General features: G+C 33.4%; 6 protein-coding genes and 1 pseudogene across 6 annotated transcripts; all 7 read right to left on the minus strand.

Moving 5' to 3' along the window:
* Positions 1-1,818: 1,818 nt before the first annotated feature.
* On the minus strand, positions 1,819-2,862 carry LOC25483911 (thaumatin-like protein 1b). The gene is made up of 2 exons (XM_013612631.3): positions 2,725-2,862; positions 1,819-2,607 (listed from the first exon to the last, which is right to left on the minus strand). Exons 1-2 carry the CDS (start codon positions 2,774-2,776, stop codon positions 1,925-1,927), a joined length of 735 nt encoding a protein of 244 aa, XP_013468085.1. The 5' UTR covers positions 2,777-2,862; the 3' UTR covers positions 1,819-1,924.
* A 4,924-nt stretch (positions 2,863-7,786) lies between these two features.
* LOC25483913 (thaumatin-like protein 1b) lies at positions 7,787-8,808 on the minus strand. Its single transcript, XM_013612633.3, has 2 exons — positions 8,687-8,808; positions 7,787-8,569 (listed from the first exon to the last, which is right to left on the minus strand). The coding sequence occupies exons 1-2, from the start codon at positions 8,736-8,738 to the stop codon at positions 7,887-7,889; spliced, it is 735 nt and encodes a 244-aa protein (XP_013468087.1). The 5' UTR covers positions 8,739-8,808; the 3' UTR covers positions 7,787-7,886.
* Positions 8,809-11,009: 2,201 nt separating this feature from the next.
* On the minus strand, positions 11,010-12,005 carry LOC25483914 (anthocyanidin 3-O-glucosyltransferase 4). The gene has a single exon (XM_013612634.2). It carries the CDS (start codon positions 12,003-12,005, stop codon positions 11,010-11,012), a length of 996 nt encoding a protein of 331 aa, XP_013468088.2.
* A 5,505-nt stretch (positions 12,006-17,510) lies between these two features.
* LOC25483915 (thaumatin-like protein 1b) lies at positions 17,511-19,164 on the minus strand. Its single transcript, XM_013612635.2, has 2 exons — positions 19,022-19,164; positions 17,511-18,310 (listed from the first exon to the last, which is right to left on the minus strand). Exons 1-2 carry the CDS (start codon positions 19,074-19,076, stop codon positions 17,631-17,633), a joined length of 735 nt encoding a protein of 244 aa, XP_013468089.1. The 5' UTR covers positions 19,077-19,164; the 3' UTR covers positions 17,511-17,630.
* A 9,184-nt stretch (positions 19,165-28,348) lies between these two features.
* Positions 28,349-41,797, minus strand: LOC25483917 (type-1 glutamine synthetase 1). Its single transcript, XM_024778122.2, has 10 exons — positions 41,640-41,797; positions 41,368-41,540; positions 41,144-41,264; positions 40,360-40,403; positions 40,147-40,276; positions 39,815-39,960; positions 39,365-39,553; positions 38,876-39,105; positions 28,960-29,096; positions 28,349-28,646 (listed from the first exon to the last, which is right to left on the minus strand). The coding sequence occupies exons 1-10, from the start codon at positions 41,754-41,756 to the stop codon at positions 28,584-28,586; spliced, it is 1,350 nt and encodes a 449-aa protein (XP_024633890.1). The 5' UTR covers positions 41,757-41,797; the 3' UTR covers positions 28,349-28,583.
* Positions 33,788-36,188, minus strand: LOC112419914 (uncharacterized). The gene is made up of 2 exons (XM_024778119.2): positions 34,239-36,188; positions 33,788-33,951 (listed from the first exon to the last, which is right to left on the minus strand). Exons 1-2 carry the CDS (start codon positions 35,404-35,406, stop codon positions 33,917-33,919), a joined length of 1,203 nt encoding a protein of 400 aa, XP_024633887.2. The 5' UTR covers positions 35,407-36,188; the 3' UTR covers positions 33,788-33,916.
* Positions 41,798-48,233: 6,436 nt separating the features above from the next.
* Positions 48,234-50,696, minus strand: LOC25483918 (uncharacterized isomerase BH0283-like; annotated as a pseudogene).
* Between the last annotated feature and the right edge of the window lie 21,393 nt (positions 50,697-72,089).

Genomic DNA, 72,089 nt, shown 5'->3' on the forward strand with positions numbered 1-72,089 from the left:
TTGCACCGCCAAATTTATCAGATGAAAAAGTCTCTAAATGCACATGACAAAAGGATATGGTGAAACAGGATCTCCTTGACGGATGCCCATAGATAGAAAGAAACAATTAGGGCTTTCTCATTCCAAAGCACTTGTATCCTTACTGTTGAAATACACATCCATCCTCACAAGTAAAAAGCGTGCATTTACACTAAAAGGTAAAATGTTCCACTCAATCCATACAATGTGCTAACATCTATGTCAAATAAAACATACATCCAAGCATATTCATAAGATAGTATCAAGTATGGATCACTAAGGAATTATAAGGGTTATAAAGAGGTTGATCTACAAAAAAATCATTGTTTTTCTAGATAGTTCAAGAAGCCTACTAAGAATAAGGGAGCATTTATTTCATAGGTGCATAAATATATAATCCTATATACAACCATTTATAAACTATATACAACATACACAACTTTTATATACAAAAATCTACAAATCCCTTAATTTCTTGTAAGAGTAATGCTATATATATCTAGAAGAAATTGATCACGAAAAACAGGTTAGCCAATCTAAATTGTCCCTGGCCGGATATCATGGGGTGCTGGTTGAATATATATTTTTTGATGAAGGAGAAGTCAACTAAATTTCAAAATCAAAGGGACGCAAATCTGTCAAATCATTCTTGAATTATCACGGTTTACTCCTTCGCTATATCCATCATTAGCCTTCTTGTAAATATAACAACCTTATTTGGAGTAAGAAATAGTCATCCATAAAATAGTTTCCATCTCCAAAGCATTTACACGACCACGATAAAATACAAGATTGGGCCCCTTCTCAAAGATTTGATGGAATGGCCCAGCCCACCCAAGAGCGCTTATGTAATATGGGAACTCATGGCTGGAAACAATCCTTATGGTTTTGATATCCGGTAGGAATAATAAGAATCAAAGTTCAAGGTTGGTTGGTGAGCCTAGTGATAGGAGACTATCTAGCTTGGTTCGGAGAGCACTTGTTGGGTTAAAGATTTTTATTGTTGCTAAATGTTATGTTACGCCTAAATGCTGAACTATTGACCCTACTTGTTCGGATGGGTGTTCACCCCAAAGTGTTCCCGGACTATGCATGCGGAGTTTCCTCACCTTTGTGCCCAAAAAAATATTGAACACTAAATTTGGTAATATAAAATAAATTTACCCTTCCGTGAGTGGTTTCACCAGACAATTGAACCAGTTCCTTCTTCACCTGATTGATAGAAATGTTAATGTTAGAGCTTAATTGTTTGAGTCTTTGTTGTTTTAGCCTACGTCTCATGAGATTACTTGTAATGCAAGTAATCTAGCCTTGAGCTTTCCATCATGATGCTTAGCAATAAATAAGCTCCCATTGTACTTTGAGATAATGAATGAAATCAATATTTTCACATTGCAAGAAAACGGGCTGCTATGACCCGCTGGGACATTCGATATTTATCGCATTGCATTTAGCAAATTACAACAATTTTATATGACTTATGATATTGATTCATTAAGGAAAAGAAACCCCATGATAATTTTGAAAATCATCGAGCAAATGGAGAGAATCGTTGTTATAAAACAGAATTCTTTTCAGATCTCAAACTTAATGCATTTATTTGTTAGACAAAACATTTAATGTAGATGGTTATATTTTAAAATGTTCGCTGAAAAGGCCATATAAATAAAATGATAAAATCATTTGCAGCTCATAACATAAAGAGAAGAACCCAAATAATAACTTCATGAATTTAATAATTTATCAAAAAATATAAAATACAAAAATAAATGAAAGCACGCTATGTTTTGATTTATACTATACCACAAGTTTGTGTGTATATGTGCACATTTATATATGTGCTCTTATTTTATATAAAGACATAAGTTCAATGATTTAAAATGGCATATTTGTTTGGTCATGGAGTTCAAGCTGATGGACAGAAGGTGATGGCATAGTCGGGTCTTGCAAAGCAAGTGAAAGTGCTGCTCTTATCGTCGTAAGCATAGCTATAAGCACCCGGGCACTGGTTCTTGAAAACCATAGAATAGTCTGTGGGTGGACATTTTTCTTCGGTATTGTAATCTCCACGACAACAATATTTATCTTCATTTAAAGCCAAACAAGCGCTCTTACAAGCAACCACACTCCCATCAGTACCTATCACTTGGAGCTCTGAAGGACACACAACATTGATGTTCCCTGGACAACTGGAGGTTTTGCAGTCACCACTCCCACCTTGTGGCGTTACAGACATTGGCACGTTGAATCCATCCACATTGCTCACATCATAGAAATCTTGTCCCCCGTTTGTTGCTACGGTTATTTCTACCAATGTTGCTGGTGGGATTGCGCCAGCACCATTGCAACCGAGTTGACCAGAGGCACAATCGGCGGTGGCACAGCTGAACTTTCCATTGTTGTTGAAGCATCCGGTTCGGCCCCAAAATCGACCAGACCATGGTGATGGAAGGTCCACTGAAATAGTAACTCCAGATCCCAACTCGAAACCCGTCGTTGATAGCTGAGGTTTTTGGTCTCCGGTTAACGTTCCTGGCCATACAGTGTATTCACACCTATTTGTGAACGTCACCTTAGCTCCTCCAACCACTGCATATACAAATACAAATGAATTTAGTAAGCGCATGAAGAGAAATTAACTTAGCTAAGTGAATTGATTAATTATATGGAAAATTAATGTAGTTATGTATTGATATATGTACGTACCGTAGAAGAGGAATGCAAAACTAAGGCACAGAGCAACACGGGTGCTTGTCATTTTGGATATGGCTTTTGATTAATCTTGTTTTGCAGGCTTGTGAATATATATTAATTAGTGAGAGTTTTTCGATTGTAGTTTGTTGTGTGAAGGTGATTTGATGAAGTTGCTCTCTGCTTCTTTACATATATATAGATTTCTATCGATGGTTTGAATCGTCATTCAACGAATGTTTTATTTGTTCTGGTCAATAAAAATAAATTATGTATAGTATTTGGTAACTTATATGGAACAATTCTTATATTTAAGCCTCCATGGATCGGAAAAGTCTCAAATAATTTTTTTAGTAGTACTTTGGTCCGGTGTACGTATTTTAGTGTTAGATATACATATTAAAATTACAAAAAAGAAAGAAAAAAAAAATCTGAAGTTGATATTGAGGTTGTTTGATGATTTTCTTATAATTTTATGTGTAGCAATCATTCAACATCATCATATTCTACCCTATAAAATTAACTTTAAAAACCTAATATTTATTTTTTCTAAGATCTTTGTAATACTAATATATTACTATATAAATTAGTTTTCTATTTATTTTACGAATACTATATAAATTAGTTGCTTTTTCTTCTCTTTGTCGACAATTTTTTTCTTGCTGAATACTAAGATATTCCTTTGTTGGCATTTGTTGGCATTATCTTTGTTGTGTCGACTTTGTCAACCAATAGAAATGGACACCAATTTTTGCTTTTATAATGGTGGCAAACGTTGCAGCAGACAATTATTGATACTGGAGAAATATTCACCAATGGATGCTCATTGGTTTTCTATTGAAGTAGGAGAATTTTAGTAGTTTCGGATCAACTTGAGAAAGACCTTTTTAAAATAAATCTAAGACAAATCACATTTTCTATTCTTCTTATTTGTTTGTAATATTAGATTAGGCATCTCTAATAGGTTTATCTTTATCTTTAGAGATTTACTTTTCCCACCTTACTGCTTTCTCGCGCGCCCTGCAAAAATTTCAAAAATATCTCTGATCCGGGCTATATAATCAGGACAATATTGTTATTGATTTCCGGAAAACGAAATTCGGACCATATTGTTATGTGCTTTTTAGTGTCTTTCTTTGATGTCAAGGGTCTCTGTTGATCGTTATATGAACGCCACACAAGCTGCAATGCAATTGCAGGGTTCATATGAACGGTCAACAATCACCAAGACACCACCGACACCCCTAAAAAACTAAAAACATTTGAAGAAAATGGAAGAAAAGAGGTGAAGTGAAGAATGAAAGTATTTTTTGAAGATGAAAGCCTATTTATAGCCTAAAACAAGTCCTAGGTCATTAGTACAATCAATGAAAACGTGTTAGTGGTTGTAACCGTCCAAACATACATTAATGACTCCACACAAAAGAATCCAATGCTGAAGCTTTCCAGATTATACATTCTGGAATTTCCTTAACCCTACAAGAAGTGCAAACTTTTCTCTTGTTCACCAGTATCGTATTAATCCGGAAAATATATTCTGGAAAACAAAGGTACATTCCAGATTATATTTTCCGGACTGCATCAGTATCATGGCCGATGGTTTGCACCACATGTTTTTGTCGGTGGTCAAGTAAAAAAACGTGTTTTACCACGTTTTTTAACTACATTTATATGACCTCCCAGCCGTTTTTGACCCACCCTCCCTATAAATAGCCTTCCAAACCCCACCATTTCTCACACCATCCTCTCCCACCCTCTCCTCCTCTTCTTCCTTCTACAACGTCCATGGTTTTCCATCGTTGGCCTTTCATAGATAAGGGTCTCGTTGAAAACTTTAAGGGTTTGTATGAACGGTCAATGAGGATGGAACCGCGCTGCAAAAAAGTGCGGTTCATCTGGGGGTCATGTGGGTCAGTGTGGTTCTTAGCTTGGCATGTCTAGGCATAAGTTTGAGCACCCCCTACCACCCTCAGGGGCATTGTTTTCTTCTTCCCGCCCTCCTCTTCCCTCCTCCCCTGGTTGCCCTCCAACAAGGAAGCTATTGGTATGTCCTATCACATACAAGTGGTTAGGCTCTTAGGAGATTAAAAATTGATTTAGGTTCTTATGTAATAAGCTTAAAAAGCTTCAACGTTATTGTAATGTATTGTTCATATATTAATAAAATGAGTTTTTTTTTTATATTTTTTTTTATCTTTTTGTCTTTTTTTTTTTGGTTTATATGTTTATTTGCATTTATTTGACGAATTTCAAAGCTTAAAATTGAAAAAGTTATGGAAAAAGACCTTTCCGAATTTTAATATCCGGATTAATCTGCAAAATTCTAACAATCATTTTCAAAAAATATAATCCGGACTAGGGAAAAGTAAATCTTTTATCTTTATAATAACATTCAAAGAGTTCCGTAAAAATGACTTAATCCAAAATAAGTGTTCCTAAGCACACCCTCATTAGAATCTTCCCATGTGACAATCACCCCACCAAGATAAAGAGATAACAATTTTGACATTTTATAACATAAAGATTTAAATCGGGAAAATAATAATAAGATAAATGACGAATGTATTACCTAATTATAACAAAAATAATTAAATCGAGAAATAAAGATAAAAAATGAAAATGTTATATAAAATTATGTTAAGCAACAAATTGTGTAATTTTGTTTAGAATTTTAATTGTCCCTAATTCCTAAAAAGCTGTTGAATATTAGAATCAATCATGCACTCTTCAATATGATACATACAATAATAGTACACTATGCCTCCAAGTACAATGGGCCTCCTTATTGGAATCAATCTTTACACTTCTTAAATTTCTCTTTTTTTTTTCAACTTTTGTTGGTCCAACGGCAGTTAATTGTCGTTCGGCTATCCATTATCAGTTAACCGTCGTTTGGTACTTTAGATCGGTTTTCTAGCTTAATGCAACCCAAATCAACCAAACTTTATGAGAATGCGAATCTTTTCCCAAGAAATTGAATGGGATTCGGTTTATATTCTAATTATTTCCCAAAATTAATCCTGCATTTTCTATTTATTTATCACAAATATGCATAGATAACAAAATTGATTGCATAACATATGTAGAAATTGCTTGGATAACTGATTTAGCTAAAATAATCCTTCCTACAAAAGAGAAGGTTTTTGACTTCCATTTACTTAGCCGCTCGTCCACCTTTTCAATAATGAACTGAAATGATCTCTTGAGCACTCTTTTGCGAAAGAGGGCCACAACCAAGTATTTTCTATGATCTTTGGTGCTATGGAAACCAGCAACTTCACAAATTTGCAGAAGGAGGTTCCACATAACATTCATGGAGAAGAAAAATCCAGTCTTGTCCTTGCTCAATTTTTGATGCCTACAAAATAAATCCAAAATAATGTTAATATAATTAATCAGCTCCAAATTTGCTTAAAAAAATAGGAGCAAATAATCCAAAAATGCTAAATGTTCTAATTTTGGAGCACCTCTATTAATTTGAATTGGTTTCCACATGTCTTTCTGCACCGCCAAATTTATCAGATGGAAAAGTCTCTAAATGCACAGGACAAAAGGATATGGTGATAGAGGATCTCCATGACGGATTCCCATAGACGGAAATAAACAATTAGGGCTTTCTCATTCCAAAGCTACTGTATCCTTGCTGTTGAAATACACATGTATACACAAGTAAAAAGTGTGCATTTACACTTAAATTGTTAAATGTTTCACTCAATCCATAAAATATACTAACATCTATGTCAACGTAAACATACATCCAAGCATATTCATAAGATAATATCAAGCATGGATCACTAAGGAATTTATCAGGATTACAATGAGGCTGATCTACAAAAAAATCATTGTTTTTCTAGATAGCGATCAAGAAGCTTAAGAATAAGGGAGCATTTATTTCCTATGTACATAAATATATAATCCTATATACAACCAATTATAAACTATATACAACATACACAACTTCTATATACAAAAATCTACAAATCCCTTAATTTCTTGCAAATAACCTTATTTGGAGTAAGAAATGGTCGTTAATAAAAAGCATCAAGTCAGTGTAGACTAAAACTTTGCCAACTCCAGCTCAACCCCTTCTTCAACTTCTGGATCTAGCCAAGCAAGTCTACCGATTTGAGCTACTGCAAATTCAAAATTCGGTCTGCACCATGCAAAAGGTGGAATACCAAATACCTCAAGACATACACTTCTTCTCCTTTGACCGTTTCTAACAGTGAGGCACTTGCTCTCCATTGTTTCTTCCAACACCTTGAGAGTCACTTTGATGTTTGCAACACATGAGAAGCTTGCTAGAAACTTAAACTCTCTAATGCTCCTAACCTTTTCTGCACAGAGTTTCCATCTCCCAAGCATTTACATGACTTCTTATGATGTTATAGAGTTTCCTCACTTTTGTACCAAAAAAATACGGAACACTAAATTTGGTAATATAAAATAAATTTCTCTTCCGCGAGTGGTTTCTCCGGACAAAAATACTTGATTGATAGAAATGTTAGGATAGTTAGAGCTTAGCTGTTTTAGTCTTTGTTGTTTTAGCCTATGTCTCTTGAGATTACTTGTAATGCAAGTCATCTAGCCTTGAGCTTTCCATCTTGATGCTTAGCTATAAATAAGCTCCCCTTTGTAGTTTGAGATAATGAATGAAATCAATATTTTCACATTACAAGAAAACAGGCTGATATGACCCGCTGTGACATTCAACTATTTATCGCGTTACAATTTATATGACTTATGATATTAAGGAAAAGAAACCCTGTGATAATTTTGATATTGATTCATTAAGGAAAAGAACTTATGATATAAAACAAAGTTCTTTGCAATACAGAAACTTAATGCATTTATTTGTTATACAACTTTTTATGCAGTTGGTTATATTTTAAAATGTTCGTTGAAAAGACCATATAAATAAAATGATAAAATCATTTGCAGTTGCAGCTCATAACATAAGGAGAAGAACCCAAATAATAACTTCATGAATTTAATAATTTATCAAAAAATGTAAAATACAATAATAAATGAAAGCACGCTATGTTTTGATTTATACTTGTGGTTTATACTATACCACAAGTTTGTGTGTATATGTGCACATTTATATATGTGCTCTTATTTTATATAAAGACATAAGTTCAATAATTTAAAATGGCATATTTGTTTGGTCATGGAGTTCAAGCTGATGGACAGAAGGTGATGGCGTAGTCGGGTCTTGCAAAGCAAGTGAAAGTGCTGCTCTTATCGTCGTAAGCATAGCTATAAGCACCGGGGCATTGGTTCTTGAAAATCATAGAGTAGTTTGTGGGTGGACATTTTTCTTCAGTATTGAAATCTCCACGACAACAATATTTATCTTCATTTAAAGCCAAACAAGCACTCTTACAGGCAATCACACTCCCATCAGTACCAATAACTTGGAGCTCTGAAGGGCACACAACATTAATGTTCCCTGGACAACTGGAGGTTTTGCAGTCACCACTCCCACCTTGTGGCGTTACAGACATTGGCACGTTGAATCCGTCCACATTGCTCACATCGTAGAAGTCTTGTCCCCCGTCTGTTGCTACCGTTATTTCTACCAATGTTGCTGGTGGGATTGCCCCAGCACCGTTGCAACCGACTTGACCAGAGGCACAATCGGCGGTGGCACAGCTGAACTTTCCATTGTTGTTGAAGCATCCGGTTCGGCCCCAAAATCTACCCGACCATGGTGATGGAAGGTCCACTGAAATAGTAACTCCAGATCCCAACTCGAAACCTGTCGTTGATAGCTGAGGTTTTTGGTCTCCGGTTAACGTTCCTGGCCATACAGTGTATTCACACCTATTTGTGAATGTCACCTTAGCTCCTCCAACCACTGCATATACAAATACAAATGAATTTATTAAGCGCATGAAGAGAAATTAACTTAGCTAAGTGAATTGATTAATTATATGGAAAATTAATGTAGTTATGTATTGATATATGTACGTACCATAGAAGAGGAATGCAAAACTAAGGCATAGAGCAACGCGGGTGCTTGTCATTTTGGATATGGCTTTTGATGAATCTTGTTTTGCAGGCTTGTGAATATTTTCTCTTTCGATTGTAGTTTGCTGTTTGTAAGTGATTGATGAAGTTGTTCTCTGCTTCGTGACATATATATAGATTTCTATCCGATGGGTTGAATCGTAATTCAACGAATGTATTAATTTGACTCGGTCAATAAAAATAAAATATGAATAGTGTATATGGTAACTATATGGATTGTGGAACAATTCTACATATTTAAGCCTCCATGGATCGGAAAAGTCTCAAATAAGTAGTACTTGGTCTGCTGTACGTATTTTAGTGTTAAAATAATAATAATCTGAAGTTGATATTGATGTTTTTAGAGGATTTTCTTATAATTTTATGTGTATAGATCATTCAACATCATCACATTGTACACTATAAAATCCTAATGTTTATACACTATATTTTTTTCTTTCAAAAATAATAATATTGTACACTGTAAAATTAACTTTAAAAACCTAATATTTTTTTATAAGATCTTTGTATTACTAATATATTACTATATAAATATTTTTTTATTTTACGAATACTATATATATTACTTGTTTTTTTCTTCTTTCTGTCGGCAATTTTTTTCTTGCTGAATACTACGATATTCCTTTGATTGCGTATTAATTATTAGATTAGGCATTTTTGGGAATTATCTTTGTTGCGTCGACTTTGTCAACCAATAGAATAATGATGGACACCATTTTTTGCTTTTATAATGGTGGAAAACGTTGCAGCAGACAATTGTTGATATGGAAAAATATTAACCCATGGATGCTCATTGGTTTTCTATTGAATTAGGAGAATTTCTATGGTTTCGGCTCAACTTGAGCTAGGTCCTATGTTTTAATAAGAAAAGTGTTATTAATACTTCTTTTTAATAAGAAAAGTGTGTTAGTCCCTGTTAATCTTCTATATGAGAAATAGTCTTCTAAAAACAAATTTTAGACAAAACTCATTTTCTTTCTATTTGTTTGTCTTTTTGAATAAATATTAGTCTAGGCATCTCAAATATATCTTTATCCTTATAATAAACATTTGAGAGTTAGGTAAAAATGATTTAATCCAAATTTTGTGTTCCTGAGGATCAAGGTCTCCCCAATAATTCGAAGGCATTGTTATATAATCTTGGCAAATTTCATTTAAAAAGAATTGAAGAAAAAAATCCAACATCATTTATTTGGACAAAAAATTAAGTTTCAATTAAATATATGAGTAATGGTTCAAACATGACATTTACTTATAAATAAATAGACATTTATTTATGGACAATGAATAATGGACAACAAAATTATTTCTACCAGACTTATACCTACGAAAAAATGACATTTAGTAACAGACTTTCCACCGAGCAATGCATAATTGGACAATCATGTGATGAGCCCCTAAATCAAGTGAAGGATAGGTGATGCTAGAGCAACATAGTGAGAAGATCATTCTTTCTTAAGATCATGTGGGTTGTTAAAGGCTCAAAACAGAGTCATAAGCATACTCAAAACTCAAAACAACAATACTATTTTTTTGTTGAAGAAACTAAATTAACCCACTTAAATTAGTATTGGGGAGAATCGAACCTGAGACCTTGAAGAAGAGCACACTCCCAGATCCTAAGTCAATACCATCAAACAAACCCAACAAAACAACAATACCTAAAGCATATTTAATTTGAAGGTAAAAATCAGAACTTTACATATGTGCAATAATTTTCTTTAATTTGTTAAAAAATTGTTTTGTTAAGTTCATAGTTGATATGTTTCATTTTGTTGGTGTTAACGCTCCGATTCTTGGCGGAAGAGAATACTAGTAATTCGAAGTTTGATTGAAAAACAAGAAGGATATGATAAAAAATTGTTCCATCCAAACATTAAACACATTTAAGTTGTTGCGTGTATAATTCATTGATCATAATATCATCTAACAATTATAGTGATAGAAAGACATGACTTCACTATCATTGGTCCATATAAACGCGATACAATACAAATATAAAATCACAAATGAATGCTTCAGAACCTTGATTTCAAAATAAACACAACACAAGGATTCAGATGAATTCATTCACCATTTATAAATAAACACAACATGAAAGGTACCACTTGTAACTTGTTATAGTTTATAAATTAAACCACAAGAAATGAACCACTAACATAATTTCATGAAAAAGTAAGAAGCACTGCTACAAAATTCCAATACCAAATACATTGTATAAAACTCAAAGTACACATATACATTTGGCACTAAAACTTAGCATTGATTTACCTATTTAACTTAACATGCATTATGTCTTCAATCAACTTCAACATGTTGATGTAAGAAGATCCACCTTTTTCAATTGCTTTCTTTGCCATGTCAGCATACTTCCTAGCCCTTTCTCTCCTCTCACTTTTCCCTTCACCATCACCCATCACCTTCTCAATAGCCTCTTTAACATTATCCCTAGTCACTTGAACACCATCACCAAACTCTTCTTCATCACCATAATTCACAGCAATTTCAGCTCCAACCCTAACTCCACTCTCAATCACTTGTACAACCAACTTCTCATTGAAAAATTGATCAGCAAACATAGGATATGTTACTAATGGCACCCCACCACAAATACCTTCCAATGTTGAATTCCAACCACAATGTGTCAAAAATGCACCTATTGCTTTATGTGACAATATCAAAACTTGTGGGACCCAACCCTTAACCAAAATTCCTCTCCCTTTCACCCTTTCTTCAAATCCATCTTCTAAAAGCCATTTTTCTACTTCACCCCACATATATGCTTTTCTCACCACCCAAATAAACGGTCTATTGGTAGCTTCTAATCCCAAACCAAATTCTATCAATTGTTTTGGTGTTACACGATTAAGACTACCAAGACAAGCATAAATTACAGAATTTTCAGGCCATGAATCAAGCCACTTCACATATTGATTTGCATCATCAATTGAATTTTTTCTACCTCTTTCAGCTTTTTCTAAATCATCTTTATTTGTTAACGAAACAGGACCAACACACCATACCTTATTTCCCGTAACCCTTTGATACTCTTCAACATAACCACTTTCCAACTCTTCAAAACTATTCACTACTATCCCATATGCTTTCTTTTCACATGCTCTTATCCTCTCACGTATAACATTCAAATTTTGGTTTGAACTAGGCTTGAATATCATAGGCAATTGAGATTTTCTCATCTCAATTCTATGCGGCAATCCGGGGACAACGAATTCATCCGAATCGGAGAGGGTTTCACAAACCATAGAAGCATGAATATTGTGATTACACAATAGGGTGAAACAATTCATCCCATCAAATATTATTCTTGGAACTTTGAACTTAATTGATGTTTCAACTAGACATGGAATATGTTTGTCACATATCATGCATGTTGGAAATGGTTCCATCTTTTCAATAATCTCTTCTATTGGTTGTTGTAATAAGTCTAAAGCTATGAGGAAATTTTCTCTAAGGTCCATTGAAGGAAGTGTTTCTATACTTTCACATCCCTGTGGTATTCCAGCCTCAACATTTGGAAATTTCACTTCTAGAAGTTGTATTTGTGACCCTAATTGGATTTCTCTATTGATGGTTGTTTTGAACGGGATTGCATTAAGGGGTGTGGTGATAATTGTAACCTTCACATTATGCCTAGCCAATAACTTTGCCATATCCACCATGGGAAGAATGTGACCTGGTGCCAAAAAAGGGATGCATACAATGTGGATGTTGCTTAGTTGTGTTGAACTCATTGCCTCTTCTTTTGTCATTTTAGGCTGCAATTTTCATTTTGTTATTGAAAGTTTAAATATAATCAAAGGGAGTGCTGAATCTAGAAAACAAATTTATACAATCTAAAATATTTGAGAAGGAAAAAGAAAAAAGAAGAAAAACTTGATATTGAAAATGAATTTTAAGGCTAGGATACTTACAATCAAATTCCTTGTCATGAACTATTCTCAAATTGGTGAGATAAGATTGTCAGCAATTCTTCATGTAAGTTTCAAGTCGGTGGAAAATACTAGTAGATTGTTGTAGTTCCTTATATTTTGTCACTAATTTATTTTTCTGATTTTTCAATTTATATTTATGGTAGAAATTTGGTACATTTAGTTTTGAGTAAATTACAATCCCCTCCCCTAAGAGATGCTTGAATTACACTCTCCTCCCCTCTTATGTTAAAATATACACTTCCCTCCCTTGAAAAGTAAAATTTATACTCCCCTCCCATTTGAGATGCTTGAATTGCAACCCCCTCCCTTAATAGTTAAATATGCCCTACACTTTAATATATTTCAACATAAATAAATATTTTTATGATATATATTAATTTTGAACTATCATTTAAGAAAAATAAATTCATTTCTTTATAATTTAAATGTCAATGATAATTAAATTTAAATATTTTGTTATTATTTATAATTTAGAGTATAAAATTCACTTTTAAATAATCATACTTTATCAACTTTCATAATTTTTCACATATTTTAATTTTATTTTGGATTGTTTCATATTTTATAATAGGGTTTAAAAATATACGTTGATGAAATTATGAATAAAAAATAGCGAAAAATATGTATTCAAAATTTGATTATATTAAAATGGATCCACAATACTATTTTTCTTCAAAGTGTATTAGATTATTAGAAATAAAAAAAAAATATTGAGGAAGTAAAGTGTAGATTTTAACATAAGAGGGGAGGTGAATGTCATTCAAGCTTCTCTCAAGGGAGGGGAGTGAAATATTTTCTAATATGTTTTGAAAAAGAGGGGAGGGAAATGTATATTTTAACATAAGAGGAGAGGGGAGTGTAATTCAAACATTTTTGAGGGGAGGGGAGAGGAGTGTAATTTACTCTTTAATTTTTTATAATAATAAATAAGAATAATTTTTTTTTTTTGTCAAGTAGTCTTATAAACTCACACAATTAAGTCAAAAAGAACAAACTAAACACACACACCTTACATTTGGAGACATTGGTAATCCTGAGTTCTGAGGCCTTGCATATTAGCGTCGCTATAACTACCAACTGAATTGTATTTAGGGAACAAATGAAAATTTCTTAAAACTAGTTTGTTAAAAAAAAAATGTATTTATCACAGCTTTATCTTTTTATATATTTAAAAATATTCCCTCTTTTTTCAAGTAATATTGTTTAAGAAAATAATACTAAAATTTAAATCGACTGACATTTTATATTTTAAGGAAAATTCTATTTATTTTTCAAATTTCACCCACTAATTATGCAATTATAAAAAGAGCAAAATTCAACAGTTAACAAGAATAATTATGGTAAAAAAAAAAACACAGTCAAAAAGAATAATTATTTCACAAAAAAGTAAATAATTTTGATGAGTTAAAAGATAGAAGAATAATTTCGTAAATTTTTTATATACTTTTTGTACTTAACTTGTTATTTTTTTTTGTAAAATATGGGGAATAAACGTTATCCGCAAATGGTCTAGAATAAGTTTTTTTTAAGGATCTCTAGAATGAGACGAATCCTTAAAAAAACAATCTAGAATGCGATAGAGTATTTTTTTTAATAAAGAATAGTTTTTTTTTTGTTAGGTCGAAAGTCATGATCGGGGTTCGAACCCCTGTAACTCCACTTTATGTGTATGAGTTTAGGATGACTTTGCCATCTCGTCTATCTACCAAAAAAAGTAAAAAAGAATAGTTTTTTTTTTAAAGAAAGCTTCTATGGTGGAAACCGACTTTTTGGAAAAGTTAATTTTGATATTAATGTTTAATTCATTTTTAAATGGTTGATTACTGATTAATGATCAATAGTAATTCATCTAGTAATGCTTGCAACATCTTGGACTTACAGATACTATTTTATCGTTGACATCTTTAACATGCAAACATAGTTGATGATATCATGTGATAGTCTTAAGTGTTGCACTTTGTGGGGTGTTACACTTAAAACAAGGTAGGATAAAATTAGATTAAGTGTAATCTTGTTAATCTGATGAATTGATGATACTATGAGGACTGAACTTTTGATGCCACTGTACAAACAGTGAGGTGAGTACATTTTTTATGCTAGTGTTAACTTCACCAAAAAAATCATTCTCATGACTTCACCATAGAATTTTCCATCAAATTGATAACTTTTTTCCTCATAATATGCAATACATTTATTCTTCTTTGTCCCATTTTGTTTGAATTTTTCAAGTCACATCATAAAAATCCTGGTTACGCTCCAAAATGATTATTAAAACACCTAAATAAGATAAATGATCCATTGTATTATCAAATAATTCGAGATTATGTAAATTCAATGTATGTAAGTCATATAAATTACGTTTTCGGTGTATATGTAAATAGAGTTTATGTATTTCTAGATAAACCCAAATTACATGCACTGCCGTACATTGAGTTTACATGCACTAAACCATAAACAACTCAATTCACATAAACCTTTAAAATCGAAGAAAAAAATGTGTATATGTAAATTGAATTTACGTAAGCCTTGTAAACCGAGTTTACATCAGTGTATTTATACTACTGTAAGCTGAGTTTACATAAGTTATGTAAACTGAGTTTATTATACCGAGTTTACACTATACCTCTAAAACCGAAGAAAAAACTTGAAATTGAAGAGAATCGAAAAACAAAAGTGATTTTTAAATTCTTATATAGCTTTTCATTTTAGAATCAAAAATGATTTTTTTAAATACTAAACAAACACTAAAAGACAAGTGACTTTTCATATATATTTTTAAAAATGAATAACAAATGCACCCTAAATTGAAGAATTTGGACGATTAGGGTCGAGATTTGAACTCTAAATACTTTATTTATTTACTTTAAAAAATGAATTTCTAATTACAAGATTACTCGAAAAAAAAATAAGAATTTAAAACTACTAATGAACCTTTATTCTAATGGCAAGCATACTCCAATCAAATGGAATGAAAAGATTACCGATATGCTTTTGCCGAATTTGGTTTCTCTCTATTAAATATTTTTTCAATTTGTCTCCATTGTCAATCTCCACATGACTAAATTACACAAACCACTTTTCTTTTATGATTTAACTTTTACATTCTGTCTCATGTTTAATAGTTGATATTTTACTTAGAGAAAAATGGAGAGAATTTTTAATGGAAAGAATCTAAACCGTTTTAATTTTTTCTTTTTTGTATTATATCTTGAAAGGTCGGTCTTGCTAATTTGTTTCAAAAAGAGAAATACTAAGAAATTCAAAAGTAGCTACTTTGCATAGAAAATTATAATATTTTAATTTTAAAATAGTTGAGTGCGCAACTATTTTAAGACATATTTTTATGAGTTCCTTAACATATATCTTTAAGAAAGTGTAACGTTACATCTCTATTAGCCATCTCACCAAACTTTTGAACTATTCTTCTCATTTCTTCATTACACTCATCAACTCTTCAATTGCTTTTATGGCATCTTTCTTAACCATCAAACTTATCTTATCATCCTCGCTCCATTGAACAATACTCTCCACACCAACACTCACTTTAAATTTCAGTATTTGTAAAGTAAGACCATCTTTTTAAACGACAAATGTTATTAAGCAATAAACATGTGTAAGAAACACTATGACTTGTGACGAAAACAAAGAACAAAGAAGTGGATACCGTATATATGTGATCGACCACAACATACACATCCAAGAGAATTCACTAACCAAAACATCCAAAAAAATATAACCCAACAACGAAACCAACTCGAGAACAACTCAAAAAGGTAGCAAGGAGAAAGGAGAGCCACAAATAAACAAAACTAAAGCAATCCCCGTAATAGTAACGCGAACAGTTCCCTCACTAAAAACCCAATTGAACAAGAAAAACATTGTTATCATTGTTCCCTGTTTCGCCAGCCCTAGAACAATATACCCCACGACACACCAAAGCAACACGACACCCCGCTAAAACTCCTCTTAGCTACCATGAAAGACAAACCTTCAGATTCCAACACCATTCATAGAATAAACAAGTTGGGATATTTATCCATCGTAAAGTCCCACCCCAAGACATCACCTTGACCTCTTCCACCATATCAAACATGACATCAATTACATTATCGAGAATCCTATTATTCCTAGCTTTCTACAAGACCCAAATAATTGTGTGCCAAATGACCCATAAAACCTTTTAGATCCTTTTATTTCTCTCCACCCCACTCCAAACTCCCTCAATGAACAAAAAGAGTTGGAGGGATTATGTAACTACATTCCATCCACATTATTAGCTTTAAACAAACACTTCTTGCCACCTCAAAATGAAGAGAAAGATGAAAAAACTCCTCTTCCTTGATCCACTTCTCCAATTCATGTAATTGATTTCCTTCCCTAATAACCCAAATAAAAGGTCTATTTGAAGCTTCAAATCCCAAACCAAGCTCTATCAATTGAACTAATGTTAGATTACATATACTTCCAAGCTCTATCAAACCACTTCATGTAAAAAAAATGTTCATCCATTGAAGCCTTGTCCTAAGAAATAAATTCCTCGGATTTAAATCTTCAAAGTATTCAGGTAGTTAAAAGATAAATGATCCTCTCAAATAAATAAATGATATAAATTAACTAAGGCAACAAGATCATAAAAAAAACAAAGATCGTACTAATAATAAAAGTAATAGAGATCTCGTTCGATTTATTTGTATTTTGTTGATATATCGTTCCATTTTTCTTTTTATTATGAATACCTCATTAATAATTGAGTCAAGGTTCACAATACACAATCACAAATTGTTAATGCAATTTTCCTTTATTTTGAGCAACAAATAAATAAACTTTTTGCATAACTATTGACTGCAATTATACTTTCATGTCTCATAACTCATGACCTAAGTCAATAGAGACAATCTATTACAAAATATAATTATAATAATCTATTTAAAAAACCTAAGTTGCAGATCCAATAGCAGGACAAAAAGTTATATCATAACTTTCAGCCCCTTTACATTGATACATAGGAGGCTTATTATCACCAGAATATATATGAGCATTAGGGCATTGTTGCTTAAACTTGAGTGTATACTCATCAAGTTGACAATTATTCCCATTACAACAATGTTCATCATCCTTAAACACATCACAAGCACTATTACACCCTACATAAAGTCCATTAGCATTATAAGCTATTAAAGATGGTGGACAAACATTTCCAAAATCCATATTACAGGTCACAACTGGACATGGACCTGATCCATCCAACAATGTTCCACCAACAGGTTTGATATTAACAAAAATATTTTGTCCATGAATCAAACTTATTTCATAGGAAACAATTGATTCGTTAACGTTGAAATTGAGAAGTGTTACGGGATAATTAGGTGTTGTGTCTGCACACTCTCGAGTCCCTAATCGGCAATCACCAGTTTCACATGAAAAATAATCATCTGTATTTGTTGTGCATTCTGTTCTTGCCCAAATTGATCCACTATAATGATCATCCATGTTGAATATTTCGTAGATTTCTGGACCTAGTTCTGGTTCTAAATCCCCTATGCTTGGGTTTGATGCACGCCATATTGAATGTGAGCATATGTTTTCAAAATGAAATGTCACATCTGAAAATACTCCTGAATATCATAATGTATAAAGAGCCATGACATTAGATTATAAAAGGTTAAATATATTTTTCACTAAAATGATAAAATTTTGAAAAATAAAATAGTGATTTAAATTTTTTAAGAGATAGATCCAAATTATATAAAACACTATTCAAAACAATATTTCTCTTATTTATTTATAAGGAGGAAAAAATATTTAACCAAATAAATAAGATCAAATTCATCAATTTGATGGGATTTAATAGACTATATGATCTCCATTGTGGATTCATCTCCTTAACTTTGTAAAATACAATTTTTTGAAAGCTAATGATTTCTTGCTTCATAGTTTTATGCTATAGAGTTGGATGAAAACCGGAAGGAGAAGGAACAAGATTTTGAGAACATATTGACTTAAAAATTAGAATAAAATAAAATAAACTCTCTCAATATTCATTTTCTTTGGCAAAAAAAAGGTTTGATTAAAAACCAAATGTTATTATTCCATGATATGGAGAGAAGGCTTATTATTACATCCAAATTCAATAATATTGACAATACATCAGAGTTAGGGGATCAAGAGAGGAAGTGAAAGAGCTTGCTATCCTAACAAGAGAGAGTTATTGCAATGACTTTTATCTTAAACAAAAAGGAACATTACATTGATGAATATTAATGTTTCAAAAATATAAGCAAGCAGCACTTTATGTTTCAAAACTAATGGAAGGAGAATGTACGTACCTGCAAATAGCAGCAGCATGGGAACAAAAAGCTTGAGAACCACGTTGTTGGCCATGAAAAACTCTCTTCAAGTTTAAGTTTGAATATGATACACAAAGTCTTGAGAAGCACGTTTTTTGGTCATATACCATTATATAAAGGCAACTTCAAAGTTAACAATAAATTAAATACTCTTTATTCAGACATTTTCTTGGACAAAATTACCCATTTCAATTCAATTCTTTTCCAAATTTAAATTTAAATCTATGCTTAAATTATAAATTTTTTTAAAACTAATTATACTTTAGTTGAACATTTATTTGCTAAATTTTTTTCTATATTAATCTAATATTTTTTTCAAATTAAAAGTTAAAAATTACATGAAATATAATTACGACGAAACGTAATAGAAAAAACAGATAGAAGGGCATGTAGTGCTGGTCTTTCCGCTAATTTTTATGATGAAAAAACCAAATGGGCATTTACCTATGAATAATGCATAATTGACAATAAAGTTGTTGTCTTTCAGTCTTTTACCTACGGAAAAAATACATTTAGTGACGGAATTTGGCCGTAGGTACAATATTTTTTTCCTTCGGTTTTTTCAAATTTTGAAGCCCCTCTAACTTTAAGGCCCTGTGCCAAGGGCTTGATGCACTTGCATAGGGCCGGCCCTGCCGCCATGTATTATCCTTTTGATATCTAATGAAATTTTATAAGTTTATTCCTTAAAAAAATGTATGTGGGATATTTCATGCTCAATTTTAATGTTTCCCAATCCCGCATTGAAAAAATGGTATCCCAAATGATAATTTGGATTTTGAAGTATGATCGAGTTTTTTTTTGTTAACAAAATGTTGGAATGGAAAACATATTTTTTATCAGTGTTACTAATTTTTTTAACAGTACAGTGTCGTTTTAGTGATTAATTCTTAAGTTAATATTTTTTTACCCTTGCTCGAGTTTGAGCGTAGAACTTTAACTCCTTTAACTCATAAAGATTACGTTTTTTGAAAAATATATATGAAAATTGAAAAAATTATTAATATAAATAAATTATAATATACTTTTTGATGTGGATGGTATTCAGGAAATGAAACCAAAAAAGAAAGAGATTTACAAAATGACACCAAAAAGTAAATTTGATTTTTTTTTTCATTAAAAAAACAAAGTTTGGTATTCAAAATTATCCTGTATCCCATAATATACATACAAACAAATGAAACATCAGTCTCTAAGTCATCCACTAGTTGATCAACCTCTTGCACCGTTTTTATTAACTCAACCAAATCCATTCTCCCAATGGAAGTGCTCAGAGTCAAAATTCTATTGGTTGGTTATTGCAATATCTTGTTCTTTCTGGTAATATATTTCACTTATATTTGTACGTTTGATCCAATTTTGGAGAATGCGTGAAGATTTGGAGAGCACGTAAAGAATTTCTCTCGTCCATTTCAATATGCCTATGATATTGACATGTTTATTAGACTCATAGGTGGACGAATCCGGATTGCCTATGAAATTTTCTTTCATATTAATTATTATATTTTTTGGCCCAAAGCATATTAAATTATTTAATAAACTTTTTTTTTAATTTGTTTTATCATTTTCCTTTCATATCTATCATTCATCAATCAAATAATTTGTAAAGATCAATGCATGGACTGATTTATTGTGTGATTTAAGTACTAAAATACGCTTTTATTTTTTCAAGGATAGACTAATTCGGATTTTAAGAATTTTCTCAAGGATTTTGTCAAAAAAAAAAGAAAAGAATTTTATCAAGGATTAAAATGGTTATTCATTTTAGTAGATTAGAGTATGTTAAAACTATAAACGTTAGGTTTATTGTTTATAGTCCAGTCCTACTATACATGTCTCGTCACATTAGATTTTCTTCAACAAAAAGTAATGGATGTGTCCGTGCTGGTGGGTGTCTTCTTTAATAGGTAGGGCTATTCTTTGTTTGTAGTTTTAATAGGTAAAAGAAGTGGTTCAATATAAGAATCATTAAGGTTAATTTGCTATTATTTAAAGTAATGTCCAGCCTAAAAGTCAATTTTCATAAAAATTTATTGGTGGAGTCAAGATTTTTTAGAAGTGGTTCGAAGGGGCGACAAATATCCTAAACTGTAAAATTAGATCCAGTTCATTTAAATACAATGGCTTACCATCTCTGTGAGCTTAGTTCAATTGGTATGAATATTGCATATTATATGCAGGGGCCGGGGTTCGAATCCCGAACACTCCACTTCTCCACAATTAAATTGTGTGAGCTCTAGCTGCTAGACTACTTGACCAAAAAAATAAAATAAAAATACAACGGCTTACAATCGGGGCATGTCCAACGAGAATAGATACATGGTAGTCAATGATTGAGGCACTAAGATCAAGATTGTCAAAGTTGAAGAATAATTGTCGAGTAAATCGGCAATTATCCCCCTGAAATTGTAAGTTTCGTCAATTACCTCCCTGAAATTAACAAAACTTCAACTCCCCCCCCCCCCCCCCCCCCCCCACCCCCCGCCCCGAAATTGCACAACGTTAATCAATTTACCCCTTATGTCGAATTCTTATGTTAGGCAACATGACGTTTTGCAAATACCCCCTGAAGTTTTGCACTTATGTGCAAAATGCTCCCTAAACTTGATTTTTTTTCTTATCCTTAAAAGTGACTGCCTTATCACTGAATTGTGGAACATATTAACTAAGTTTTGACGGTATACAACCATTATGCTGCTCTTACAAGGATTTATTGGCCTTCCTAAGAATGTGATAACAAACTATAAGGTAATAATTGTACAAAAAAAAAAAAACAATTGATGCATAAATAATTTTTGTGCGACTAAAAACTGCATATTGGTGAACTCTGAGAGTTGCAAATTCCCAAAGGACAACATATCCCATAAAACATAGCTATTTTTGTTCTTATCCTTAAAACATAGGTAATATACTCTACAATTCAGTAATAATGCAGTCACTTTTTTTTTTTTTTTTTGGTAGATAGACGAAATGGCAAAGCCATTATAAACTAACAATTTCGGCATTTTGCCAGTTGAACTAAATTTAAGGATAAAAAATATATAAATTTTTAAGTTCAGGAGGCATTTTGCACATAAGTGCAAAACTTCAGGGTGGTATTTGCAAAATGTCATGTTGACTAACAGAAGAATTTGACGGAGGGGGTAAATTGATATATGTTATGCAATTTCAGGAGGGATAATTGAAATTTTGTTAATTTCAGGGGGGTAATTGACGAACCTTACAATTTCAGGGGGTAATTGCCTATTTACTCAATAATTGTCCCTTGAAGGTCGAATCTTTATGATAAAATCAGTCTTGTCTGCGCTTCCTGTTTACTTTCTTTCCTTTTTCGAGGCTCCGACAAGTATAATTGCTAAACTTAAATCTCTTTTCAGTTATAAGAATGATCATAGGAAGGATCTTCAGTATGCTTCTTTTGCGTCAATTTTTTTTAGGGCCAATCAGGTATATAGTAAGTAGAGTTTGCTCACTACTCCTCATGATGAGAGTGGATTGGATGCTAAAGTTGCTGGGAAAAAGCACTACTACAAAGATGGAAGAAACAATTGGTACTATGATGATAGGAATGGAACCTTGTTCTATGATCATGTCACTGTTCCTGAAGGAACCTCTCCATAAATGGTTTAAGCTATGTACCAGAAAAATATGAGGGAACAAGCTGAATTGGAGGAAGGCACTGATTAAGACATGGATGATGTGGGGTATTAAGATGAAGAGAGTGATCATGACTATGAGCCTCCTGCACCTGGGGTGAGTTTGAATGATGTGATGGAAGGAATGAGGAGCATGCAGTTTGATGTCCAGGATGTACAGTTCAGGGAGATAAATCAAAAGTTTGATGCTCAGAATGTCCAATTCAGGGAGATGAGAGCCTCTATCCAAAGGTGGCAGAATTCTACAGCTGTGGTTCTGTCACCTTCCCAATATTTCTCATCACCCTTTCTGTTTAGGAAGGTCTTTCTAATGTTAAGTGATTTCTCCTCTCTGTTTTCTACACTTTAATCTACTTGTGACATTTTTCCTTGGGCATTGGCTTTGTAATATTTAACTAATATGCACATCCCCTTTTTGACGTTGTCAAAGCAGGAGAATGACTATGTTTATATTTTTTTCTTTATATTTTGTTGTGTTTATGAATGCTTTGTCTATGATTACAATGTTTGTGATTTCTTCCATGTTGATTTGGTAATTTCATGATTGTTTAAATGGCCTATGATATAATATGGGTTATGCTTATATGTGATTTCTTGCTATGAAATTTTGGTTGGACATAGATGTATGTCATTCTTGCTTAGTTCCTTGTATGATAAGTTTTAGGGGGAGCTAAGCCAACATCATCAACATTGGGTTGACATCATCAGAAAGGGGAAAAATTAAGTTTTCTTTAGTTTAGGGTTCTTTTTATGATGTTCTATTAGGCTAGGTTCTAGTTTTATTAAGCTAGGTCTGTACATGATCTTAGTTTCCTACGAAGTGTCTTGGGTATTAAGTTTTATTGAAACTTTTTTTTAAAGCTATATGAATCAGATCATGATCTGGTTCATTTTTGTTCTCTATTTTGTTCTTTGGTGTTCGTGACTTTTTGAATTGTTTCATGTACACCATGATGCGTATCATATTGATTCAAATCAAAATATTTTGAAAACCCTTAAATCGATACATTTGTCCTCTTAGCCCTTGTGTTTGGCTTGATTGATTCGTACCAGCGTTCTTTGATTTGATTCAATCTTTATATGAGTTTCAATGATTTGATTCATACCCTTGCCTATATAATCCTATGTCGTATCAATGTTCATTTGGAAAATCTTTTATTCGATTCAGGTATTCCTTGAATCGTATCAATCTATATAGCTTCAGATTTACCTTTTTTTTTTCAAGTGTCTCAATCGATTCATACGTTATTTTTGCCACTAAGTTTGCACTTGTCACTCATGTCTATATATAGTTTCTCACACACACTTTCTAACTCACTGAATCAATTTGAAAATATCACTCTTGAGTCTCCAACCCTCTCTCTATTTGTTTTTTAGATTAAACACTTTTACTATCTTTCTAGAAATTGAGGCATAGATGGCTAAGGTTTTATAGGAGTTGTACATTGGTTTCTTTCAAGGAACTTGATTGAGGATCAAGGGTCTAAACGAAAAAAAAAAATGATCTCTTTTCAACTCCAAGGAGAATTGTGGGGGTTGTTTATAATCTTCTCAAAGGTTAAACGGGATCCAAGCTTCAGATGTAACGCCCGTTTCGAATTATTTAATTGAGCCTAGAGTTATTTTAGATGAGTTTATATTATATTTATATAATATATGTGTAATTTATGCGATTTATATGATTGAGATGATTTTTATGCGATTATGAGGAGTTGTGACTTATTTTATTGTTTAATAAAATAAGATTTGAAAATAAAATAAATATTGAGTTTAGGGGCTGTTTTGATATTTTAGAGAGTTTTTTTGGGGGGGGGGGGGGAGAGAGAGAGAGAGAGAGAGAGAAATAAGATAAGATAATTGGAGAAGGTATAAATAGGGAAACCTAGTTTTAGAAAAACATAACGTACGTACGGTCAGTTTTGGAAAAAGGGAGAAAAAGCCAAGAGAAGGGAGAACCACCAAGGAGGGTTGCGATTTTCATTCTTTAAGGTAAGGGTGAGACTAACCTTGCAATTCTATTAAGTTTAATCAACGGTTACATTTAACATGAATTAGGATGAGTTTAAGAAGAATCGGAAATTAGGTCAAATTGAGAGAATTGATGATTAAACGGTGAAAACTTGTTAAAAAGATATAGAAACTGTCCATAGACCTTAGATAATGATTATGATGAATTCTGGAATCGAGATTAGGCTTAAAACCATGAGAGTTGATGATTTTAGGTGAAAACTGTATTCTGCCCGTAGCGACATTCATCGCTCGCCTCCCGAGCTTTGATCCTCGCCACGGCGAGTGATGAACTTCATCGCTCGCCACGCGAGTAACCTTTCCCCACCTCGCGAGTTGCACGTTGCAGCTCGCCACGGCGAACACTTGAACTCGCCTAGCGAGCTAGACCAGAGAGCATGCAAGATTTTGTAATTTTGACTTTTGAGTTGAACATTAGATGCTTTTGAGTGCCTGAACATGTCTAATAATGATTAGGAAAGAATGTAGAATGAGATTGAACCTGGAAAGACTTAGAATGAAAATTTAGAGAATTTGACCGAACTCGCCATGGCGAGCAGAGGCTCTCGCCTCGCGAGCGTTTGTGTTAAAAAATGCCTTTTTAGGTTGAATGCGATCTTTGCCGTTCGAGTTGATGTGAGTTGATCTTAGAGGTTAGAAACTAAGTTGTTTACCTTGCTGTTAATGTTCTAGTAAGACTGATGCTTATTAATTAATGTTGCTTATAATGTTATATAATTGTATATACATTACATGACTTAAGTTTGATAATTGAGTTGCTGATTTACATTCGATATTATTATATCATGATGGTTTGCATACTGCCTATGTTGCTGTTTGTTATTTAACTAAGCTGCATGAGTCGGTATAAGTTGTTGAAGATGATGATGTTCCAAATTATTGAATTAATATAAGAGGTTGTCGAATTAAGTTGTTTAAGAGGTCGAGTCCATACATTAGCATTCATTGTTGGGGGCTTGATGCCCCTGGAGCTTTGTACTCACCACGTTGGAGCATTAGCTCAAAATTAGCGATGGGGGCTTGATGCCCTGGAAGTATATTAATACTCAAATAGCGATGGGGGCTTGATGCCCTGTATTGGTACCACATGCATATAAGAGGTCTAAGTTGTATAGTTGCATTTGTCGAGTCGATGATGATAAAATGATTAAGTTGTGATATTTATGAATGAAGTGATTTATGATATATTATTATCAATGTTGATTAATAAGATGTTTTATGTTGTTAAATATAATTGTTGAATTATATGCTTAATATTATTGTTTTGTGAAATCTCACCCCTTCTGCTTGGAAATGTTGCTCTTCGTATGAGTAACTTGCAGGTAATCCAGTGTAGGTTGTTGTTGTGCTGTCGTGAGTGGCCTTGCCTCACTGAGTCTTAGGTTGCTGATAAGTGCTAGAAAGTTGTAATTTAAGTGATATATTTTAGGCACTTTTGTTACTTGTTTTGCAAGTTATTAAGGGAAAAGCCGAGAAATAAGTGATTATTGCCCTTTTACGCTTTATCTATCTTACTTCACCCATTTGTGCAGGATTCGAACTCAAGACATCAAGCAAAGAGAAGAAAATCGAGAAAAGTACAAAAAGGCAGAAAAAGGAGATCACTCGCCTCCAACTCGCCATGGCAAGCAGCAAAGGCGAGCAATTCCAGAATGCAACAAAGATCACACGCCACCAACTCGCAATGGCGAAGTAGAAGGCGAGCTTACTCGCCATGGCGAATGGAAGGACTCGCGAGGCGAGTAAGGGCGGTTTAGCCTCTAAATGCTGACGTGGCACAAACCCAATGGGGAAGAAACTTCAACTCGCCATGGCGAATGAAGCAGCTCGCGAGGCGAGTGAAGGCAGACTCAGAATTCTATAAATAGCCCACTCAACCATTTCAGAGAGGGATAGTTTTTATATAGTTTTTTACTTAGTTTTTCTCTGAGTTTTTCACTTGTAATATTTCTAGAGAGAGAGATAGGGCTTGTTCTTCATAGAGTGAGAGTGATAGAGAGTGGATTCTTCATTCTTTGTTGAGAAATCACAAGTTGTAAATGAATCTTTCTCTTTCAATTCATTCTTGCAAGGCTTCCATGACAATGAGTAGCTAAATCTCCTTTGTTGGGATTAGAGGTACTTGATCTTAGCTTAACATGTAATCTTTTGATCTATAAATATATGGTTCTAGCATTTGATTTGATATTGATGTTATTCTTGCACTTTAATCTTTATCTTTGATTTAATTGTGATTGAGAAATACTTTTGAATCTAGGTTTAGAATAACCATCTATCAAAACATAGGTTCTAGACATGGAATCGATGTTTTGATAATCACTTTGTGTATCCAAACCTAAAGCTTTCTTAGCATTCAATAGATCGAGAAATCATCGATTGGACGATAAGATCGACTCTTGAATCATTCAATAGTTTGAGACATCGACGATTGAATGATACAATTGATTTCACAATATTGTTTGGACACGAATAGTGTTGTCGAGGGATACGTGATAATATCAAAGAAAAGCTAGAATTCATGTATGATCATTAGGTTACGTGCGACGCTTGATCAAGGAACTCTAATCCTAACAAGTTTCACGCCTTATTAATCTCAATTTTATCGTTTGCAAATGAGTTACTAAAACAAACAACCAATTATCTTTTTAACTTGGAATGGTATTTGGTGTCGAACGGTCCGCGATATCGCACTAGTCCCTGAGGAGACGATATAAATACTTACAATTGTTTGATGCAAAAATACTACATCAGTTGATCTGATACGTAACGGGAGGGGATCTTTAGTGGCTATTTCTCTTTCCTTTGCGTATATGCTATGTTTTCATGTGGCTTAACTGAATTTATGAGATGACTTTTATGAGGCCTGCGTGCCAAGACTATTTATGATGTTAAATTTAATTCCGCTGCTATTTTGTTGATGAAGGATAAATTATTATTTATCTATTGAGATTTTAAGAAATGTGATATCCCGTTATATGTTGTTTACTCTGATAAATGTTTATGAAATTTTTAAGTTGGGAAAACGGGGTGTTACATCAGACATAGCAAATACGAATTCACTGTGAAGAAATTCAAGGGATTGCATGGAAGTTTGAGTTTTGAAGACCTAGGCTCTCCAATTTCAAGAGCACATGAAGATTGGTGGTAGTGTGGTTACTTAGGATTGAAGTTTAGGGAATCGAAGGAATCTTTGGTAATCATAACAATGAAGATTGGTGGTAGTGTGGTTACTTAGGTTTGAAGTTTAGGAGAAAACTTAGGTACAATTCCTTAGGTGCTTTTCGTATGGTTCTTAACTAAATTCACCATGATTTTCTCAAATCCATAATTTTCTCAAAGTTTGTTATATCCAAAAAATATATATTTTTAGTTAAGAACCATACGCAAAGCACCTAACGAATTGTACCTAAGTTTTCTCCTTAATATATTAATCCTTAATTTTATTAAAAAATGGTAATCCTTACCTTTTTTACTAATATAAATTTCAAAACACCCGCGCAAAGCACTTCTAGTCCATCCATACTACTACTAAAAGAAAGCAAGAGTAGTTGTGATACTTGGTCAATAAACCACTTTAAGATGAAAACGAAGTATGATCCATCAATTGCTCAACATTACAACCCTATCTTAGAACCTCAACCAAAGCCTTCCAAATACTCCACTCTAAATAAAGATTATTCAGTTTTTGTGACCAGAATTAACTCCAAAGAAAAATCAAGAACAGACGAAACAAATCTGTTGGCATGCTTTGAAAATGGCTAATGCTGATAAAACCTTCAAAGTCTAAATATATCATGCATGCCCTGACAAGACACAACTAGGGATTTCACATCACAAATCACATTATTTATTCAAAATCAATAACGGTATATGAGTTGCTTGTATGCATCCTTGTTCTTCGAGTATTGATCAATTTCAGCCTGGCATCACAAGTCACAATAATTAAGCATCTAAATAAGAAGTTTGGCTTTTAGAAACAAACTCTAGAAGTTTTTGTTTTCTTGGGAGTTATTAATAAGATAATTTCCACGAATTCCTGAATTTATCTAAACTCAACTAGTTTAGAGACAAACTATAGTTTTTTTTCTTCTTCTGATTCGTTAGATGAGGATTGAAGGACTCACTTCACTAAGTTTGGCTTAAAACTACAACTTAGAATATGATCCTATACAAACGGTATTTGTTACTGTGTAATAGTGCCAAAAAAAACTTTTCAAGTATAAAATTATTTACCTTTCCAATTGCTTTTATGGCAGTCAGCAACTTATCCCCAATAAACTCCTCCAGGAAGTCAGCCTTATGGAGAGCTTCCAAAGATTCTGAAAGTGATTTTGGCAAACTCCGAAGATTTTCTAGATTTGGACTTGTATCTGTTTCATACATGAAATTAGAAGTTATTATTTAATCTCTATGTTTTAACTATAGACATCATGTTCCTTCAATAAAAACTATAGACATCATGTGATAATTTCCCGTCTTAACTATTAGTCATCTTTTAAATTATTTTATGCATTTATTATTATTATTATATATTTTAAACAAAGATGTGAGTAATTCACCATTTCAAGTTCCGAAATTGTAAGAGTCTCGTAATTTAGAATTCTAAATTTATGATATTAAATTGCTCTCTCAAATTATTTTATGTCAATCAAAAAACCCTCTTCATCAAATATCGCTATTAGAAGTGGTGGTATCACATTAAGTGATATTTTGGTTTGTCCATATTGATGTCATATTACATGAAACCTTAAACGCAAGTTCCCAAAAGCAAATTAATATTGATCAAGATGCGCTCAGTGGCGGATCTTGCCGAAAATATTGGGGGGAGCGGTAAATATGAACTAAATATTATAATTGAAATTCATAAAAGTTATATACAATTTCATCCAAAAAATATCACCGCAATAGCTCAAACACGAGACTAAAGCTTAAAATATACTATATACCAACTAGAGAGGTGAGAAGAATGGTGTTTTGATATGTGAGGATGGAGAGGAGAGGGGGTACCGAGAGAGAGCAGACAAAAATAATCAGGGGAATTCAAGGGTACTATAGTAATTTTCAGTATACAAATTTTTTTTTTTTATTGGGGGGTGCCACAGCACCTGGGGGTCTCAATAGAGATCCGCCCCTGGATGCGCTTAAGATTTTGTGTGACGAGATATCAACATGGACAATACTAGATTTCATTTTATATGACATAAATTCCTTCTAGCCGAGCTACACTTGATGAAGGGAACATTTTGATTGGCGTTAGACAATTTCTGAGAGCAATTTGACATTTTATAAATTGGGAGTCCCAAATTGCCAAACTCTTGCGATTTCAAGATCTGAAATTGCGGGTCACTAAATTAATACAAATAATTTGTCTTAAAATATGAAAAGTAACATTTAATAGAAATGAGAACTTAGTTTATACACATTAAGTGTTAATGTAGACATGGACATCTCGAGCCAGGATGCATGTTTCCTTCACTGTATAATAGGGTCTATTCCTTTCAAGTATATGGGTTTTCATGTTGGGGTGAATCCTCAAAGTGTGGGGACGTGGGACCCTTTGGTAAATCTAATTGCTAGAAGACTAGGGTCCTGGAGAAGTAGGTTTGGCAGTCACAATGGGATGGTTGTCTTAATTAACTATGTGCTGAACTCGATCCCTATCTTTTACCTATCTTTCATAAAGATCCTTGTCAAAGCTTGGAAGAAGAGTGTTCACCTTAACAGATATTCCTTTGGGTTAGATGGGGCAATGTGTGTAGACTTAAATCAAAAGGCGGGCTAGGTATTAGAGACTATGTTGGGGAAATGATGGCGGAGACTCCTTATTGATTGTAAAGGTCTCTGAAGAGATATCATGTGTGCAAGGTATGGTATGAATCAGGTGGTGTCCGTTCTGGGAGGTAGAGGTGGCAGACTTGCATATGCCTTTCTGATAAATTTCACCACAATAGAATTCTTTGAATTGTGTGTCTCCCTTCATTCATCAGGACCACTATATATATATACACATTATAATCAACTGTTACAGACTGTTACATATCTACAAGCCTTAGGGATTCCAGCCATTAATCACAACTATAATCAAGCTACTCCTAAATATAAGGTAACTGCAACACTCAGTAGCACCACATTAATCTGAAATAAATAACAATAATATCACAATAATCCCAATACCCCCCCTCAAGTTGGAGCATGAAGATCTCGAATGCCTAACTTGCGAAGGAGGAACTCAAATTGTGCTTTTCCCAAGGCCTTTGTAAAAATGTCCGCTAATTGTACTGATGTAGGAACATACAGTGGACAGATAATTCCAGCCACCACGGCATCACGGACAAAGTGACAATCAGCTTCAATATGCTTTGTTCGTTCATGAAACACAGGATTTTGAGCTATATGCAACGCTGATTTACTATCACAGTATAATTGCATCCCTTGGGAATGACTAACTCCCAAATCACCAAGTAACTGCTTGAGCCATTTTAACTCACATGTAGTCATCGCCATAGAGCGATACTCAGCCTCTGCAGAAGAACGAGAGACGGTTGGCTGTTTCTTAGTTTTCCAAGACACCGGAGAAAGACCAAGTAACACCACCCATCCAGTCAAAGAACGTCTCGTAAGGGGACAACTCGCCCAATCCGAGTCACACCATCCCTCTAGTTTCAATTCACTATCAGACCGAAGTAGAATACCTTGGCCCGGGTGTTTCTTCAAGTATCTAACAACCCTTAAGGCTGCTTCCCAATGCTCTTCACATGGTTTCTGCATAAACTGAGACAAAATATGTACAGAATAGGCAAGATCTGGTCTAGTCACAGACAAGTAAATCAACCTCCCAATAAGTCTTCGATATGGTTCTGGATCTTCAAGTGGCTTACCAGAAACCAATGCTAGCTTATGGTGCTGTTCCATCGGAAAATCTGCAGGCTTGGCGCCTAATAAACCTGTTTCATCAATAATTTCCAACGCATATTTTCTCTGGCATAGATAGATTCCCTCGTGATTACGAGCTACCTCCAGCCCCAAAAAATATTTCAAGACTCCCAGATCCTTCATATGAAAGCATACACCTAAGTAAGCTTTAAAAATTTTCAAGGCTGCAATATCATTCCCTGCTATAATCAAGTCATCCACATAAACTAGCACGTTGATCTGTATTTCTCCCCTATGCAAAGTAAAGAGTGAGTAATCTGAATAGGATTGAATAAATCCATATCGCTTCAATGCCGTTACCAACTTAGCAAACCAACAACGAGGAGCTTGTTTCAAACCGTACAATGACTTTTTCAACCTGCAAACTAGATTTGGGTCAGTGTTTTTAAAACCTGGAGGAACTTTCATATACACCTCCTCTTCCAAGTCACCATGGAGAAAGGCATTGTGTACATCCATTTGATGTACTTCCCACTTTTTAATTGCTGCCACCGCCAAGAAGGTACGAACAGTGACCATTTTTGCCACCGGGACAAATGTCTCATCATAGTCTATTCCCTCTATCTGATGGTGCCCGAATACAATAAGTCTTGCTTTCAATCGTTCTATACTCCCATCTGAGTGATGTTTTATTTTATATACCCATTTACTTCCGAGTGCTTTCTTCCCGGGCGGCAGTTTCTCCATAACCCATGTCTCATTGTCTTCCAAGGCTTGTATCTCATTGCGCATTGCATCACGCCAACCAGAATCTTTTACGGCTTCCTTAAAATTATTTGGTTCTTTCCCTGCTGTCACAGCTGCAACAAAATTTCGATGTCTAATAGAAAATCGTTCACAAGATACAAAGTAAGTAATAGGATAAGGAGTACCTGAGGCATCTTCTTGGGCAGATGAACTTTTCGATGACTTTACTTTTCGGATCGTATGAGTGACAAAATCCTTGAGTTTTATATTCGGAACTTTGTTTCTCATCCCCCTTCCCATCTCAGATGCCACGATTGCCTCCCTCTCAGCAACCACCTCTGGCTCTCCGGGCTCCACATCATCCTCCTGCATCACCACAACATCAGCCCCATCAACTTCGTGTGCGGGTTCTACCTCGCCCTCTATACCACTTACACTTAATCCCTCATTGGCTGCCACATCAGCTCCATTACAGTCTCCGTGCAACCCCCCTTGGAGCTGTGTCTGCTCATTGTCTTGCAAGGCCATGGATGCACCCCCTCCTTCAAATGATGCATCATAAGTTTCAAACCCAATATCTTCAGTAACATACTCAGAATCAATAAAAGGAGTAGAATGAGTTGTGTCTAGTTGCACATCAAATGGAAATTCATGTTCATAAAATTTCACATCTCTAGAGACAATGTATTCTTTGGATTCCAAATCATACAATTTCCATCCTTTTTTCCCATAGGGATACCCCACAAATATGCACTTGCGACTTCTACTTGCAAACTTATCCCCGTCACGTCGTTGATTATGGGCATAACATAAGCAACCAAAAATCTTCATGTTATGAAATTTAGGAACTTTACCAAATAGTTTTTCATAAGGTGTCTTATAATTCAACACACTAGACGGTGTTCGATTAATCAAATAGCACGCTGTCAACACACATTCACCCCAGAATTGCATTGGTAAATGACCCTGAAATCTAAGTGCTCGTGCCACATTCATTATATGCTGATGTTTTCGTTCAACTCTCCCATTTTGTTGTGGAGTACCCACACACGACGTCTCAAACACAATTCCGTTATTAAAAAAATAATCACGTAGACAATTAAATTCGGTGCCATTGTCACTACGTACTTTCTTTATTTTCTTATCAAATTGTCTATCAACAAATGCCACAAAATTCAGAAACATAGTCTCAATCTCAGTCTTATTGCATAACAAATAAACCCAAACAGCACGTGAATAATCATCAACAATTGTCAAGTAATATTGCGCCCCACACGACGAACGAGTTCGATAAGACCCCCATAAGTCACAATGAACTAATTCAAACAAACTCGCTGCATTATTCTCACTTAATGGAAAACTATCCCTATGTTGTTTGGCACGAGGACAAACATCACAAGGTCTATTATTCTTGCTCCTACTATGCTGACTGACATGAGGAATGAACTTTAACACCTTTTCTGACGGATGACCCAAACGTTTATGCCATAAATCCATTGTTGAATCCCCTTCCACCATCAAGGCATGCACCTTCGGAACACCCCGAAAAAAGTAAAGTCCATCGATCCGTTCACCTGCTCCAATCAACGTCCTCGTCGTCCGGTCCTGTATTACACACAATGCATTAGTAAATTGAACGATACAATTAGAGTCATCGATTAGTTGAGTAACAGAAATTAAGTTGCAAGTTAATTGAGGCACAAAAAGAACATTATTGAGCCGCAATCCACCATCCAAAATCACACTGCCCTCTTGTATAGCAGTCGCATCTTTCCCATTCGGCAAGCCCACCGGAGTGTTTGTAATTCTTTTTCCGTTAATCAGACAAGAAAAATTTCCTGTCACATGGTGTGAGGCACCCGTGTCAATAATCCAAGAAATATCATTCTTACCGTGCAGGCGATCCTTGGTTTTGGAAATATTCAAAGCGTCAAGAATTTGTTGCCATTGCGCCGGAGTAATGCCTGATATACCTGCTGCCTCACTTGAGTGTGGTGGTGCATGAGACTGTCCACTATTACCACCAATACTACGGCTACTTGTCGTGGCTTTGTTGGCTCGTGCAGGTGCGTTATAGGTGCCCCTGCCACGTCCTCCAGAACGGCCTGTTGTGTCTCTCCCTGTTGTCGCTCCGCCACGACCCGATCCACGACCACCACGAGGACGATCTCCCCACCACTCAGGGAATCCATGAATCTGAAAACATGTGCGTTCGTCGTGTCCTTCTCTGTTGCAGTGAGTACAGAATTTGTCAGAATTGTCCACAAGTTTAGATTTACCTCGTGTATCGGGAGCAACTTTAAAAGCCATGACATTATCACGGTTCTGTTGAATTGAATATTCTCCTTGCCGCAACCTCTCATCCTGTATGACTCGCTGATATGCTTGATCAATGTTTGGTAACGGATCTTGAGAAAGCAAATTTGATCGAATTATTGCATAAGCCCCATCAAGGCCCATAAGAAAATGATGCAGATAGTCTTCAGCACTCAAATCAGTGACTTGTTTGTTGATATCACAGATGCAACCTTCACATTTGCATGTTGGCTTTTTGACATAAGTCACAAGTTCGTCCCATATACGAGACAGACGGCCAAAGTAGGCCGACACCTCTTCACCTTTGCCTTGCTTGCATTCTCCTAGCGATGCCTTTAATTGACATATACGAGCCCCATTCACAACGCAAAAGCGCTGCTTAAGATGTGTCCACAATGATTCTGCATCATCATAATAAGAAAGAGTAGAGCGCAGTGATGGCTCGATAGTGTTGAGCAACCACGCTATGAGCATCGACTGCACTGCTTTCCAGTCCTCCAATTTCTCAGGTGTCGTTGGTTTTGGGATTTTCCCTTCCACAAAACCGTATTTTCTCTTTGCTTGCAACGAGGTTCGAATTGCCCTTGACCATTCATCATAATTCAGACCACGCAATTGTATTGGTGTAATCACGTTGCCGGGATTGTCATTAGAGCCGAGAAAAAAAACCAAGTCCACCTTCTTCTCGCTGTTACTATTGTTGTCGTCAACTTTCTTCCCGCCATCACCACTGTTCTCACCCATAATCTCTTATGGTGCCTGATCTGGTATGAGAAAAAAAAATGTGATTAATTTTCCCTAGGATATTTGCTAGCTCGTGATACCATGATAAATTTCACCACAATAGAATTCTTTGAATTGTGTGTCTCCCTTCATTCATCAGGACCACTATATATATATACACATTATAATCAACTGTTACAGACTGTTACATATCTACAAGCCTTAGGGATTCCAGCCATTAATCACAACTATAATCAAGCTACTCCTAAATATAAGGTAACTGCAACACTCAGTAGCACCACATTAATCTGAAATAAATAACAATAATATCACAATAATCCCAATACTTTCCTTGGTGTAGAGGTATTTCTCTTTTAGGTTACGAGATGGATTCTAGCTCATATTGGTTTTCAGATGGAGTGGTTAAGTTGTTGAGGGATGGATGCTCGACTTCCTTCTAGGATGATGTTTGGGTAAGAGATACACCTTTAGGATTAGGTCTCCTAGGGTTTTTCAGGTTTCCATCCATAAATTTGAGGTGGTAGGTCAGGTGGGAACCTAGGTAGATGGAGTGTGGGTGTGGGATTATTTGAGGTGGAGGCGAATGCTTTTTGTTTTGGAACAAGTTTTAGTGTGTTATTAGTTGTATTAGATCAGAGGCCGTTGTCGGTTGAGGATTTCTATTGGTCTTGGAAATGTTCTTCTCGAGGGGAGTATATATTGAGTTCGGAGGAAGAGTGTCATAGTTAGCACATTTACTAGCAAGGGTGTGGAAGAGTTGGGAACTCATCTCGGATAGGATATCCACTATAGTTGCCCGAGTCTGTTGATTATCTCTTTCTTACATGTAAAGTTGGCTCTCATGTTGGTATATGATTTTTAGATGGTTAGGATGGTTGCTTTTTTTGCATAGGGATTAGATATGTCTTTTTGAGTGGGTTCTAGGGTTAGCTGGAAAAGATAAGGTTAGACATGGTTTATTGTTGATCTAACATACCATTGTGTTATCCATTTGGACAATCCATAACTATCTTTTGTTTTCTAGTGGATATCTTTATATATGTGGAGGAATTGGTCATAAGATCCCATTCTCTTCATGGTATTGGTTTATCAAGAGTCACCCTGGTTCACTTTGTTCTCACTATGAGTGGGTGATGGAGTAAGTTCTATGCTGCAACCGGCAGGAGTTTGTTTAGGGGGCCTTGGTAACGCCCGTTTCGAATTATTTAATTATTTAATTATTTAATTGAGTCTTGAAGTTATTTAGATGAGTTTATATTATATTTATATAATATATGTGTGATTTCTATGATTTATATGATTGAGGTGGTCTTGTATGATTTTATGAGGAGTTGTGACTTATTTTATTGTTTAATAAAATAAGATTTGAAAATAAAATAAATATTGAGTTTAGGGGCTGTTTTGAGATTTTAGAGAGTTTTGGGGGAGAAAGAGAATTAAGATAAGATAATTGGAGGAGATATAAATAGGGAAACCTAGTTTAGAAAAAAAAAAAAAAAACAGTACGTACGATCAGTTTTTGGAGAAAAGGGAGAAAAAACCAAGAGGAGAGGGAGAAGACTTAGAGGCTGCGATTTTCACATTTTAAGGTAAGGGTGAGACTACCTTTGCAATTCTATTAAGTATGTGAATCAACGGTTACATTTAACATGAATTAGAATGAGTTTAAGAGGAATCAGAAATTAGGTCAAATTGATAGAATTGATGATTAAACGGTGAAAAGTTGTTAGATTGGTGTAGAAATTGTTCCTAGACCTTAGATAATGATTATGATGAATTCTGGAATCGAGGTTAGGCTTAAAACCATGAGAGTTGATGATTTTTAGGTGAAACTGCACTTCTGCCCGTCGCGACATTCATCGCTCGCCTCCCGAGCTATGATCCTCGCCACGGCGAGTGATGAACTTCATCGCTCGCCACGCGAGTAACTTTTCCCCGTCTCGCGAGTTGCACGTCGCAGCTCGCCATAGCGAGCAGATGAACTCGCCTAGCGAGCTTGACCAGAGAGCATGCAAGATTTCGTAATATTGACTTTTGAGTTGAACCTTAGATGCTTTTGAGTGCCTGAACATGTCTAATAATGATTAGGAAAGAATGTAGGATGGGATTGAACCTGGAATGAAACCTGTGGGATTCTGACCTGAACTCGCCACGTCGAGCAGAGGCTCTCGCCTCGCGAGTGACACAGAAACAGAGTCCCTTGTTATATTTTGCGACCTTTGTTGCACGAGTTGTCGAGAGTTGAACCTTTGGGTAGCATTGATACTTAATGAAGAGGTTAATTATAATCTGTGAAGCTGTTTAAGATGTGTTGTTGTTGATTATGATGTGATATAATGTTTTATGCATTACTTGAATAATATTTGAATATTTAAGATGTTGATGAATTGCAATTGATATTATTATGTCATGCTGTTTTTGTATACTGCCTATGTTGCTATTGTTATTTAACTAAGCTGCATGAGTCGGTCTAAGTTGTTGAAGATGATGATGTTCCAAATTATTGGACTAATATAAGAGATTGTCGAATTAAGATGTTTAAGAGGTCGAGTCCATGCATTAGCATTCATTGATAGGGGCTTGATGCCCTGGAGCTTTGTACTCACCACATTGGAGCTTTAGCTCAAATTAGCGATGGGGGCTTGATGTCCTAGAAGTATATTAATACTCAAATAGCGATGGGGGCTTGATGCCCTGTATTGGTACCACATGCATATAAGAGGTCTAAGTTGCATAGTTGCATTTGTTGAGTCGATGATGATAAAATGATTAAGTTGTGATTATTATGAATGAAGTGAATTATGATATATTATTATCAATGTTGAATAATAAGATGTTTTTATGTTGTTAAATATACTTGTTGAATTATATGCTTAATGTTATTGTTTTGTGAAATCTCACCCCTTTTGCTTGGAAATGTTGCTCTTCGTATGAGTAACTTGCAGGTGATCTAGAGTAGGTTGCTGTTTGTGCTGTCGTGAGTGGCCTTTCCTCACTGAGTCTTAGGTTGCTCTGATACATAACGGGATGGGGTCTTTGATTGCATGCTTCTATTCCTTTACGTATTGACTTTTGAAATTATGATTATGTTATTGAACTGAATTTATGATGTGTTTTGATGAGGCCTGCGTGCCAAGACAATTTATGATGTTGAATTTAATTCCACTGCTATTATGTTGAAGTTTTATGTTGAAGGATAAATCATTATTTATCTATTTGTGATTTTTTTTTAAGAAGTGTAATATCCCGTTTCATGATGTTTTTTTACTTTGATTATTGTTGAAATTTTTAAGTTGGAAAAACGGAGTTTTACAATTGGTATTAGAGCAGGTTGGCCCGTCCGGCCAATTAGAAGAGTCGTGTCGAGTTTTAGTAATAGTTATATTACTATCTTATGTTGTTGTTACTTGATGTGTAGAACCTAAGAGAAATAACAACAAAGAGAGATATAAAGTTTTTATTATCTTACCAACAGGTTCAGGAAGAGAAAGATGCCTACGAAGGCCATCAATGCCAGCAGCAATTGTAGCAGCTAAGGCTAAGTATGGATTTGCAGTACCATCTAATGGTTTCAACTCAAAATTACTCACTAAACCACTAGGAGTTCCAGGCGGAGACGAAGCTCGTAGTGGAGCCTCCCTATTTTCATTTCCCCATAATAAGTATGCACCCCATGTATCTGGCTGCAACCTATCATAGCTACAATCAAATTGAGTAGTCATGTAAGAAAACATAGAAGCATAATAATTTTTGTTCCTCCCTAAGGGTGCCTTAGTGGATTGAATAGTGAGAGTGTTTATAAACTATCTTTAGTCTTGGTTTTTAAACAATGTGAACTTTTTCATGTATAGGAACAATTTCAGAAGTTATCAATAAATTGAAGAATTTTAAAAGGTGGTAGCATTTTTTAGTGATAAAAAGGAAAATAAAGAGAATGAGTGGTGACAGATAACAAAACCTAATAGGAAGTGGAGCTAAAAATGGCAAAATAGAAGGAAGATGATATAGAACTCCAGCCATAAATTCTTTTCCCAAAGTTGATATTCCATGCTTTGATGATTCATCAGATGCTATAAATACATTTTGGTCATTCTGCCACAAGCTTAGATGAACATGGCATCCAGAACCCGCATCATCTAATGTGTACCTTCAATATCAAAACAAAACACTAAGATACATTTCCTAAGGTTTACCTTATTTAAATGATTCATTAAATACATTAACAGAAAATAGGCTTTTAAGTGGACTAACATACCAGACTTTTAAAAAGGTCACACTCAGGCTAAACAAATAAGTTTATGACAAGTAATAAAGCTAGGGTTAAACCTTGAATTTTTTAACCAAGCTAGAATTTTTTCTTTCAAATCTTAACTCCACCAGCTATTATATATGTTACAACGGCACTTACTTTGGAACAAATGTTGCAAGCAAACCATGTTTTCTAGCAATTGCCCTAACAGTTTCACGTGTGTAAACTATGTTGTCTGCCGCTTCAGTACAAATGTTATGTCCCAAAACTATCTCAAATTGACCTTTTCCACATTCTGCATGTAACTGCAATATTTTAGGAAAATACATGTTCAAAAATTTGGTCACGTGAATTACAAATCAGAGGGTGTCAAGGCTCTGAATCACATTCAATGGAGAGAGTTATCCACTCCATTTATGTAAATCAAATAAATCCATTATCATATCTTTCATTAACAATTAATCAAGCTATAAACTCCATAACTTTTTTACCTGTTCTACTGTAATACCCATGGAATGCAAAGCAGAAGTAACTTCACGAAGTATTGGTGAAGCATCATCAAATGATGATGAGCAACAGTAAGGACTCGAGTCAAATTCTATCCATTTTTCTTTCGTTTCCCTGTTTGTTTTTCTTCATGTTCATAAATAAATGGCATGGTAAATTGCATTAATCAAATCACAAGATAATATTAAATGGCATACCTCTTCAAGAGAAAAAACTCATTCTCAAATCCTGCATTCACCACCTATAGAAGTAAAATATAAATTAACAATTATGTTTTTGAACCCAAAAAAAGAGTTAGACAACTTTTGTGACATCTATGTAAGTTGCTAACGTAGTTAAAATATCTGATTAATGATATTTAATATATTGTTATTAGATATATCCAGTGTGAAAAATCATTAACTACAAATTTTTAGATCCACCTACACGTAGTTGCACACTTAATTATAATCTAATGGTAGGAAAAAAAAATGGTCCAACTTGGACCCATATAATTGGTGATGCAAACTAAATGCATCCATAGTTATGCGATGCTAACTAAATTTAGAAAATTTAGGCTGCATTTAGTTTGCATCATTGTTAAACAGTTTTGATGCAAACTAAATGCACCCTTAGTTATGAAGTTATGTAATATCAGTCGTTAAAAGAATTTTGAGATCTAAATTATCTATTGCAAGCTATTTTAACCATCTTTTTTAAATGTGTTAAGGATTTTAAAAAATTGTCTTAAAAATGGTCTAAACACTACTAGAAAAAGAAAAATTAGGGAGGAAAATTAATGACGGAAAAAATAAAATTTCTCACAAATTCCATGGTCGCAAAATTTAGTGACGGAATTAGAGACTCTCTAAATTTCCCTCACTAATTTTTGCTTTTTTAGTAGTGAAAATTGGTCATAAAAATATATTTTCTAATAAATAAAACACCATATAGTACATCCTAAACAAGAAAAAGCTATATATGTAACATGGTTGAACATACCAAGTCAAATTCATCTTTGAGAATTTTGGAAACTCTTCTTAAGGCCTCTCTTGGGCAATACTCCCATGCTTGACCAGGTTTAACATTGAGATCCCCTAAAACCATTTCATCGTGTTTGCACCTGTAATGGAACAAAGTTGAATCAGTTTAAATAATTCACTCTATCTTCTCTAAGAAAGTCTACATCTTATAAAATGATACCAGTAAAGAAGGAACATGTGTACCAAGGAATTTTCCTTTTAGTAGATAAATCAGGTGTTAATCTTGCTTCACCAACATAACCTAAACCAGAATCAGGTGCAAGTTTATCCAAAATAGAAGTCAATACCATAGTCCCAAATGGTAAAGCAACCCCATTCTTCGTAACAACATCATAGAAACGCTTTCTAGGAATAGCCTGAAATATTACAGAATTTGACATAACCTCAGCACATTAGAATATAAATAATAAAATTTCTAAACTACACAATGAATAAATAGAGTATTGGGAACTCACACGACATCTGTGTTGTCCTACAAAATTAACCCAAATTATACGAACAAATGAAACATTCTCTAAGTCATCGACATCTTCAACCTCCTCGACTGCTTTTCTCAACTCTCTCAAATCCATTTCCTCAAACTATCATCAATTCCCTATGGGTTTGGTTAGTACGTTATATATATTGATTTATTTTGTTCTCTTTTATAATCTCTTTCACCTACTTGCATGGAACATGAGTTTATTTTTTTTGAGGAACATGTCGCATGAGTTAATAAGTTTGCTTATATTAAACAACCAATACCTCTATAACTAATTGTTATATAATACATCTGTCCCTAAATATAAGACCATTTTGAAAATTTCTTTTGTCTCTTTTTATAAGATCCATGCAGTATTTCTAAATACATTGATTAATTGTTAACCAACATATCCTTATTTATTTTATATATTTTTCTTCAATCAGCATTAAATACTGTGTTGAAAACATACATTAACCTTCTCTAAGGCTTTGTTTGCGAGTTTGGAGGGGAAGAAAGGGGAAGACTTGAGAAAAAAGGAATGAGCAAGTGGAAGAAATAGAGGAAAATGGGAGAGGAGGGCTTTGGGAGGTTAACTTTTCTTCATAATACAAAACCCTCCTCATTTGAAGGAACTAAAAAAATGTATCGGGGGAGGGTTTTGGAGGGTTAATAAGAATTTTTCAAATTTAATCTATGTTGCTATTATATTTTTAAAATTAAAAATAAAGCAATCATATGCATTAATTTATCATTCTCTAAAAAACTACTCTTTTAAAAAACTTGAAAGATTTCTCTATTTTTCCACATATTTTGCATTGCACCCCTCAAAGTCTTTCCTTTCCTTCCCTTCCAAACTCCCAAACAAAGTCTTAAATGATAAAATTGTAAAAACAATAGTGATTGCAAACAAATTTATTACCATTTTCAATTTTCTTAATTCCCGTTATTTTTTCAAAAGGACTATATAATTAGGGACAGAGGTTATATATATATATATATGGGATTTGCTAGAACACACCCACTAATTTTTATGTGGGAGTGTTTTAGCAAGTTATAACTAAAAAGTTAATAAATACACCTTAAGGTGTATGTTACTATAACACACCTTTTAGAAAAAGCAAGTGGGTGTGTTCTAGCAAATCCTATAGGCATTTGCTAGAATACACCCTCTTATTTTTTAAAAGGAGTATTTTAGGAAGTAAATAACTAAAAAGTGGTTAAATACACCTTAAGGTGTAGCTTTGCTAAAACACTCCCACATAAAAACTAGTGGGTGTGCTCTAGCAAACCCATATATATATATATATATATATATATATATATATATATATATATATATATATATATATATATATATATATACAGGATCCGTTGACACCAGGTGTCAACGGATTCGTTGACACCAAATCTCAACCGTTGATTTTATTTAATCAAAGGCCAATAATAATGCCACATTTCTATTTATTATGTATCATTTCTTTCAATCTTCTTCTTAATTATAGAAACATAATCGCCGCTATTAATATCCAAAAGAACAAATCTTGATTTTTCTGTAAGCAATTTAATCTAGGTTACAGGGTTCAATTTTATTAAAACTCATAAGTTTGATATGAACATGTTTCCAATTTTCTAGAAATCACGATGCCGCCGAAAGAATAAATTCATAAATCAATCAAGATAGAGCTGATTTTGCTTTTCTAAATACATGTGCCTACCTCCGTTTCATCTTAATAATCCATTGGTATCAACACATATATATTTGTGACTAAAATTCCCCAACGTGTATTCAACCACTGAGATAATTACTCCATTAAAATTCAATATTTGGGAGCTTTTCTTGTAAGATCTATTGACCAATCAATCAATGTATATATATAAAGTTTGAAAGTTTTTTTTTTTTACGGAATATAAAGTTTGAAAGTTATAATTTAAGTTTGAAAGGATCCAATGTTGTGGAACTTATTTGATTCTTTTAAGTTTGTGGATGACGATCTCAAGTGACCAGTAGCAAAGAATTGTCCATGGAAGAGATGGTCTTTGTTAGTGTGTGATTGAGAAAAAGGATGTACAGTAAATAGAATATGGACTTTATTATTATCCTTTGATCAAATAAAATCAACGGTTGAAATTTGGTGTCAACGAATACGTTGACACCTGGTGTCAACGGATCCTGTCTCATATATATATATATATATATAGTGAGGCTCCGTTGACACCAATTTGAGCCGTTTATTTTGTTTAATCTAATAATTAGTAATTATTTGCTAAATTAATTTGTGTGATCTTTTCTCCCGCAACTCATCTGATTGCAACTCGTTTTTATACTCCACTGCCATCAACACACCAAAGTTCCATGAAATCACGTTTCTACTCAATTTAATTGAAAGGGTTTTCTATGTGATCAATTGAAATCATATGCTAAAATTCAAAATCAGATTCCCTAATATGATGTTTCTTCTCACTTGTTTCAATTTCGACACCAAAAATCCCTTCGGTAGTAAAAAAAAAACTCATCTAAAATACCCTAGTTTCACTAGCTTCCTTCCTCAAATTGGGATCAGTCTCATGAAAATTGCAATCCATATGGGATGGGATGGGATGGATAACTCTTGATTTTTTGTTTGTACACCAGGAATTGGCAGCAATTCAATTTGAGGAATTAACTAAGAGAGAATATGGAGATGTAAACAAGAATAATTCGTGATGCATCATGTATGCAATCTGAGTTTTTTAATGATTGAAAACAATAATAGTGTGAGATTGGGAGAAAAGGGTGCACACACTGAGTTAACTTAGAAACTATTGTAAGCCTTTGATTAAATATAATGTACGATTGAGATTTGGTGTCAATGGATCCCGACTTTTGAATTAATAATATACTTTTATGTCATTTTACATTTATCAATTAGTTAAACCGTTTTATTTTACCAAACACTTCAATTAGTTTATAAACTTAGTCATCGGTCAGCAGCTATAAGCCAAGGTTTTACAACTCGAGAGTTTACCTCAACTCGTTTTATCCAAGTAAACTCGACTCGAGAACTCTTACGAGTTTACCTAAAATTAAAATTAAATTAAATTTATTATTTACATGACATATCTAAACTAATATAATATTGTAAATAGTCAAATAGTATAAAATATGACTAAATTAGAAAGGTTATCAACCACCGTAATAAAACATTATGTTCAATCAAAGTTGTTAATAAAACTAAAAAAAAAAAATTAGACTTACATTTCGATTTACTCGAGTTTACCCGAGTTTGACCGAATTAACTCTAGTCAAACTCGTCAAACATTCCGATTTTACCGAAAATCAAGTTTACCTCGGAGTTGACACGATTTTGGTACCTAAAAACGTAAATTCATTAAACTCGGCGAGTTAACACTAGATTTATAAAACATTGTTATAAGTTATCAGTCATCAGCCATTAATTATAAACTATGCACGCTTATGAGTTATCCACTATTTTTACAAAGAAGTCTAAAACCCAATTTAAAACGGTCACGTCTTTATCTCTTTTCCTTCTAAGGTCTCTCCAAAATTCTAGAGACCACTTTCCTTCCTGCCACCGGCTCTTCGTATCACCACAGGATCTGAATGGTTAACGTGGAGAATTTTTCTAAGAAACCCTTGGAATCATTAGTTTGATAATACCGACCTTTCATTCTTTCCCCCTTGGGAAAAATTTCTACTTTTTTATCTCTGTTATTGTTTTCCTCCATCGAAGAAACATCAATTTTTCTTCCATTTGCCTCACTATATTTACCATTATCATAGGGACCATGTTCATATGGTCTCTTTTACATTCCGTTGTCTTCATTCAGGTAAGTATCATTTTCCCTTTTATTGATTAGAATTTATCTAAAAAAAGTTATTAAAATTTTAAAACTATTTGGTATTACTATGTTTTTAAAGAACACGTAAATACTGGTGGTTAGATTACATAACCACGATTTTCAGGTAATTAGAATACAATATCATAATAATACATCACATGCATCCTTACATGGCATGCATTATACTTATGATACTAGATCAATGATTGGATTATTAAACATAAGACAACCATATTTATATTTGGACAATCATTTTGTAACAACTTTCTCTCTTATAATTATGAATATCCACTTTTTTAATTTGTAAACTTATGGTGCATCAAAAGTTGTCACACAAATGTTATTCAAATAATATACCATAGTCACATAATTTGTTGGGTTGAGTGGTGAACAACAAATTGGTTTGCGCGAACTGATTCACGGATCTTTCGCATATTGGTTCCTGCAAATTTGTGAAGGAATTCGCAGAAACAAGCGAACCAAGAGAATCTGCAAAAACGACTATCGTAAGAGTGAGGCGGAGCATTGTGAGTAGAGGAATTTTGTCTGTGAGTGAAGAAATGCCGAGGCGGCAGACACAGTTTCACGTTTTTGAGGAAGAAGATGATGAAAATGAATCAAAGAAACTCGATTGGATAAGGAGCCGGTTGTTTCTCTAAGTGAAAGGAGGAAGATGACGATGAGATGAAATTAGGGTTTCTTGCTAAACTATTTTTATATTGGGTTTGGGTTAGCTTGTTGGACTATATTAATATTGGGTTTTGACTTGGGTTGATAAAGTGAAAACACGCTTTGCTCACTCTCAACTGCACTTCTGAAAATGCCCTCAACATGACTTAAGTCATGCATGTGTTAAACATAACGTGACTTAGGTCACACTCAAATACAACCCGCGTTGTTGAACCCAGCGTAAAGTCACGTTGCGTGTCCTTTTAAAGATCAGACATCAACTCATTTTTTCATTTCCTCTTTCACATCTAAAATCTCCAAAATCTCTCCCTAATCAACCAAATCCAAAATTCTTTCAAGTTAAAATCAAACAATACTCCAGTAACAACTAAGTTTTCATAATCAAACAACATTAACCTTTTATATTTATATGTTAGATTTTTCCTCTTAAATTAGAAATTGTTTAGTTTAAGGGTTTGTTTAATTTTTTTTTTTTTTTTGGCAAGAAATGATACAATGTTTACATGTAAATGACTTAAATTGCTTAATTATTTAGATGTTTGCATGTATGTTGTAGTTGTGAGTTTTAGGGTTTACGTATAATTTTCCCTCCAAGTGTTTGATGAAATGTTTGAATGAGTTTTTCATTGATTGTTTAATTTCTTATGGTGTAGATCTGAAACAATGGATAATTTGTTCAGTGCTTAAGTACGCTTCAACGGTGGAAACTCTCATATTTGATGACTCATCCTATATGAAGGGATTCGATGTGAAAACATATATAGTTGATTATGTAGAATACATTTGTTGTTCTCTTCATTCTTTTGAGTTTTCAAAGGATGTTGCAAATATCTACACTAAGTATAAGACACTTCAATACTAACTTTTTCCGTAAACTTTCAACAATTTAATTTAAATCCAACATCATGATGACACAATATATTTAGGGGAAATGTAATGTAACGTAGATGAAATTAAAATTATATAAATTTGATTTCGCGTAATATTCAATACGCGATTATTTGTATGCAATTAATTGTACGAATATATTGCACAAGTATGGCTACTAACAAAATTGAATTTTTGGACTGTTTTCGTACAATTGCATGCACATGTGATATTTAATGAAATAGTTGTTGATATGAGACTTATTATGATTTAAAGTAAACATTGTGTATGTATTTTCTACAATTCTAGGGTAACTAAGCACTAAGATGAAGTATGGACATTTGTAGAATTAGATTGAGAACATGTTAAGGTAAATGTTATGTAAATGATATATAAAGTTAGACTATTTTACTTGTCCTTTAAAAGTTAAAAAATATAATTTGACATTGGTGATGGTTATCATGTTTACAAGTAAATATAAAAATAATGAGTAATCAATTACTATACTTTATTACTACTAATTGATAAAAAAAAAAGTTACAAGATTTATATATAATTTTGAAAGAAGATTATGTTTATGAATCTTGATCGAGTAAATAATCAATAAGAGGATTGATATTTTGACATCCAATTTTCAACAATTTTTAGAGACAATATTTTTCCTCTGTTCTTATTGGATGATAACAATAGAGAGAGAAAAAGGAAGAGAGAGAATAAAAGTATAATGAGAGTATAAAAGAGAATTGTCATAAAAGTTGTTGAAAATTGGATGTCAAAATATCATTCCTCAATCAATAATGTGATTAGTTAATACTCATACTTTATGTACTTGAGTAGTAAAAGGTAAAGTATAATAATAATAATAATTTGTGAGGGTACACCGGAAAGAGTTTGATTCAACCTGATGGTTTTACATCGGATAGGGGTTTGATTCCTTTCGATGGGCGGCAACGACTCTTGAGAATACTCACACTCAAGGGAATTCGAAGTAAAATCTGACAAGATAATATATTGTCGTCTTAGTTATTATCAGACACGTAGGATAAACCTGGATAAATTAAGATATTCAGTAGAAATGTCAAAATCAATTCTAAATGATTTTATTATTATTAACTTATTGAAAGGAATTTAAGACGATTTTATTATCACTTCCGATTTTCGGTCTATTATTTGCAAAATTATACAAGAGTTCAAATAAAAGACATCCAATATTCATGACATTAACAAGCTTTACAAACATCAATATCCTTTTCCTCTGCTCATACATAGGATGAATACGAACCACTATTCCACTAGGTGATGCCAACTCATAAGCAAGACCAATTTATTCAAATCAATAAATCCTACAACACTCACACAATGGTTTGTGAATATGAAATACACAAAATGTTCATGTTTATTCTTTGATTGTACTAAAGCTTCTCCCACACAGAAACACGATTAAACCAGAACATACCCTTTAATCACCGTTACGGCCTTCCCACGCAAAAACACCCTTTGTTTTTGTTTATCAACATGAATGTTAAGAGCTCCTCCTCTAGTTGATGCCTGCACAAATGCAATTGTAATCTATAAATTAAAACAACAATGACAAAGATAACCCCAATGAGGAAAATGATGGAATAGTACTCACTATGCTCTATAATCAATAACACATTTGCAAAAGAATAAGTGTCAAAAGTGTCACTTTTTATTATTAATTTAATTTTAATTATTTATTTTCGATTATATCCTCTAATTAGTATTATGTCATCACTTTCAAGTTAATACCTTCCATAAAAAGTTAATATTTTTGAAAAAAACAAGGGAGAAACTTCATTGTGGCACAAAGGGAGTACCATATAAGCTTTTAAATCACACTTCCCCAGTTTCTCGCTCCAATAGGGTGCCAAGCCACAATGTGCACTCCCACAAACAGGATCCTGAAAGAGTAAACATGAGTTATCAACAACATTATCTCATTTCTTTCTGTAATATTCTTCATTTTGTTCCAAATGACAAGCAATATACCTTGTAACAATAGGTTGTAAGAATAATAATATCATGTGCCTTTTTTAGGAATTGTTTTTATAAATGACAATTTAAAATGGAGAGCCAATTCTTAGATTTTCTAGCTGAGTCGTAGATTTTAGAGTTTAACAAAAGAATGTACTTAAGAGATTACAATGCGGTTTGAAAATGGCTTTGACAAAGTTGAGTAAAAAACTTAAAATATGTTCATGTGAACATAACTCAGGTGGTAGGAATATTACATTATTTATACAAAGGTTAAAGTTCGAACCCCGGATTCTCTTCTTATTTATTTTAAAAGTGAATTTCTAGTCAATATACTACTTGACAAAAACAACTTCAAAATCCAAAAACTCATACTTGGATGAACATCAGAAATGCAATTGGAGGAACATTTATATTCACAGTTCTCAACTAATTACCTCATTGATTCCAAATTTTGGGGAGAAGAATCGACTGTAGAAGTCAAATCCCGAATCAGGAGGCACAATCCCTGTAACACTTACTCCCCTTCCAGATAATTTAGCTAGTGCATCAAAATGTGGTTGTACTTCTAAGACATTTGTTCCAGATGTGAGAACAACCTAAGTGAAATATTGAGCATCATATCTCCAATAATCATAAACTGATTTATATTTTAATGTGACAAATAAATATGTATACAAAAAAAATGGAGGAATTTCCTAAAAAGTGCAAACATATATAAATGGGTCTTGTTAACAAATTCCCTTAGGACACTTGTTAAGGATTCAAAAAATAGAAACAATTGATAACTTTTATGTAGAAAAAATTACTTTTTAATGTTTTAATGTGTTGAATACACAAATTCTAAGACAAAATTTCCATTTTAAACTTCTTATCGAGTACCCTAGTTATGAGCACTTGTTAACATTTTCCTATATAAATAAGGCTAAAATATGTTTTTGGTCCCTGCAAATATAGCGAGTTTGTGTTTTGGTCCCTGGTAAAAAAAAAATTTGAAATCAATCTTTGCAAATTTTTTTGTTTTTTAAAACAGTCCCTGAACCCACTTTCATACTGATTTTGCACCTTTAAGCAGACGTGGCATATGTTGACTGTGTAAACATGTATACGTGGCATCTAAGTGACAATTATTTTATTTTTACTATTTAAAAATCATGTTAATAACAAAAAAAAAAGAATAGAAATGGGGAAAATAGAAATGGGTCTATGAAGATTAATCATAGCTCATAAAACCCAGAAAACTGATATCAACGTTGTCATGTTAATAAAACCCAGCAAAGCTTATATTTTTAAGAACAATGTTCATCTTCAACCTCAAAATCCTCCTTCACCCATAAAAGCTTATAAAACCCACAAAAATCCTTATTCCTGTTTTTTTTTTTTTTTCTTTTCAGAAAAACATATTCACCAAAAACTTATCTCTTCTCCACCTAAACCTTTTCAAACTGTACAGAAAAATTGAATGTTTATCCCAAAACAAAACCTATATCTATCACCTTCCCTCTTAAACGAACCTCTCTTCTCCACTTCCCTTCTCAACTGTTATGCCTCTATCTCCGACAACAACCACAACAACAACGCTGCTAACAACCGTCGATGGGATTCGATGCTCCATGAATTCGTCACAGGCACCGTCAAAGTAATGATTGTGTTGCATAGTTTTTCAGAATGGAGCCTCGTAACATGAGGATGACGAATTTGAAATCCAAAACGTTAAAGTCATAATCAAAATCTGCGTTTCAGCAGCGCTAAACCCGGAGGCTGTGAATCTATAAGTCTCGACTTTAATTCGCAGCTTGAGGCGTTCAGATCTGGGTTTCTAAATCTTTTTTTTTGTTTTTTTAAATAATAGCTATTGCATAATAATAAAAATTCTGCTCTAGGTTTCTAAAACTTAATGTTCAGATTTGGGTTTCTTAGTAGAGATGGAGGAGATTTAGAATTTTGAAAGAGGTGATTTTTTTCAAGGAGTAAGAAGAAGTTTGAGAGCATGACTAAAAAGCTTCATGAAGAAGATGAAGCTATCTGTTTTAATATAACGATGTTATTTATTTTTTTATTTATAAATGTTAAAATAAATTATTAAAACGTTTTTTAATTTTTAATAATAAAATAATACCAAGTCAGCACATGCCATGCCTGCTTAAAGGGGCCAAATCAGCATGAAAGTGGGTCCAGGGACTGTTTTAAAAAACAAAAAAATTTGCAAGGATTGATTTCAAATTTTTTTTTTACCAGGGACCAAAACCCAAACTCGCTATATTTGCAGGGACCAAAATCATATTTTAGCCTATAAATAATGAGTACATGAAGTAATCAGTCAAGGGATAACATAACCAAAGGATCTCTCCCATAGAAAACAAAAGCAGATACTGAGGGTCTCTTTGGTAAACTTAGAAAGATAGCTTATAGCAGATAAGTTTGTATGTCTAAATAAGCCATGTTTGGTAAACATCATCTTGTCACGAATTTATAGGTTATTTCATGAACTTATTGTTTATTTATTGCACGCTAATTTAAATAGTGTTTGAGCTTATACCTTAATATATTTTCTTCTAATTTTACCCTTATTATTTTATCTAAAATCCATTTTTACTTATTATAGATTAAGTCGCTTGCCTTTTCGTGGTTGAAGGCGAAGTACTCTTCTCTTCCCCTCAATTACCATGGGTGGTGGCGGTGGCTTAGTCCGTTTACTATTTTGGGCATAGGCTAAGGTTTTCTTTTTGTTTTGTTTTGCTCTGTACAAGAGACTTTTGTAATTATTGTTTTGGACACTGCTGTTTCTTCCTTAGTACGTCTTGTGTTAGGAAGGACTCTTTTGAGGTGGTAATATAATTCATTTTAACTTCTTCAAAAAAATATATGTCGTTAATGAAAATATATATATATATATATATATATATATATATATATATATTTTATAGATTGTTTACTGTTTCTATCTATTTGCCTTCTCGTTTTTCTTTTTTGCTTTTCAATATACCTCCGTTGCGTTTTTTAAATTATATTATACCTCTTTTGTCCCTATAAACTTAATTTAACTCAGTTGGTGATATATATATATATATATATATATATATATATATATATATATGCGAAAACAGATAGACGGACCAACATGTTTGTGCGCTCATCTTAGCTAGTTCCAAGTAATCTAATATTAATGTAAAAGAGAGAAGGTTAAGGAATTACAAGTAAATCATCTGCAAATTCTGTTCTCTTCATATCAATAATGGAAGCACCATTCAATGCCTCATCAATGATTGAAATGTCATCGTGGTATAATTTTGTAATAGGATAATAAGCAGGAAAATCCAACTCAATGTAAAATCCAACCGGAGGAGCTTTACCATTCAGCAAATTTGGTACACCAACCACATCGATCGATGGGATCTTTTTAACAGTTAAAACTCCAGATAATGTCACAAATTTAATAACACCGTTGTTCACCAAATCAGATGAAAAAAGTATGTGTGAGGCTGCCAATGTGGCATGGCCACAAAGATTAATCTGTATTACAATAAGATCCAAATAATGTAAATTGATGGTTTATTAAATTTTCAATAAGAGTTGTCATCCTACCAAGTAAATTTTATACTGGTCTCTAAAAGTGTGACGAGATCATTATAATTTATACTATATATAAAGAAAAAACTATATATCCCTTTAAACAAATTTGACCTGTTGGTGTCAGTCAAAAATATAATAATTTATAAGGTTAATAGTGTTTTACCCCCTGTAATATAAGTCATTTTCGGGTTTGTCCCCTGTAAAAATTTTGTTTTAGTTTTCGTCCTTGTAAATTTTTTTTTTTCCAGAATACCCCTTAATAGGCCGTTCAAAAACCAAAAATTCTGAAATGGCCTATTAGGGGGTATTCTGGAAGTTTTTTTTTTACAAGGACAAAAACCAAAACAAAAATTTTACAGGGGCTAAACCCGAAAGTGACCTATATTACAGGGGGTAAAATCTATTAACCCTAAAATATGTCAATTTTTCGTTTTAGTCTCTCTAAAAGTAGTGATTGAAAATTTTATAAGGACTAAAAGTTGAAGGAAAATTTTAGAGGGATTAAAACGAAAAGTTGACATATTTATAGGGACCATAAACATATTTAACCCTTTTTATAATAATAAATAAGAATAAATTTTTTTTTTTTGTCAAGTAGTCTTATAAACTCACACAATTAAGTCAAAAAGAACAAACTAAACACACACACCTTACATCTGGAGACGATGGAAATCTTGAGTTCCGAGGCCTTGCATATTAGCGTCGCTATAACTACCAACTAAGTTGTATAACTACCAACTGAGTTGTATTTATGGAACAAATGAAAATATCTTAAAACTAGTTTGTCAAAAAAAAAAATTGTATTTATCACAGCTTTATCTTTTTATATATTTAAAAATATTCCCTCTTTTTTCAAGTAATATTGTTTAAGAAAATAATTCTAAAATTTAAATCGACTGACATTTTATATTTTAAGGAAAATTCTATTTATTTTTCAAATTTCACCCACTAATTATGCAATTATAAAAAGAGCAAAGTTCAACAGTTAACAAGAATAATTATGGTAAAAAAAAACAGTCAAAAAGAATAATTAAGAATTTTCACAAAAAAAGTAAATAATTTTGATGAGTTAAAAGATAGAAGAATAATTTTGTAAATTTTTTATATACTTTTTGTACTTAACTTGTTATTTTTTTGTAAAATATGGGGAATAAACGTTATCCGCAAATGGTCTAGAATAAGTTTGTTTTAAGGATCATCTAGAATGAGATGAATCCTATAAAAAAAGAATCTAGAATGCGATAGAGTATTTTTTTTTTTAATAAAGAATAGTTTTTTTTTTAGGCCGGACGTCATGATGAACTCCGATACCCCCACTTTGTGTGTGTGAGTTAATGATGATTTTGCAATCTCATCTATCTATAAAAAAAAAGTAAAAAAGAATAGTGTTTTTTTAAAGGAAGCTTCTATGGTGCATTCAGGAAACTGACTTTTTGGAAAAGTTAATTTTGATCTTAATGTTTAATTCATTTTTAAATTATTGATTATTGATTAATTATCAATAGTAATTCATCTAGTAATGCTTGCAACATCTTAGACTTACAGATACTATTTTATCGTTGACATCTTTAACATGCAAACAGAGTTGATGATATTATGTGATAGTCTTAAGTGTTGCACTTTGTGGGGTGTTACACTCAAAACAAGGTAGATTAAATTAGATTAAGTGTAGTCTTGTTAATCTGATGAATTGATGATACTATGGAGACTGAACTTTTAATGCCACTGTACAAACAGTGGGGTGTCACTCACTACATTTTTTATGCTAGTGTTAACTTCACCAAAAAAATCATTCTCATGACTTCACATATAATTTTCCATCAAATTGATAACTTTTTTCCTCATAATATGCAATACATTTATTCTTCTGTGTCCCATTTTGTTTGAATTTTTCAAGTCACTTCATAAAAATCATAAAAATCCTGATTACGCTCCAAAATGATTATTAAAACACCTAAATAAGATAAATGATCCATTGTATTATCAAATAATTCGAGATTATGTAAATTCAATGTAAGTAAGTCATGTAAATTAGATTTTCGGTGTATATGTAAATAGAGTTTATGTATTTCTAGGTAAACCCAAATTACATGCACTTCCGTACATTGAGTTTACATGCACTAAACCATAAACAACTCAATTCACATAAACCTTTAAAATCGAAGAAAAAAATATGTGAATATGTAAATTGAATTTACGTAAGCCTTGTAAACCGAGTTTACATCAGTGTACTTATACTACTGTAAGCTGAGTTTACATAAGTCATATAAATTGAGTTTATTATAGCGAGTTTACACTATACCTCTAAAACCAAAGAAAAAACTTGAAATTGAAGAGAATCGAAAAACAAAAGTGATTTTTAAATTCTTATATAGCTTTTCATTTTAGAATCAAAAATGATTTTTTTAAATACTAAACAAACACTAAAAGACAAGTGACTTTTCATATATATTTTTAAAAATTAATAACAAATGCATCCTAAATTGAAGAATTTGGACGATTGGAGTCGAGATTCGAACTCCAAATACTTTATTTATTTACTTTTAAAAAGGAATTTCTAATTACAAGATTACTCGACAAAAAATATAAGAATTTAAAACTACTAATGAACCTTTATTTTTTGAGTGGCACCACATGTGTAGTAAAAAGTGAATCTAATGGCAAGCATACTCCAATCAAATGGAATGAAAAGATTACCGATATGCTTTTGCCGAATTTGGTTTATATTTTTTCATTTTGTCTCCATTGTCAATGTCCACATGACTAAATTACACAAACCACTTTTCTTTTATGATTTAACTTTTACATTCTGTCTCATGTTTAATAGTTGATATTTTACTTAAGAGAAAAATGGAGAGAATTTTTAATGGAAAGAATCTAAACCGTTTTAATTTTTTCTTTTGTTATTATATCTTGAAAGTTCTTTCTTTGTGTCAAAAAGAGAAATATTAAGAAATTCAAAAGTAGCTACTTTGATAGAAAATTATAATATTTTAACTTTTAAATAGTTGAGTGTGTGACTATTTTAAGACATATTTTTATGAGTTCCTTAACATATATCTTTAAGAAAGTGTGACGTTACATTTCTATTAGCCATCTCACCAAACTTTTGAACTATTCTTCTCATTTCTTCATTACACTCATCAACTCTTCAATTGCTTTTACGACATGTTTCTTAACCATCAAACTTATCTTATCAACCTCGCTCCATTGAACAATACTCTCCACACCAACACTCACTTTGAATTTCAGTATTTGCAAAGTAAGACAATCTTTTTAAACGACAAATGTTATTAAGTAATAAGCATGTGTAAGAAACACTATGACTTGTGACGAAAACATAGAACAAAGAAGTGGATACCATATATATGTGATCGACCACAAGATACACATCAAAGAGAATTCACTCCCCAAAACATCCAAAAAAATATAACCCAACAACGAAACCAACTCGATAACCACTCAAAAAGGTAGCAAGGAGAAAGGAGAGCCACAAATAAACAAAACTAAAGCACTCCCTGTAATAGTAACGCGAACTGTTCCCTCACTAAAAACCCAATTGTTATCATTGTTCCCTGTTTTGCCAGCCCTAGAACAATATACCCCACGACAAACCAAAGCAACACGACACCCCGCTAAAACTCCTCTTAGTTACCATGAAAGACAAACCTTCAGATTCCAACACCATTCATAGAATAAACAAGTTGGGATATTTATCCATCGTAAAGTCTCACCCCAAGACATCACCTTGACCTCTTCCACCATATCAAACATGGCATGAATTACATTATCGAGAATCCTATTATTCCTAGCTTTCTACAAGACCCAAATAATTGTGTGCCAAATGAGCCATAAATCCTTTCAGATCCTTTTATTTCTCTCCACCCCACTCCAAACTCCCTCAATGAACAAAAAGAGTTGGAGGGATTATGTAACTACATTCCATCCACGTCATTAGCTTTAACCAAACACTTCTTGCCACCTCAAAATGAAGAGAAAGATGAAAAAATGATTGCTCCACATTCCCACACACACACAAAAAAAAAAAAAAACCATGATAAAAAGACATTTCTCGAAGAAAGATTTCTTCTAGTCGGAATATAATCTACAAGGATTTTCCAGTAGAACGCCACAACATTTGACGGTGTCGGACTCTTCCACAAAATAGAGAAAACCTTCTTTTCCTCATCCCTCCACAAATCTTCAGCCATCACCATCACCATGTCTTCCATCCACGTCATTAGCTTTAACCAAACACTTCTTGCCACCTCAAAATGAAGAGAAAGATGAAAAAATGATTGCTCCACATTCCCACACACACACACACACACAAAAAAAAACCCATGATAAAAAGACATTCCTCGAAGAAAGATTTCTTCTAGTCGGAATATAATCTACAAGGATATTTCAGTAGAACGCCACAACATTTGACGGTGTCGGATTCTTCCACAAAATAGAGAAAACCTTCTTTTCCTCATCCCACTCTACCCACCACGTACTCAGAATCATACGCCTTTTGAAAACCTACCTTTAAAATCAAAGATCGTCAGTTCATTTTTTTGGTATAATCCACCAATTCATTCACTACTAACACCCCATCAACCAAATTCATCAATTTAAGGAAAAACGATTTAGCAGAGGAAATCATTGAATTCATAAAAGCAGACAATCTCCTTGCCAACACCTTAGCAAGCAACTTCTAAAGAATCCTTAACAAAGAAATTTGACAATAATCCTTCAAAATAATCAAAGATGACACTTTTGGTATCAAAGCCACAAGGGTTAATAGTGCTTTTCACCCCTGTAATATATATCATTTCCAGTTTTCGCCCCTATACAATTTTCGGTTTGATTTGCACCCTCGTAAAATTTTTATTTTCCGGAAAACACCCCTAATAGGTCATTTTCAGAAAAAAATTTCAAGAAATTTTGGTTTTTGATGCACGCCATATTGAGTGTGAGCATATGTTTTCAAAATGAAATGTCACATCTGAATATCATAAATGTATAAAGAGCCATGACATTAGATTATAAAAGGTTAAATATATTTTTCACTAAAATGATAAAATTTTGAAAAATAAAATAGTGATTTAAATTTTTTAAGAGATAGATCCAAATTATATAAAACATTCAAAACAATATTTCTCTTATTTATTTATAAGGAGGAAAAAATATTTAACCAAATAAATAAGATCAAATTCATCAATTTGATGGGATTTAATAGAACTTTTTAAAATACAATTTTTTGAAAGCTAATGATTTCTTGCTTCATAGTTTTATGCTATAGAGTTGGATGAAAAACGGAAGGAGAAGGAACAAGATTTTGAGAACATATTGACTTAAAAATTAGAATAAAATAAAATAAACTCTCTCAATATTCATTTTCATTGGCAAAAAAAGGTTTGATTAAAAACCAAATGTTATTATTCCATGATATGGAGAGAAGGCTTATTATTACATCCAAATTCAATAATATTGACAATATATCCAGAAATAATAATAAAAACTTGAGAGGAAGTGAAAGAGTTTGCTATCCTAACAAGAGAGTGAGCTATTGCAATGACTTTTTTTCTTAACATAAAGGAACATTACATTGATGAATATTAATGTTTCAAAAATATAAGCAAGCAGCACTTTATATTTCAAAACAAATAGCAGCAGCATGGGAACAAAAAGCTTGAGAACCACGTTGTTGGCCATGAAAAACTCTCTTCAAGTTTAAGTTTGAATATGATACACAAAATCTTGAGAAGCACGTTGTTTGGTCATATACCATTATATAAAGGCAACTTCAAAGTTAACAATAAATTTAATACTCTTTATTCAGACATTTGTTTGGACAAAATTACCCATTTCAATTCAATTATTTTCCAAACTTAAATTTAAATCTATGCTTACATTATAAAAAAATTAAAAACTAATTATATTTCAGTTGAACAATTATTTGCTAAAAACTTTTCTATATTAATCTAATATTTTTTTTTTCAAATTTAAAGTTAAAAATTACATGAAATATAATTACGACGAAACGTAGTAGAAAATATCAGATAGAAGGGCACTACGTGCCGGTCTTTCCACTAATTTTTATGATGAAAAATCCAAATGGAATCACTCATGTTCCAGCAAAGTTAGCCGCATCTCTAGCTAACCTCCACACCTTTATTGATGTACCAACATGTTTTACCGCCTTGATACCTACAAAAAAAACAAAATGGCATCACTCATACATGCTCTAATAAAGGCCGTCACATCTCTAACTAACTCCAACACCTTCATTGATATACCGCCATGTATTATCCTTTTGATATCTAATGAAATTTGATAAGTTTTTCCTCTAAAAAAAATGTATGAGGGATATTTCGTGCTCAATTTTAATGTTTTCCCAATCCCGCATTTAAAATACGATTATCATAATGATAATTTGGATTTTTAAGTATCATCGAGTTTTTTTTCTTAAATGTTAAATATTGTGAATTTTCCTTTTTACATAAATTAATCTCAATTACTTTGGTTGAAATTTTCACAATCTACTTTAAAGTAATCTTCAAACAAATTAATTCATAAGCATTGTGTTCAATAGTTGTGAGTATGATTTGTTGTTAATGGGTTTGGTGTGAGATTGTTTAGTTTTGAAATTTGAATGCATGTGTATTGATTATTGATTTGTTTCATAAGATTCATTATTTGAACCTCTCAATTCAGCTTTGAATATTATTTGATTTTCATTGTTTTAATTTTGTTATCATTGTCGCACACAAATTCAATAGTCATACTCTTGTTAATCCACGCTTTTGCAAAACCCATTTGAAAAATGCTATTCATCCCCTCTAACGCACTTCTTAGTTCGTCATATAGACTAACAACACATGCACGTATATATATATATATATATATATATATATATATATATATATATATATATATATATATATATATATATTAATCCTTAATTTTATTAAAAAAATGGTAATCCTTACCTTTTTTACTAATATAAATTTCAAAACACCCGCGCAAAGCACCTCTAGTCCATCCATACTACTACTAAAAGCAAGCAAGAGTAGCTGTGATACTTGGTCAATAAACCACTTTAAGATGAAAACTAAGTATGATCCATCAATTGCTGATCAACATTACAACCTTATCTTAGAACCTCAACCAAAGTCTTCCAAATACTCCACTCCAAATAAAGATTATTCAGTTTTTGTGACCAGAATTAACTCCAAAGAAAAATCAAGAACAGACGAAACAAATCTGTTGAAATGCTTTGAAAATGGTTAATGCTGAAAAAACCTTCAAAATATAAATATATCATGCATGCCCTGACAAGACACAACTAGGGATTTCACATCACAAATCACATTATTTATTCAAAATCAATAACGGTATATGAGTTTCTTGTATGCATCCTTGTTCTTCGAGTATTGATCAAATTCAGCCTGGCATCACAAGTCAATAATTAAGCATCTAAATAAGAAGTTTGGCTTTTAGAAACAAACTCTAGAAGTTTTTGTTTTCTTGGGAATTATTAATAAGATAATTTCCACGAATTCATGAATTTATCTAAACTCAACTAGTTTAGAGACAAACTATATATTTTTTTTCTTTCTGATTCGTTAGATGAGGATTGAAGGACTCACTTCACTATGTTTGGCTTAAAACTACAACTTAGGCTTTGTTTGCGAGTTTTGAGGGGAAGGAAAGGAAAGGCTAAGGAGGGGAAGGGAAGGAAAGGGAGGAAAGGGAGAAAAAAGGGAAAACCTTCCCCTTGTTTGGGAGTTAAAAAGCCAATAAGCAAAGGAGATTGAGGGCTTATGTTATAATTTTACTATTTTACCTTTTTTCCTCTTAAAATCAATACATTATTATACTTCGTAATTTAACTTCTAATTTATTCAAAACAACTTATCGCATGAAAAACAAATTATTAAGATCTATTTTTAAAAAACAACTTATTTATAAAAAATAAATAAATTATTACAATCATTTTTTAAAAACAACTTACTTATACAAAACAACTTATTACGGCCTCTTTTTAAAAAAATAGTTTATCTTATGAAAAACAAATTATTACGATCTTTTCTTAAAAAACAACTTATCCAAAACAGTTTATCTATACAAAACAGCTTATTACGACCTCTTTTCAAAAAACTTGTTCAAAACAGCTTATTTACACAAAACAACTTATTACAATCTCTTTTTCAAAAACAACTTATTCAAAACAGCTTATTTATGCAAAACAGCTTAATACGATCTCTTTTTCAAAAACAGTTTATTTATACAAAACAACTTATTACGACCTCATTTTCAAAAACCGCTTATTCAAAACAGCTTATTATACAAAACAGCTTATTACGATATCATTTTCAAAAACAACTTATTTATACAAAACAGCTTATTATGAACTCATTTTCAAAAATTGCTTATTCAAAACAACTTATTTATACAAAACAGCTTAATATGACCTCATTTTCAAAAACAACTTATTATGCAAAACAGCTTAATACAATCTCTTTTACAAAAACAGCTTATTTATATAAAACAGCTTATTACGACCTCATTTTCAAAAACCGCTTATTCAAAACAACTTATTTATACAAAACAGCTTATTACGACCTCTTTTTCAAAAACAGCTTATTTATGCAAAATAGCTTAATACGATCTCTTTTTCAAAAATAGCTTATTTATTTTCAAAAACAGCTTATTTATACAAAACAGCTTAATACGATCTCTTTTTCAAAAACAGCTTATTCAAAACAGCTTATTTATACAAAAAAGCTTAATATGACATCATTTTCAAAAACCGCTTATTCAAAACAACTTATTTATACAAAACAGCTTATTACGACCTTATTTTCAAAAATTGCTTATTCAAAACAACTTATTTATACAAAACTGTTTATTACGACCTCATTTTCAAAAACCTCTTATTCAAAACAATTTATTTATGCAAAACAACTTATTATGTCCTCTTTTCAAAAAATAACTTATTCAAAACTGCTTATTACGATCTCTTTTATTAAAAAAAAACTTATTCAAAAAACACTTATTTATGCAAAACAACTTATTACAATCTCTTTTTCAAAAACAACTTATTCAAAACAACTTATTTATCCAAAAAAAATTTGTAAAAATAAGTTGTTTTGAATAAGCTGTTTTTTGAAAAGAGGTCGTAATAAGTTGTTTTGCATAAATAAGCTGTTTTGAATAAGCTATTTTTTGAAAAGAGGGGATAATAAGCTATTTTGGATAAATAAGCTGTTTAGAATAAGTTGTTTTTGAAAAATAGATTGTATTAAGCGATTTTTGACTTAACGGTTTTTGAAAATGAGGTCATAATAAGCTGTTTTGTATAAATAAGTTGTTTTGAATAAGCGGTTTTTGAAAATGAGGTCATAATAAGCTGTTTTATATAAATAAGCTGTTTTGAATAAGCTGTTTTTGAAAAAGAGATCGTATTAAGCTGTTTTGCATAAATAAGTTGTTTTGAATAAGTTGTTTTTTAAAATGAAGTCATATTAAGCTGTTTTGTATAAATAAGTTGTTTTGAATAAGCGATTTTCGAAAATGAGGTCGTAATAAGCTGTTTGGTATAAATAAGCTGTTTTGAATAAGCTGTTTTTGAAAAAGATATCGTATTAAGCTGTTTTGCATAAATAAGTTGTTTTGAATAAGTTGTTTTTGAAAATGAGATTGTAATAAGCTGTTTTGTATGAATAAGTTGTTTTGAATAAGCTGTTTTTGAAAATGAGGTCGTAATAAGCTGTTTTGTATAAATAAGTTGTTTTGAATAAACAGTTTTTGAAAATGAAGTCATATTAAGCTGTTTTGCATAAATAAGTTGTTTTGAATAAGCTGTTTTTGAAAATGTGGTCATAATAAGCTGTTTTGTATAAATAAGTTGTTTTGAATAAGCGATTTTTGAAAATGAGGTCGTAATAAGCTGTTTTGTATAAATAAGCTGTTTTGAATAAGCTGTTTTTGAAAAAGAGATCGTATTAAGCTGTTAGCAATAATAAGCTGTTTTTGGAAAAGAGATCGTATTAAGCTGTTTTTGAAAATGAGGTCGTAATAAATTGTTTTGCATAAATAAGCTGTTTTGAATAAGCCGTTTTTGAAAATGAGGTCGTAATAAGCTGTTTTGTATAAATAAGTTGTTTTGAATAAGCAATTTTTGAAAATGATGTCGTAATAAGTTGTTTTGTATAAATAAGTTGTTTTGAATAAGCGGTTTTTGTAAATGAGGTCGTAATAAGCTGTTTTGTATAAATAAGTTGTTTTGAATAAGTTGTTTTTAGAAAAGATTGTAATAATTTTAGTAATGTCTAAAATTGGAATTTTGAATTATTAAGAGGGCAAAATTGTCAATTTGTATGTTTAACCCCCCAAAACCCCCCAATTTGGGGGAACTTTAAAATTGAACAAATGAAGCCCTTCAAAACCCCCCAAAATCTTTCCCTTGTTTTATCAAAACTCGCAAACAAGGGTTACCACTCCATAAGCCTTTCCTTCCCTTCCCCTCCCCTCCAAAATCCAACTCACAAACAAAGCCTTAGAGAACATTGTTTTAATTTATAGATTACAATTACATTTATGCAGGCATCAACAAGAAGAGGAGCTCTAAACATTCATGTTGATAAACAGAAACAAAGGGTGTTTTTACGTGGGAAGGGCGTTACTGTGATTGAAGGGTATGTTCTGGTCTAATCATGTTTTTATGTGGGAGAAGCTTTACAATCAAAGTATGCTGCATTTAATTGTTTTGGTACTTTACCACATGAAAAGAATAAACATGAACATTTTGTGTATTTCATATTCACAAACCATTGTGTGAGTGTTGTAGGATTTATTGATTTGAATAAATAAATTGGTCTTGCTTATGAGTTATGAGTTGGCATCATCTAGTGGAATAGTGGTTCGTATCCATCCTATGTATGAACAGAAGAAAAAGATATTGATGTTTGTAAAACTTGTTAATGTCATGAATATTGAATGTTTTCTTCTATTGATTGACATATCAATTTTCTGACCGATCACCACCATTTTCTGGCCGCAATACACCTCTCCTTGCTCAGCTGCGTGCGGCTCTGCTATGTCCTTTGACTGGCAGGCTGAATTAGCAGCCCCGTCTAGGGTTTCACAACTTTTGTGAATTAGGTTAAGTGATTCAACCATTTTTGTTTCAGCACAAGGGTTCTATTTATTGAACCACTTGTGTGCTCAGAAAGCCAAGCACGCCGTACCTTATGGTGCACCATTTATCACTTAAACACAATGTACCTTACGATAGATCGCATTCTCTATTTTTCATAAATAAAATAATAAGTCATAATTTATTATTTAATTACTAATAAGTCCTATTTATGATTTTATAAATAAGTGTTACTTATTTATTTCACTCATCTATCTGTCATTTGTGTGTGACCCTATAAGTTCTCGTAACGTTGACAATAATATTAAATCACATATTTAATATTATAAACAGTGAGCGGTATCTAGTAACACATCACTCCTACCCAAGTGACGAGAATGTCATGTGATCTGATGAAACCTTTTTGTGATGATGATTGTGTGCATAATTACCCTTTTTCCCTCATGTTTATATTGAACACAAGGCATAGCATGTCACCCTTGTTCAGTTCGATATTGGGCCCGTAGACATTTCTTCTGTTATGTAGGAGGGGAAAATTCCATCTAGGTCACTCATGTCCCTCAACATGATTTATGGAGTACCCTTCAACCAACTTTATGGTCATCTTGTTACAAACAATGTTTGAATTATGATAAAGCACTCGACTCCAACATCCAGGGTACATAGTGGTTTCAGGTCAAAGGGTGGAATACACCACTATCACTATAAGAATATCTTATGGCACTTTCATGACTTTTACTATGCAATATTCTTATGGTGGGTCAATCTAGTATAAATATTACTCCTAATATTTATACCTATGTGAAAACATGATAACTCTTTATCTATGATCCGTGAGATGTGATCATCGGTCTACCCACATAATAGTCTCTATGCTTTAATGTTATCCCTTTTCACAATAAAGCCTGACTACGGATACTTTAAGAATAATGTCATTTCGGTTAAAAGGTCTCGCGATTAAGTCACACTAATGCTCCGTTAAATGGACTAATTATTCTAGGGACGTTATTATTTTGAAACAAAACAAAAACAACAAAGAAATGTCTTATTGTTATATATATTCACAATATATATTTATATCAATACCATGATACAAAGTCAAACATAATTAACATAGATTGGCTATTAGGGCTTACTCCAACACTTTGTTCATCATCCATTAATGAGTGGCACCTGCGTTCCTGAGTCCGAAAGGCATTACTTTGTAGTAATAGTTTCCTCATTCGGTCATGAATGCAATTTTAATTTCATCGGTTTAAGCCATGGGTATCCGATTGTACCCAGCATAGGCGTCCATGAACGTTATAAGTTTATAACCGGACGAATTATCAACCAATTTATCTATGTTAGGAAGTAGATATGCATCTTTAGGGCATGCCCTGTTAAGATCGGTATAGTCAACACACTATGGGCATGATACTATTCTAGTAGATAAGGAACTCTTTCCTATGTTGGGAGGTTACACTTCTTTCAATGTCCCCTTTCAATCTTCTATCGAAAAGAAATTGAAGTGTCAAAGTATACATTTGGATCATTGGTGAGATAAAGTTTTCGTTGCTCCCAAGAATAAACCAATTTCACCTCAGACGGGATCAATGGAATCCACAACGCAAGAAACACATGTTTTCACTCGGTTATGAGCTAAACAATCCAAATCATGTATATTTTACACCTGTAATAGAAACAACAACTATGTGAAGCTTGTACTTTTAAAAATTTCATAGTTGATATCCAAGCATAACATCTATTCTAAATTGCGATCTGGATATACTATACACCGAAATGAAAGTCAACATCATTGTAACTCCTTTACAATGTTCATTTCATTTGTGTTAAAGAAACAATCCTTAGTCCTTTAAGACATCCATGGATATTCTTAAAAGTATTCCAGTGTCGAACATTATAATCAATTTTGGTACGTATTATAAATAATTTCCTAACCATGTCTTACATGTGTAGATAAATTGTTTTGGTGACTAGTATGCCATCCACATACTCCACCAAACTAATATCAATGCTCCCACTAATCTCCTTGTGTGCACAAGATTTCTTTATTAATCAAAGTTTTAATAAAATTTTATTAATAAGACAAATAATTCAACTTCATGAAGCTTACTATGAATTTTGTAATATATATACCTTTCTAGCATCCTTTGGATTAACTAAACTCTACATATATGTCAAATACATATACAAGGTCATTCTAATTAAAGAATGCAACGTTGTTATCCATCTCCTAGAATTCATATTATACAACTATGACAAGTGGGATCGTTAGATTTAAGCATTACGATGATGTAATGGTTTCGTCATGATTTGCATCATGAGTTGCATGAAACCTTCTACAATAAATCACATCCTTGAAAGACGTCATAGTTTTGGGTTGGGTCCTCGAGGCGGTGAAGTGAGCAGTGAACTTATGGCACAGATCGTCCCACGAGTCGATGAAGTTCCTCCTCAGCTTTTTAAACCAGGTCTTGTCTCCTCGTCGGAGGATAGTATCGAAGAGCTTGCATTTCACGGTAGCTCGCACTGATATGTAGATGAGGAGGGACTCGATGTTCTTTATGTGCTCTTCCGGATCCGTTGTTCTATCGTAGTAGTCTATCTGGGGTGGCTTCTCCAATCTGCGAGGGATTTAGGCGTCACCAATGTGTCGTGTGAAGGGACCGTAAGCTGCACGGTAGCTTCGAGCCTCACGATCATCCTCAAAATCAAAGGAGGGCCAAGAGCACTTGTTGTCTGTTGGTGGTGAACTCCTTGGTGGAGATCGTCGTGGGGATCTCCTTCTGGGTGATCTCCGCTGGTCGTGGCTCGGAGATCTTACGCTGACGGAATGTCTAGGAGATTTGGATCTGCACGGGCGAGGGCTTCTTCCTCTTCTATCACGTGTTAGGGAAGGTGTAACACCCCGTTTCCCCAAAATCAATTTAATTATAATTATAAAATCAGAGTTCAACACCAAACGGCATGTCACACCACTATACAAAATTTCTTAAATAAGATAAAACTATTTAACAACATCTTTCATAAAACTTCATTAATTTGCAGCGGAATATTCTTCAAAATTAAACTCCATTATCCAACAATAAATCTTGGCACTAGGCCTCAACATAATGGTTCAACAATAAACAAAGGCTACATTAACTTGTTCCAAAAATTGATACATAGGTAGAAATTAAACTATAAATCCCATCCCACGTATCAGAGTCCTAGACACTTTGAGCCACCACCAACTACTCAGGATCACCTGCAAGTTACCCATAGGAAGGGCAACATTTTCAAGCAGAAGGGGTGAGATTCACAACAAAATATAGGTAAAGAATGCATCAATTGAATCTAACACCCTATCAGATAATTCATCAACAATATTATATAAATATCATCATTTTCACATATCATCAACAATATTAATTTATAACCCTCTCAACAACATATGCAACCCATCACCACTCCACTAAGACTCCTCTAAACACCCATGCATGTGGTACCAAAAATCAGGGCCGTGACCGACACCGCTGTCGAATGGTTAAAGCATTCTCATCAGGACATAAGTCCTCACCACTAACACTACTTTGAGTAACTAGTACTCCACCACTTTGAACGACCGAGCGTTCCAGAGCCGAAGCTCTCCCACTGTTATGTTTATGCAACTAATCTCCTTGAGTATATCTACATACCAACCAATCTAACATATACATATATATGATTCACCATCCAATTTACAACATTTAAGTGAATTTTAATTAAATACAACATACATTCAGTCAGCATCTATTCATCACAACCAACCAGGACATTCAGGGAAATATATATCAACATACAAGCCATGCTTAATTCAACAATATAAACCATCCAAACAACAACAGAAATCAAACCAACAAAATACTGGGCAGCTCGCCTCGCGAGCACATCTGCTCGCTATGGCGAGCTCAGGAAAATCAGGTACTCGCCATGGCGAGTTCGAGGCGAACTCGAGGCGAACTCAAATATGGTGCTCTCGGGAAAAATGATATTTTTCTCACTCAAACCTCAATTCTAAGCTCCCTAATCATCTTTCAAACCTAAAACTTGCTCCAGTCCTCTTAAAAATCCTCTAGGCACATGAAACTACCCAAGATACGGCTTATAACAACATTTTAAAAAATCCAGATTTTCACAAGGCTACTCGCCATGGCGAGTTGTATCACTCGCGAGGCGAGCGATGAAGTTGTTCACTCGCTAAGGCGAGCATAGGCTACTCGTGAGGCGAGCGATGAACTTCTGTACGGGCAGAATGCAGGTTTTTCCCAAAAATCCCATTTTTCCTCAATTCACTCCCCAAATTAGTTTACAGATATGCAATGAAAGGTTTTATGCACTCAGAACCCATTTCTAACCCCAATTCAACGATTCCTACACTCAGAACCCATTAATCAACAAAAACCTAACTTCTCCCAATTCTCACATAAACCTGTTAGAACAAAATCAGAATTCAGAACCTATAAGATTGCGGTAAACCTCACCCTTACCTTAGAATTGCAGAAATAACACAGCAGAAATCGGTTCCTAAGTTCCTCTCCCTTGCTCTTGGCTTTCTCCCAAACTTGTCTGTTTTCACGTAAAACGTTTCTCTGGTTTTTCCTTTCTTAACTCCCAACTTGTGACTCCCCTAATTAGCAAATAACTCCCCACTAACTATATTAATTATAACATAACCCCCAAACTCTAATTAATTATATTCTCCACTTATTCTAATTATTTAATAAAATAAATCATATAATAAATATATATACACCACATAGATCACCAAAAACCATATAAATGACACCACATAATCAAAAATAATTAAATAATGATTAGAGCGTTACAGAAGGAGCGTGACGGAGGGGGTCACGTACCTTTTTGACCTTTCTAAGTCAGCAAGGCGTCAATTTTTCTACTCGGTTATCAACATTTGTCGTTGAACCATGTGGAGTAAGTATTTGACCAAAGTATCTGTTGGAGTGGAATCGTGTGCCACCTCATCAGGTTGTGGAGGACGGTAGAGGGGTGGTTCCTGCACGTGGGCCACTGTTTGGTAACTCGGTGGTGAGCTTCCTCGTCTGGGGCTGGCTGCAGGAGAAGGAGTGACAGTTTGTCCATCACGGTTAACGCGGTAGATTTCGCTCTGGATGTGTGGGGTGGCACTGTTGGCAGTCATGGTATGTTAGTTGAAAAGCTTTGATTTTTTGAATGTAAAAAACAGGGATAACTTGTAATCCCCACATAAAGCGGCAATAATCATACCTGATCAGAAGGTGACTGTCGGTGCTATTTATTGTGGTGGTTGTAGGTGGTGGAAATGCGTTAGTTTGAGCACTCGAACGGGGGGTACCTGCAGACACTCCGACGCTCAAGTCAGTAGAGGTCAGAAATGGGGATTGAAAGATAAGAGAGATTCTACTTTGGGGAATGCGAGGAGTCCCCCTCTATAAAGATAAGAGAGATTTCTACTCAGCAATTTCTTTATAAAAAAAATGTATTAAATTCAAAGGTTGCCCTAGGCAGTTGGATTGGTTTTTATAAAGTAAATGTAAATAAAACAATTAAAATTGGTTTTATGAATATTAGAGAGAAGTATGGTTAAGACTTTCGAATTCTCCGAAGTTCTCCTATGGTAATTTGCACTCCTAATTCAAGCAATGATTATCTAGTTCAACGACCGATTAACAAAGTAATTCTACCCAATCTCTTGACCTAGAATTCTCCCCGCAAGTGACAACCCCTTAATCTCTTAAGTGAATTCAAAATCGTTGGAGGTTTTAAAAGAACGTTAATCCCTATGTCATAACCTAATAATGATCTATCTCTAGCTTGATTACTTAGGTTAAACTTATTACCTAGATCAGAGTCAAAATCCAGGGTTAGTGGTCATTCAATCTCTAAGATCAATTTTCATATTCATAAAGCTAGGGTTAGTAGTCGATGATAAAGATACAAAAAGGATTAAACATAAAGTAATATGAATTAAAACTAGACTTTCATTGATATTCAAAGGTGTTCAACAAATTAGGGTTCCCATAGGATTATATCAGATTCATCTCAGGATTAACCACAAAGAGATTAGTTACTCATAGCTAAAGTACAAGATAACTCACATAAAAAAAAAAAAAAGATTCATACATGTATTGGATAATTGACTATGAGTTGTGATGGTCTCCCACCAAATCTACAAAGCCTCCGCTCCAAATATGTCTTTTCTCTCTAAAATCGTGAACCATTATGTCAAAAACGCACTTTTCTATATATAGGCCACTTAAAATCGGCCCTAGAGCCCTTAAAATCGGTGCCCGAATGCACCAAAAACGTGTCCCCAGTCTGTCAAAATCAGGGCCTAAATGGTATAATTCGGGGCCCGATTTTTTACGAATCAAACTGCTCTTCTGATTCTTTTCAGCTCTAAATCGGCGCCCAAATGCTTCATTTCGGCGCCCAATGGTACTTTTCCTGAACACTTGAATTCTTCCCTTTCTTTGGTTTCAGCTCCCAGAATTACAATGATTTTGCCATAAAAATGCATAAAAAATGACTAATAAGAGAGTAATGAAAGAGTGTCATCAACATATATAGATGCAAAGTATATAAAACAAATATGCCCAAAATATAATTATCCTTGATTGAATAAATAATCAATTTCATCCTCGAACTATAACGATATCATCTACAGTTGTTTAACAATTTTCCGACTGTTTTAATATTGGATTCCACGCACAAAACCAACTTGTATAGGATGCCATTATTTAAAATAGTTGGAGTCACCTCAACCTATTTGACATATTCGGTTGGTTTTGCATTTATGACGTCGGAGAAGGAGGATAACTTTACTTGGGCTTTGCAAATGTTGCTTAAACTTCTTGAACCAAAAAGTGATATGCCTAAGGTGATAGTAACCAACAGGGACACGGGTATGATGAATGTCGTAGCAAATGTTCTCCCCGATAGTAGTGCAATACTTTGTTATTTCCATGTTAGGAAAAATGTTAGATCAAGAATCATCACTGATTGCAAAGTTAAACAAAATGTTGTTGTGGTGGATGGAAAAAAGAAGATTGTCGACGAGGAGAAGCTTAGTAAGTTAGTTGATACCGTATTTGATGCATGGAAAAAATTGGTTGAATCTCCTACTCAAGAGTTATATGCGGGTAATCTAGTGGAATTCCAAGATGCTTGTAAGGATTATCCAAAGTTTCTTCATTATGTTGAAACTACCATTTTGAAGACTTTTAAGGACAAATTAGTGAGGGCATGGACGGACCTTGTGTTACATCTTGGGTGCAGGACCACGAACAGAGTTGAAGGAGCTCATGGGGTGGTGAAGGAATATTTTTCCACATCCAAGGGTGATTTGGGTACTTGTTGGCAAAAAATAGATGAGATGTTGGCAAACCAATTTGGGGAGATACAATCATCGTTTGGTAGGAGCGTTACGGTCTTGGAACATCGATACAAAGATGTCACTTTGTACTCCGGGTTGGGAGGTAACATGTCTAGACAAACCATGAACTTTATTTTTGTGGAAGAAGAGCGTGCTAGAAAAACCTTGTGCATCGAGAAGAAAACTTGCGGTTGTGTTCAAAGGATGTCATATGGCCTACCTTGTGCATGCTTCATTTCTATGAAAATCCGTCACAACAAGCCCATTTGATTAGATGAGATACACCCGCATTTGCATAAGTTGTATATGGGTGACGAAGAAAGTAATGAAGATTTGTTTTCGGTTGCGGAGGAGTGGCATGGTATTCAAGAACGTCTCGAAAGAGTTCCGTTCCAAATGAAACTAGAAATCAAAGAGGGTTTGCGGTTGTTAGCGTTTCCAGAGACCACAATGTTGTTACCACCTCCAAGAAAGGTGCCAACCAAAGGAGCTCCCAAAAAAATCAAAACTACACCAAAAACAACACGTAGGATCCCATCTTCGTGGGAGACTATTGATTCTCAACATCCGGAAAGTCAATCTTCACCACGAAAAAAATCTTCACAACCTAAAAGAAAAGGTGCTCGGATTGGCATTTCTCCGGTTCCGGTTCCTAAGCCTACCTTGGTTTCAAGAAATTATGATCCATCGAGTCCTATGTATTACATGCCAAAATTCATGAGACCATATATTGAGGGAATTGTGGATGTTATTGGCGATGGACATTGTGGGTTTAGGGCTATAGCCGAATGCGTGGGTTTGACGGAAGAAAGTCATGTTATGGTGCGGAGAGCACTTATTAAAGAGTTCAAAGAGCATAGAAACAAATACATCGAGATATATGCGAGCGAGCGCCATTACAACTACATCTTGGATGGATTACATCCTCCCAA

Source organism: Medicago truncatula, chromosome 1 (genome assembly GCF_003473485.1).
Source record: "Medicago truncatula cultivar Jemalong A17 chromosome 1, MtrunA17r5.0-ANR, whole genome shotgun sequence".
Lineage (NCBI taxonomy): Eukaryota > Viridiplantae > Streptophyta > Magnoliopsida > Fabales > Fabaceae > Medicago > Medicago truncatula.

Bases quoted from the DNA above. Each gene is read 5' to 3' on its own strand.
- LOC112419914 (XM_024778119.2), bottom strand. From the start codon at position 35,406: ATGGGTGAGAACAGTGGTGATGGCGGGAAGAAAGTTGACGACAACAAT. The intron at 33,952-34,238 runs GTAAGAATGATA...TGTGTAATACAG, and splicing joins AACCAAGGATCGCCTGCACG to GACCGGACGACGAGGACGTT.
- LOC25483913 (XM_013612633.3), bottom strand. From the start codon at position 8,738: ATGACAAGCACCCGCGTTGCTCTATGCCTTAGTTTTGCATTCCTCTTC. The intron at 8,570-8,686 runs GTACGTACATAT...TTGTATATGCAG, and splicing joins TTTTGCATTCCTCTTCTATG to TGGTTGGAGGAGCTAAGGTG.
- LOC25483911 (XM_013612631.3), bottom strand. From the start codon at position 2,776: ATGACAAGCACCCGTGTTGCTCTGTGCCTTAGTTTTGCATTCCTCTTC. The intron at 2,608-2,724 runs GTACGTACATAT...TTGTATATGCAG, and splicing joins TTTTGCATTCCTCTTCTACG to TGGTTGGAGGAGCTAAGGTG.
- LOC25483915 (XM_013612635.2), bottom strand. From the start codon at position 19,076: ATGGCCAACAACGTGGTTCTCAAGCTTTTTGTTCCCATGCTGCTGCTA. The intron at 18,311-19,021 runs GTACGTACATTC...TATGATATTCAG, and splicing joins CATGCTGCTGCTATTTGCAG to GAGTATTTTCAGATGTGACA.
- LOC25483914 (XM_013612634.2), bottom strand. From the start codon at position 12,005: ATGGTTTGTGAAACCCTCTCCGATTCGGATGAATTCGTTGTCCCCGGA.
- LOC25483917 (XM_024778122.2), bottom strand. From the start codon at position 41,756: ATGGATTTGAGAGAGTTGAGAAAAGCAGTCGAGGAGGTTGAAGATGTC. The intron at 39,961-40,146 runs GTAAAAAAGTTA...AAAATATTGCAG, and splicing joins TGGGTATTACAGTAGAACAG to TTACATGCAGAATGTGGAAA. The intron at 28,647-28,959 runs GTAAATAATTTT...TTGTGATGCCAG, and splicing joins CCATAAAAGCAATTGGAAAG to GCTGAAATTGATCAATACTC.